Source organism: Suncus etruscus, chromosome 15 (genome assembly GCF_024139225.1).
Source record: "Suncus etruscus isolate mSunEtr1 chromosome 15, mSunEtr1.pri.cur, whole genome shotgun sequence".
NCBI classification, from domain to species: domain Eukaryota; kingdom Metazoa; phylum Chordata; class Mammalia; order Eulipotyphla; family Soricidae; genus Suncus; species Suncus etruscus.
In genome coordinates, this window is record NC_064862.1 from 76,159,641 (window position 1) to 76,230,863 (window position 71,223).

The 71,223-nt window shown below is 45.8% G+C and overlaps 3 protein-coding genes across 3 annotated transcripts; all 3 read right to left on the reverse strand.

The window, feature by feature from the left end:
• Nucleotides 1–790: 790 nt before the first annotated feature.
• Nucleotides 791–7,240, reverse strand: ZSCAN25 (zinc finger and SCAN domain containing 25). The gene is made up of 6 exons (XM_049788619.1): nt 7,141–7,240; nt 5,694–6,121; nt 4,664–4,862; nt 4,332–4,405; nt 3,273–3,399; nt 791–1,809 (listed from the first exon to the last, which is right to left on the reverse strand). Exons 1-6 carry the CDS (start codon nt 7,205–7,207, stop codon nt 962–964), a joined length of 1,743 nt encoding a protein of 580 aa, XP_049644576.1. The 5' UTR covers nt 7,208–7,240; the 3' UTR covers nt 791–961.
• Nucleotides 7,241–11,955: 4,715 nt separating this feature from the next.
• LOC126030431 (zinc finger protein 655-like) lies at nt 11,956–15,876 on the reverse strand. The gene is made up of 2 exons (XM_049788647.1): nt 15,465–15,876; nt 11,956–14,841 (listed from the first exon to the last, which is right to left on the reverse strand). The coding sequence occupies exon 2, from the start codon at nt 14,765–14,767 to the stop codon at nt 13,445–13,447; it is 1,323 nt and encodes a 440-aa protein (XP_049644604.1). The 5' UTR covers nt 14,768–14,841; nt 15,465–15,876; the 3' UTR covers nt 11,956–13,444.
• A 6,574-nt stretch (nt 15,877–22,450) lies between these two features.
• LOC126030483 (zinc finger protein 205-like) lies at nt 22,451–26,940 on the reverse strand. The gene is made up of 5 exons (XM_049788699.1): nt 26,844–26,940; nt 25,671–25,837; nt 24,219–24,304; nt 23,723–23,849; nt 22,451–22,811 (listed from the first exon to the last, which is right to left on the reverse strand). The coding sequence occupies exons 2-5, from the start codon at nt 25,807–25,809 to the stop codon at nt 22,615–22,617; spliced, it is 549 nt and encodes a 182-aa protein (XP_049644656.1). The 5' UTR covers nt 25,810–25,837; nt 26,844–26,940; the 3' UTR covers nt 22,451–22,614.
• Nucleotides 26,941–71,223: the final 44,283 nt, after the last annotated feature.

The following is a 71,223-nucleotide window of genomic DNA, read 5'->3' on the forward strand; positions in this document are numbered from 1 at the left end:
ACAGAGAGGATAATGGGGAAGATACTTGTCTTGTAGGCAGCGAACTCCAATTTGATTGTTGGTCCCATACAGGGTCCCCTGAGCCCAGCCAGGAGTTACCCCTGAGCACAAAGCAGGAGTCAGCTCTGAACACCGCCAGATGTGGCCTAAAAAGCCCCAGAAAAGGAAATAAAATGCATGACATTGGGAGAGAACTCAAGGCAGGTTTCTTTCATCCATGTGGACAACTGGTTACAGATTTCTTCCCAGGACCAACCAACCACATTCTTGGCTTTTGGAACTGGCCCCAAGCAAAATGGAAGATTTCTGCTGCCCTCTGCCCTGGTACTCAGGTACAGCAGCCAGCAGCTCAGGTCAGGCTGGGAGACTGCCAGGCTCCAGGACATGGTTCAGATCCTGCTTGGGGGGGGTGCACAAAGCCAAATTCCTTCCTTAAAGGGGAGCGCCCAAAGACCTGGGGCAGTGTCAGTACTGGAGAGGGCGGTGACACTCATGAATAAAACCCACCAGGACAAAGATCAGGCAGTGCTGCCCCTACACTACATTTGCTAAAATACTCTGGTATTTTATTCCATGGTCAGTAGCAAAATATGAATTTCCAAACAGGTGTGAGGACACTTGTCACTGTCCAAGGAAAACCAGGACGGGCCAGCTCTGGGAGAATGGCGGGAGTCACAGATGAAGGGGCAGAGAGCACATGAGAGCTGGCGGGGGAGTGGGGTACAGGGCCCGGAGCACACACACCCCCCAGCACCCAGCATCCCCTGCTATCCAACTCTCAAATCCCCAAGAACCCAGGATGCTCCAGGGCCAGGTACTCGCCCCCACGGATGCCCTGCCAGGTACATTGCCAGTGGCTAATAAATAGTAGCTAAGTGGGAAAGGGGATGCGATTGTGTGGATCGCGGGAAGCCCGCCAGAAGTGATACAGGTGGCCGAGTGTGTTCGGGCAGGCCACCCCTTAGGAGCCGGTGGGTGCGGGGATATCAGCACGGTGCTGGGTCTTCTGGTGGCGGTTGAGGATGGAGCGCTGGTTGAAGCTGCGGCCACAAGCGGGGCAGTGGTACGGCTTCTCGCCAGTGTGGATGCGCTGGTGCCGCACCAGCCTCTCGCCCTTGCTGAAGCGCTTGCCGCACACCTGGCAACCGTAGGGCTTCTCGCCTGTGTGCGCGCGCCGGTGCACCGCCAGGTTGGCATTGCGGCTGAAGCTCTTGCCGCACTCGCAGGCGTATGGCTTCTCACCTGTGTGCGTGCGCCGGTGCACCTGCAGGTGCTGGCGGCGGCTGAAGCTCTTCCAGCAGTCCCCGCACACGTAGGGCTTTTCGCCTGTGTGGCTGCGCCGGTGCACCTCCAGGTGATGCCTCTGGCTGAAGCTCTTCCAGCATTCGCCGCACACATAGGGCCGCGCGCCCAGGTGCGTGCGCTGGTGCTTCAGCAGGTACTCCCGCAAGGTGAAGCCCTTCCCGCACTCCACGCAGCCAAACGCCTTCTCCTCCTCGTGCGTGCGCTGGTGCCGCACCAGGTTGGAGCTTCGACTGAAGCCCTTGCCACACTCGGGGCACTGGAAAGGCTTCCAGAAGGAGGCAGGGGCATCCAGGGCACCAGGCAGGGGCAGGGCTAGGCCGGCCGGAGCGGGAGGAGGCTGCGGCCCCGGCACAAGTCCCACGGGGGCCACTGGGCCCTGCTCACAACTGGTCCCCAGCCCAGGCCCTGGGAGTACTGGCTCGAAGCGCTCGGCTGCCAGGCGTGCCAGTGCCCCCTTGAGATCGGCCTGCTCGGGCTTCGCCTCCTTCTCCTCGCTCCTGAGGCCTAGGGGACAAAATTGACATAAATTGGGGTGAGGCTGGGAGGGTCCCCCTCACATGAGATCCCCTTCCCACATACACACAAGTATATGCACGTTTCCTATCACTGACATTCACTCTCCTTCACGCTCACCTGAGGAAGCCCTGAGATTCAGGGCACTGACGGGGTGACGTCACATGCGCTCATGGTCAGAACAGAAGCTGGCACCCTTCTGGCACCCAGGCCGGCATCTCAGCGGTCAGGCAGGGGGTCATGCCCTCCTCCAAGGGAGACACTACAGCCCCTCTCCACCCGCACCGCCACGCAGAGGTCTGCAGCAAGCAGGAAGCAGGTCTGCAGGGTTGGAATGTGCCAGCCAGCCCTGTACTTGCCCAAGCCTGAGGAAGGGCCGCTAACACGATCAGCCAAACCACAGCTCCCCTGCACTATCATGCGCCTCACTTCACCCTGGGCCACCAACTTGGGCATTTCTTTCCTCAAAGACACACACCCAACAGTTCTGCCTGGGTTCCCAGGATGTAGCGAGGGACACTGAGGTGAACCCCGCCTGGTGACAGGGCCACATTTGCAGATCACCTTGTCAGCCTGAGCAGGTGGAGCCTCCACCTCAACTTGCTCTCCTGGGCGTCCCCACAGGAATTGGCGTGCGGACACTCAAAAACTGCCCTGCCCTTCTCTGACCAGATGCCTCACCCAGATGCCTGCATGCCCCAGACATGCCTGGACCCTACTAGGGACCCTTCTGGCCCCCTCTCCTTCTTCCTAACTGAAGATCACTGTTCACAGAAGAGCGAGAGAGGAGCTGGGGGAAAGGGGTACATGTGCTCCCAGGGGATCCTCCCACAAGGTCACCCACTATGGCAGAGTCTATGGCCTCAGTTGACTGTTGTCAGTGACCATACCAAATGGGCTCCTGGTCATGCTGTCAGTCCTACTGGACTGACAACACGCTGTATAAACTCACCACCTGCAGCATCTGCACAGGACAGTGACCAAGACAGTGGCCAACAAGAACTGGCCAAAGGGAGACTGCACAGGCCAAGACTCTGTCCCACCCTTGTGCCAGGCCAGCCCCAGCTTCCCAACTCATGTTCTTCCCTTGGGCACCCCCTGCTGGCAATGCAGCAGTTTTCCCTCCTCAGTCACCCCACAGCTCCTGCCCATTCCTGGCCACGAATCTGGGCCTCTGCAGGCTCCAAGGGGCCAATACCCAACCTCTGCCCATTTCCAGAAATGACCACCTCTGGGCTGTCACCCAAATGTAGCTGCCCTTAGGGTGCTTGACCAATGCCTGCTGAGTTGAAGAATGGAGCAGAGCACACTGCAGTTCTTAGACAAACCCTTGCTATCATCAACTGCAGACACAGTCATAGCTGCTCTCAGTTCATCCCAGCAGAACCAGTTCCAGGATGCTGGAGTTGAGTGCTCACCGGCCTCTCACTTCAGCCCATGGGAGACCCTCTCACCTGAAGAGGAGACCCCACAATCTTGGGGCTCCACGTACTCCCCGAAGCAGTCGATCTGAGCTGGGGTCACGTGCCTCCACTCCTCTTCAGGGAAGGCCAATGCCATGTCCTTAAATGGTCCAAGCACCTAGTTGACAGGAGAGCAGCAGGTGAACAAGGTAAGCACGGCCCCACACAGGATGGTAGATGTGGTGGGCCACCGCCCCCAGTAGCAAACCCCCCCCCCCACAGGGAGAGTGCTGATGGGCAAAGGGGAGACAAAGCCAAACCAACAGCTCCATGATCACTGCCCCAGAGCAGCTCCACAGTAACCCTGTCTCAGAGTAGGCCAGAACACACCCCTGTAGAATAGCCCTAAGGAGGTAGCACCAGGCCTGAGCCAAATACAGTCTGCCTAATATGGACCAGCCTTTCTTCCTACCCTAAGAGTACCCCAGTGTACCCCTAGACCTGGACCAAAGAGAATTGTAGACAGGAGGCTGTGCCTCTCTAAGCCCCTGGAATCCATCATAAGTAAATGATGGATTTTACATCCATAGGTAAAGATGTGCTGATACAAACAACGATCCCCAACTTTACCCTCATGCAGCCCCAATTCAATTCCAGGTCTGCCCATTCATATGGTCCACACACGCTGACCCCAGGCCAGCTCCAGAAAGAGCATCAGCTAAGCCTGCAGAATGGGCCCGGGGGTGCTAAACAGGGGCACCACTTTTCTGTGAGCTGAGAAAGGCGCTGGGTACTAACCCTGACATCCTCAGCACCCATCACCAATAAAGTCAGCCTTGAGGAACATAATATTACTGGCTGCTTTGCACCCCACTGACCCGGGCTCTGTCCCCAGAACCAAATACGACACCCCAAGCCCTGCCAGGAGTGATCTCTGAGCACTGCCTGCACACAATCAGAAGAGGAAAAGAAATCACTGGGGAGTGGCCCAGATGATGATGGAACCCCAGCCCAAGTGAGAGACAAACACAACAGGACAAGCACCTTGAGGGAGAAACAGAGGCCTGAGGGCACCTGGGAGTTACTGAAGCAGACCTGGACACCACCCACCTGGGTTCCGGCTGCCAGGAAACCTGCTGCCATCTCCTGGTCCCTGGTACTCACAGGCGGGAGAACTGGCACAGCTAGACAGGAGGAAAGTGGGAGAAGAATCAGTGGGTTTCTGCAACAGCACACTTGAGTCAGAACCAAGGGGGATGCCAGGCAATATGTGGAGGGGGGAGAATCCCCTGCTCTGGGCTGGGAGGTGGCCCCAACCTCTACATCCCTTCAAGGTACTGGTGTGCATCATGTGACCCACTGGCACCACCCCACAGCCCCTGCCCATTCCTGACCACGAAGCTGGGAAAGAGACAGAGGGCAGTCCTGGAATATCCCCTTACCCTGCTCCTGGAAAGGCTGCGGCCCACCCGAGTCCGGTGGGAGCTGTTCGGGGCTGCACTGGTTCAGGCCCGACACGCCATCACTCTGCGGCAGCCTCCACTCTGGCTTTACCTCCACCGGGCCCGTGGGCATACCAGGCTCCCAGGGGTCCCTGCAGAGCATCACTGTCTCCTGCTGACCCGGCACTGAACTCGGCACCTATGGAGAGACCCAACGCCCATGAGGAAGAGGGAGGGTGGGAAAGACGGGGAGGCAGCTGGGTCCCCTTTGCTGTCCTTACAAACGACATGGAGTCCTGCCGCCACCCCAATAACCCATCGCAGAGAGGCCAAGTGCTGGTTCTTGAGAACTTGGACCCAGAGAGAGGCAGTCCGAGAGATGCTGGGGAAAAGGCACAGGCCCGGCCTCTCTGCCGGGTACTGGTGGGAGGAAAAGTGCCACCAGGTTAGGAAGATCCGGACAAAACCAGGCCATTAGGACTGCAGGGGGTGGGGGTGGGGGTGGCACTCAAGGCTGTGGCCTCAGAGCCCCTTCCACCTTCTCAGCATGCAGGGGAGGTCCTGAGAGTCAAGTTGTGGTGTCACCAGAACTGTCCTTCCATAGCTGCCCCACACCCCTAGCACTGCCACATGCCACCACCACCACCCCCGGAACACTCGTAAGGGGAGGTTCTCATCAGGGTCACTAGAACTTGGAGACCCTCAGGTCTGAGGCTCAGAGGGCAACAACAGCCTACCTGCCTCCTGCTGCTCTGCAGACCCTTTTTTCTTGGCTCACTTTTGCAGTGAGTCTAAATGGTTTACAAAGCCAGAAAAACTCTTGGGGTTCAGCTTCTCATGCCTCCACACCCCCACCAAAGTGCTACAGCCTTTCTCTGGGACCCATCACCTTTTCCTCAGGACATTTGGTACTTTCCTGGGGTCTGAGTGCGTTTGCTCTGGGTCCCACATGTGCCAAACAGGCGCACCCAGGGCCCCCTCTCCTTCCTACACCACCGCACCCGGCCCCGGATGGCCCCTTCTCACCCACCGCCTTGGCCTCCAGCGCCCGCTCGGTGAAGTCCTCCACCATGGCCACCAGCGCCCGGCCGCTCTCTAGGCCATGCTCCCGCACCCAGGCATAGAACTCCCGCGGCAGGATGCTCAGGAACTGCTCGAGCACCAGCAGCTCCAGGATCTGCTCCTTGGTGTGGATCTCTGGCCGCAGCCACTGGCGACACAGGTCCTGGAGCTCCCGCAGTGCCTCCTGTGGGCCCGCAGCCTCCTGGTAGCGAAACTGGCGGAAGCGCAGCCGGAATGACTCGGGGTTGGGCTCCTCGCGGGCCCGGCCCCAGGGCAGTTCCTTCTCCAGCTTGACCACGGGAACGCCCAGGTGCTGCTGAGGTTCTTCTGCCATCACTGGCCGCTCTTTGAGCATCTTCACACCCCCTCCAGAGGTTGAGGGTCTGGGGGGAGACCCTGGGAATGGGAGAAGACCAGGGCACCTTGAGTAGCTGCCAATCTCAGCCACCAAAAATCTCCCAAAGGACAGAGACTGTTTCCAAGGGGGATGCACTAGAGACCAGAGCAATAGCACAACGGGAAGGGCGTTTGCCTTGCAGGCAGTTAACCAGTGTTCGATCCCTGGCATCCCATATGTTCTTCCCGAACCTGCCGAAGTAATTTCTAATTGCAGAGCCAGGAGCAACTCCTGAGCATCACCTGACATGGCCCCAAAAAAACCAAAAACAAAAAATATACAGAAGAGGAGACGCACTATCGTTTACCCAACCATAGCTATGTGCTGCCCTTGCATCCAGCTAACTCTGGTTTGATACAGGTCGCTGCATATGGTTCCCCAAGCACCACCAGGAATGAGAGCAGAGCCAGAAATAAGCCGAGTATCACTAGATGTAGTTCCAGGACAGAAAAATACATATCAGTACTAAGCCACAGAGATAGGAGGAAGGGGCTTGCAATCATGTAGCCAACAGGGCTCAAGCCTCAACACTGCACAGAGCCAAGAGAAAGTTCTGAGTACCACAGTGTCACTGTTTCTCTCTCTCATTCTCTAACACACACACACACACACACACACACACACACACACACACACACCAACGCAAAATATAAGTAAGCAACAAAGCAGTATTATTGTATTAGTACAGCGTGGAAGGAGCCTGCCTTGCATGCAGCTGACCCCGATTGGATCTTCAGCATCCCTTGGATTCCCGGGTGTGGCTAAACTCTCCGTCCCCCACCAACACATATATGCATGCATACACGCATACATATTTCGTTTGACACCAATTCTCTGGAGAAAAGTTCAGAGCTAAACAGGAGGAGGGGGGTCTCCTGAGGAGACTCAGGAGCCTACACGGGTTGAGGAGCCTGGCTGTCAGAGGGACAGAGGAAGAAGACTGAGGCACGCCTTGGCCTGCCCTCCCCACGCCCCGATCGCATTCCCCGCCTGTCCACGTCCTCCCTCCGCTCCTCACCCGCTGCCCTTCGGCCCCGCACGGTCCGCACGTCGGGCCCCACGCAGGGCCGGGCGCGGAAGGACATCGGGCCTGGGTCCTGCAGGGACCGACAAGCCGGGGCCTAGAGCTCAAGCAAGGCGCCCCTGTCCCGGGGATCCAAGGCACCCCCATTCTCTCCTAAAAAGTCGGGGGGCTCCTGCATCCTCCACCACGCACGGGGCTCCCCCTTCCAAAAACAACATCCCGGCGTTGAGCCGAACCGGCGCCTCAGTGCCGGAGTCTCGGTGCCCGGGAGGCTCGGGCAGCCCCTGCAGCCGCCCGACGCCCCAGTCGGCTCGGCGCCCCCCGCCCACGCCCCCCGCCGCCCACTGCGGCCCCGACCTGCCGCTCACCCGCGCTCGGCTCCCTCGCGGACCGGAAGTGCGCCCGGGCCCTGTCAAGACAGGTGCGCACCATAAGGAGACACTTCCGCTTCCTCTCTAGGAGTCCCGGAGGTCGCCGTGTCTCTATGGTCGCTCGGACGGCCGGACGGCCGGCGCTACGGGCCGCCTTGGATGCTCGCGAGGGTCGCGGGGTCGCCTCCGTATCTGAGCCCCGCGCCCGCTTTCCCTGGTTGCGCACGACCCTGCAGGCACCCCAGGGGGACATGACTCTAGCGCCTCCCGCTAGGGTTCTAGAGTTCGGTCGTGTTTATTCCAAGCCCTTTCCCTGGCTTTGTGCGGCAGACGGGGGGTCCCCCAGATATTATGAGCCACGTGACGGGCACCCCTGAACTCGGGTGGAGAGATAAAGCAGGAAAGGCTCTTGGAGGGGCCAGCAGCGGAACTGAGATCAGGAGGTGGGGCCGGTCCACCTGTACCCATCATCGCTCCTCCAGGTGAGCTCTGTAAGGGAAATCCTGGGGAAGTTTCCAGGCAAGAGGAAAAGATTTCATACTGGGAGCCAGCGAGGTCAACTGTTGAGGATGGAGATTATTGGGGATGGAGACTGGGTGGAGAGAGAGAACATGGGATGATCTAGATGTGCGGAGAACTGAGAAGTGTATGTTCAAGAGGACAGGGCTTTTCCGGAGTAGAAATAGGCAAAGACATATATGAACAAGCAAGCGAGATAGAGATACGTGTTCAAGGGAGAGCATGGGCTTGTAGAGCAGTAAGGCACTTGGCCTTGCACCAAGGCAAGGAAGGATGGGGCAAGAGGAGAGGAAGGGAGAAGAAGAGAGAGGGAGGAAAGGAAAAATGAAGGAAAGGAGAAAGGAGGGAAGGAAAAAGGTAGGATAGGGAAGGGGAGGAAAGGAAAAAGGAAAGGAAAGGAAGGAGGAAATCTTTGTGTACTGAGTCATACCTTGTGGGGAGGCTCACTTTCACTCTTCAAATATTTCTCCTTCCACTGTGCCTCTCTAAGCTTTTGTACAAAAACCCATTTCAAGTGATTGTTCTTTGTAACATTCTTCCCTCTCCTCCTGCTGGGCTTGGTTTTTGAGGTGTGGAGTGTGTGGTTATCCTGTGCTCAAGGATCTCTCCTGACTAAGGGTTGGGATGGAGGGTACAATATATATATTGTACCTACTGGCTGTACTATCTTAGCGGCACCTCACTCTGTTTATTTCCCGCATTCATAATGTATCAGTCCTCTTGGATTGGGGACGCCGGGGACATGCTTCCAGGACAGGATCCTCAAGGGAGGACTGGCCTCCTGCACTGCAGGTTTGTATCCCGTTACAACTGGACTCACTGCTGTCCCCCATGCCCAGTTCAGGGCCCATGCAGAAAAGTGACTTTTCCTTGAACATTTCCCTGAGAAGCCCCTGAATGGCAGCGCTGGTTCACATGCTCCATCAGTACCAGCACAGAAAGTCGGGTGTGCAGGTCCAGCCCTGACGGGAATCTGGATCACCTGTTAGGAGGATGAGACTTTTTTCTTTTTATTTTTGGCTTTTGGAACACACCTGGTGATTCTTCTAGCTCTGAGCTCAGCGATCACTCCTTGGATGGCTTGGGGGACCACCATATGGGATGTCGGAGATGGAACCTGGGTCGGCCTTGTGCAAGGCAAACTCCCTCCCCTACTATATTATCTCTTTGACCCTCTGAGTGTCACACATCCAGTGACCAGCATTAAAATTCCCATATTGCAGATGAAGAAACAGTCCCGGGGTGAGAACTTGCCCCAATAGGGTGGGAAGGTGGCTTAAAAGGCTGGAGCACTCATAATAGCCCAGTTTCGTTCCCAGCACCCCACCAGCCTACTCTGCCAGGAGCGACCCCCAAGCACCAAAGGATGCATTGATCCTGCTGGCAAATGACTAGTTATAAAGGAAAGTAAGGCTTCCCAAAGAGAGATCTGAGAGGGACAAGGGGACAAAATTCAACCCAGGGAGGAAGAACTAGCCTTGGTGCAGTGATTTCAGCTGTTCCTGCTGCCTCACTAACATGTGAGGGGAAAGGAGGTTGGAAAGGAAGTTCACTCCCAGGCTGCTGTATTCCTGAAGCCCCAGCACAATGTAGTTTATTACCATGATTAGCGACAACCAAAAAAGCTATTACAAGAAATAAAAAAATAGCTATGAATTACAGTATTTCCTGCTGGTGCCCCAACATTCCAGAAACTCTTGGGATCAAAGAATAAATCACTGGGGCTGTAATGGAGAGGGGATGAAAAGCCAGAAAAGAAAACACCTGGTTCTAGGACATATGAAGAGCAACATCCTGATATAAGCTTTGGTGCCCGGAGCTGACTCTCAGCCTTACTTCTGCAGCTGAACAGATTGAGCTGCTCTAGGACCAAGGCAGTTCGCAGAGCTAGTTCCCATCGACAACTGCTGTGAATTGACTGAAGACAGGCAGACATGTGTATGGACGTGGACAATAGATGGGGGAATCCTCACCTATCATATCTCTCTGTTCCCTTCCCACTCTTCACCACTTGTCTAAAAGCAAGAATGAATATCAGGGGCCAGAGCAAATACTAGAGCAAGAAGGGTATTTGTCTTGCACACAGCTAACCCAGGTTTAATTCCCAACACCCCAGAGACATCAGGAGCAAGTCCTAAGCACCACTAGGTGTGGCTCCAAAACAAAACAAAAGGCACATTAAACTATATATAACTAACTTAATTGCTAAAAGCAAGAGTTATTTTGCTTTCTCATTTTTAAGTCTGTTTAATTTTTCCTAGTTTCATTGAACCACCAAACTGCTTACTGTTTTTTGTTTGACCCACACCCAGTGATGCTCAGGGCTAATTCCTGACTCTGCACTCAGGAGTTAGTCCACACGGTGTTCAGGGGACCATATGAGATGCTGGGAATTGAGCCACATCAGCCACACGCAAGACAAATGCTCTACCCACTGTGCTCCAGCTTCGAAACTACTTACTCTTATTTTACATGCCTACAGCTTCCCAGTTGAATAATCTTTTAAGTCCTTAATATTCAGACTTCGATCCAACAATAAGTAAAAAGCAAGTTTTACGTCAGTGTGAAAACAAGTAGCCCACTCTTATGAAGCAGGATCCTGGAAGAAACTGAGCCATAGCCATGATGGAGCTTCCAAAGTGCTTCTTCAGGCTGAGGCCTTGGGATGTCATTTGAAACAAACTCTCAGAGTAATAAGCACACCTTTATTCAATGGAAGGACAAAAGCACATTCCTAAACAAAAATGCATACATGTGACTTTTACAGATTCTGATACTTAGGGGTCACAGAGGCCTCTTTCATAATCACTGGAAGTGACTATTGGTGTCTCTAAATGCAGTACACGCATTCATAGGTGGAAAGAAAAACACATGCACTTAATTTTCTCATTTATATTTAGGTCAATTTTGTTTCCATCTTCCTTGCCCTGCTGATCCTCTGCCCTTTGATGGTTGAGGTAAAATGTGGCAGAACTACCTTAGAGACTAGCCATCCGAGCACACAATGTTATATGTTTACTGGAGCTCCTAGTAAAGATTACAACTCCTGCTATGAAGGCCTCAATTGCTGGAATGACAAGAATATTTAGATGGGGCCGGGCGGTGGCGCTGGAGGTAAGGTGACTGCCTTGCCTGCGCTAGTCTAGGACGGACCGCGGTTCGATCCCCCGGCGTCCCATATGGTCCCCCAAGAAGCCAGGAGCAACTTCTGAGCGCATAGCCAGGAGTAACCCCTGAGCGTCACAGGGTGTGGCCCAAAAACCAAAAAAAAAAAAAAAAAAAAAAAAGAATATTTAGATAACACTTATCTTATTCACAGATGGTTATGAAAGTTAAAATAAAAGCATACAAGTGCTTTGACACCAATACCATCTAAAGAATCAAAAACTTTTATTAGGCTCAGGGTGAGGAAACCAAAGACAAAACCACCTACCAAAAATGTCATTCTTAAAAGTCACTCAGATGTTAGAAAAAATTGTATATATTTTAGAACTTTTGCTAGGAGTTTTGATAGTAATCCTGGACTCTGGCACAAAAATATGCCTTCACAGTTTTTGTTTTGGGGCCACAACCAATAGTAATCCAGAGTTACTCTGGGTGGTGCTCAGGGGACCATGTGGTGCCAGGGATTAAACTCAGGCTCCTGCAAGCAAAGCCTGTGCTCCAGATCACGGAGTTCTCCATCTCTCTCTCTCTCTGGCCCTGTGGTCACACTGGTCAGTTAAAAAACAAACAAACAAACAAAAAACCTACCAGCTTTTATGGTCTGCAGACTCTCACAATATTTTTCTTTTCAAGTATGATGGTATCTCAACAATTATTCAAAATCCCCATACTTCAAATACTGTCCAGGACTGAAGGGAGACTGGGTCAGAAATCCAAACAGAAAGAGAAGCAATTATAATGGTTAAAGTTTACCAGGCAGAGACCTGTCATTCTCTTCAAATACTCCCTCCAGAGATACTACAGAAGAACAGGACCGTGTTTTAGAAGGTATCCCTCCCTTAGGAAGCACTCACTTTTACCTTTATGTTCATTTTGCTGTCAAAAGCAGACCTAAGCTATTTTGCTGACTTTCAGTGAAACTACATAAAAATAACTCTACACTTAAGACATGCAGAAGAAGTGCGGAGTGTAACTAGGAAATCAGGAGTCGTGGGCTCCCTGATGCTCTGGTCACGTCGGTCATAGAACTGGAGACAGAGGACAAAGCAGCTAAGTACAAGGGCTTCGTTTGAAAATGCTTTGGTGCCCGCCACAAACTCAGAGGAGATACAATACTCATAGATGGACAGAATGCAAAAATCCAATTCTTTTCATAGAAAAATGTTCTGCTTTAGGAAAGAAGACACCAGAATAACATCTTCAACAGAGACAGCATTGCTACTGGTGTAAAGCTTATAACTAGGAAAGCCTCGCTTAAAGGTGCTTAAGAGAATGGAGACATCAACAGGAATCCAAATGCAGCAGCTGGCAAGGAATAGGCAGTAGGGTCGCCAGAAAAACAGATCTACAAGTCTGTCTGGGAGAGAATTTGGACTAAGAACAGCAGAAAAAGCTAAGTGTTAACTTCTAGAAGTTATATTTTAACATCAGTGCATTAGCGCTAGGCTGTGGACAGTAAACCAATTTCAGGATAAAATTAAAATGTTTATAGGCCATATTCAAATAAAAATAGCTTAAGTGAGGCTCCATAAATAAAGTCTACATACTTACTTACAACACCTATTAAATAAAAGAACATCATGACTAAACAATGTATTCACAAGTCAATGCTCAGACTTGATTCTTCTGCAATGAAAACAATGACTATATATTAATGACTTCATACACAAATAATCAACAATTTTCTCTCCGGTATTTGAATGTCAAGTAAAGGCTGAAATATGACAGAAAGTTTTCCCACTTGTATTCTATCAGATCTGGTCTGGTGTGGAAATTCTGATGTTGAAAATCGACGAAATCCTACTGAAGGGCTATGTCAGATGTACATTCAAATGACTTCTCTTGGCTATGGATTCTGATATTGAAAGTTGGAAAATAATGGAATTTTCCCTCAGACGCACACATTTACATTCACAGGCTTTTTTGCATGGAATAATATGAAGAACAAGTTTCTTTGACTGGTGGCATTTTCACATTTATAGTGATGGGTCTGTACTCCAGTATGAGTTCCCCAATGATGACTGAGGTATGAAAATAGCATTAAATATATACCACATTCAATAAATATATATTCATCTCATTGGTTTGGTTTTGCAAGTGTCAAGAGTATAGCTTTCCTGCATTCCTCACATTCTGAGGGTTTTATTATGGTGTGGATTTTCTGATGCTAACTCAAGTTGACTTAAGACTAACAATGTTGCCACATTCAGTTATAGACAAGATGTTGTCCCTGCTGTGAACTCTCAGATGTTGAACGAGGCCTGCATTTGACTAAATGTCTTTTCATGTTCACTGAATTCGTAAGGTTTCTCTTTGGTATGAATTCTTTGATGCTGAACAAGGTGTGCTTGCTGACTGAGGCTGTTTTCCCACACATCACAATCAAAGGCGTTTTCCCTGTTGAGCACTTCTTGTTGCAGGACCAGATCTGAGCTGTGATTGAAACTATCCTCATAATCTTTATACTCATAGGGTGTCTCTTTCCTGTGGACTTTGTGATGCTGAATAAGGCATGAGATTTGGCTGAAAGCTTTCCCACATTCACTGCATTCGTGTGGTTTCTCTCCAGCGTGAATTCTTTGATGCTGAATAAGATGGGAATTCAATCGGAAGTCTTTCCCACACTCATTACACGTATACGGCTTTTCTCGGAGACGAATCCCTTGTTGCTTGGCAAAGGTCAGCCCACAATCATTGTAGTCAAAGGATTTGTCTTCACAGTGGACTTTTTGATGTTCAATCAAGTATGAGGTATGATAAAAGTCAATGCCACATATATTACACTTACAAGGCATCTCTCTGTGAACTCTCTGATGCTGAGCGAGGTGGACACTACGGCTGAAGACTCTTTCACAACTGTTACATTTGTAGGACTTTGCTCTAGTGTGAATCCTCTTGTGCTGACTTACATCCAAACTCTGGCTACAAGATTTCTCAGATGCTTCACAGGATTTCTCCGATGCTTCACATTTATAGGGCTTTTCTCTCGAGTGTATTCTTTTATGTCGACTAAGACTTGAGCTCTGACTGAAAGATTTTTCACATTCCTTACATTTGTAGGGTTTCTCCCGCGTATGAATTCGCTGATGTCTGGAAAGGGCAGAGCTCTGATGGAAGGTTTTCTCACAGGCATCACATTTATAGGCTTTCTCGGGGGTAGGAATGCTCTCACACTTACTCTGGGGGGAGAGGTCCATTAAACTTTCCGTGTAGTCACTACTCTGAAAATCCTGTGTGAGATTCATTTGTTCATATTTATCAGAAGCTGAATTCTGGCTGAGGTTCATATCATATTTATCACCATCATCAATATTCTGTATTTTAAGAACTCTTTGATCAGTGTCAAAGGTAGACTCCAGACTAAAGCTCTTTTCTGGTTCACTGTATTCAGTGTTTTTCTCGCTGGTGAAGGATTTCTTGCTGATTGTTATTTGCCTAAACTCTCTCTCTAGGAAGAGAAATTTCCTTAGGATTTCCTGAAGCCTTTCTAATCTATCCTCAGATTTATATACTTCTCTAGTGTCTGGAACTTTGGCAATATCCTTTTTGAGTCTTCCTACTCTCATTTTGTATGAATGTACATCTTCTGAAATGTTCTGCTTAGGAATCAACAGCTTGTTCTCTTCTCTGGTGTCTCCATCTGATTCAATATATAAATAGAAAATGCAAATGTAATCTGTACACTGTGCTTTTTAAAAGAAAATCCGGAGGAGAAAACTAACCTAGTATCTACGAGAACAAGTTTTTTGTTTTTGTTTTTTTACTGAAACCCAAGTACAAAATCTCCCTTGCAGATGTAAGGCATCAAATAGAAGGAGTGGGGGAGAGATACGTGGTTTGGCTTGCTAGAAACAGGGCCTGCTCAGCAGAGTAAGAAGATAACCAATTCCAGTGTTTGAAAGAGTACCAGGGAGATAGTTCAAAAGATAAGCAACTTAAGCAGAGACTTATTGCAACTTGATAAGAGAAAGACTGAGAAAACTGAAGAGAGGGGCAGGAGAGATTGTACAGGGGTTAAGGTGCTTGCCTGCCATAGTCTGACCCCAGTTCAACCCCACCCCCAGCACCTTCGGTTTTGGCTAAAACAACTCCCCACATGCACATACACACACACTCACACACACAAAAAAAATTCTGGAGGGAAATGGAAGGAGAGTTCCTCTTTGTGCTACAGCTGTTCCTTTTTATGGAAAGGCAGCTACAACTTTGCTGGACAAAGGGATAGCCCTACAATTTTCATCTCATTGATTCTGCCTTACTCACCTGTGCAGTCATCTCTTAAGACTTCTCTAGTCTTAGTTTCCACATCAAAGACCTGAGGATCTTGTTCTAGCTGGGAGATCCCATCAGGCTTGGAAAATGGAAATCCTGCTCACAGAGAAGGAAATGGATGTGACAATTTATCCAAAAAAAAAAAAAAAAACCTATAGCAGCCACTTCATCCCCTCTATAAATAGACAGGTGAGAAAGAAAACAAATTCTTAGAAAACAACAGGCATATCTTAGAGAATAAAGAGGGCAAATTCACCACAATGAGCTCATATTTTTTCTTAGAAAGAGGTGTAAGAAGGGGCAGGTTGATGACTCATAAGATTAAACATTACTCAAATAGGGCAATTTTCACAGATGTGCTCCAGTTGCTGGACTGGAAATATGTTGAAAGCCCAGGTTCCTGTTGAATAGTAAGCTAAACCATAGCAACAAAATCGTGAGTAAACACTCCACTTTCAAGAAGCAGTTTTTCAAGGCACATGAGAAAATGAGTGTTGTGTCACCTTCTTACCCATCAGGAAACACCATTCATTTGTTTATTATTTCTAGAGTACACAGGGAATGAAGAGTCCAAGCAGCTAAGATCTATCCCCTCAAAGACCTCAAAATCATATCTATGGGGTGGGAGAGGTCCGAGGGATCTCTAAGTACATCCTTTGTAGGAGGAAGCTCAAATTCTATCCCAGGCACCACATGCTTCCCTAAGCCCTTGCCCACCCCCAAACACAGCCATTGTGGCTCAGCTCTTCCCATCCTCCTATCTACTCTCCAACACACACACACACACACACACACGGCTTGAACCAGAGAGAGGACAGTGGGTACCACATGCTTCCCTGAGCCTTACCCAACAACCCCAAGCACAGCCACTGTGACTCAGCTCTTCCCATCCCCCTATCTACTCTCCAACACACACACACACACACACACACACACACACACACATACACACACACGGCTTGAACCAGAGAGAGGACAGTGGGCAAAGGACTTGATTAGCTTGTGGCTGATCTGAGGTCTATCCCCAACAAGCATATGGTCCCCCTTAGCTAAGACAGGAGTGATTCCTGAGCAACGAGCCAGGAGTAAGCCTTGAGCACAGCTATCCTTCCAGGTATTAATAGAGCCAGTTTTCCTTTTAGACAATTCAATTAGGTCCCTGGTATCAAACAAAACCGTATTTGTAAGTTTAAAGAAATCAGTATGAAACTGATAGTATAGGGAGATAAGGCACTTGCCTTGCATGTGGTCAACCCTAGGTCGATCCTCAACACCATATATTGTCCCCTGAGTGCTGCTAGGAGAGACCCCTAAGTAGAGAAAAAGAAAAAGTGAGTGTTGCCAGGTGAGGCCCCAACACCAAAGTAGTAGTCAATGTGGCTAGAGAAGTCAATGGACTGGAGCACATGAATTTTATGCAGAAAACAACACAACATGGTCCACTGAGCACTGCAGGAAGTAAGCCCTTAGCACTGACCTGGGAGTAACCCCTGAGCACTACTGGATGTGGCCCAAAATTCAAACACAAAGAAAAAGTCAGTATAGCATGACGCTGCACGTATTCTGCTCAAGATTCTGATAACATAACTGACAACTTTATCCTGGGACTATACCCTGAGGTGCAAGAGATCACGCAGTGCAGTGAATCTAACTGCAGCCTCTGGAATATAAAGCATGAACTCTTGTCCCTGAACTGCCTCTTGAGCCCATTTTGCAACTTTCTTTTTGGCCTTGGAGGTGGTGTGGGGCTTCCCAGGCAGAGCTAGAGTCCCCAGGGACCCACCAGTGATTCTTGGCTGTATAAAACTAGGACCAGAAGATGCAAAGCTGCTCAGGCCCTGCAGTGTGAGCAGTGATCAAAGCTCCAGGGATTATCCCTGGCAATGCTTGAGGGACCCCACAATGCCAGTAACTGAACTTGGTCAGGTGCGTGGATATGACCTTCTGGCCCTCAACTTTTCCCTTCAGTATATCAAGTGTTCTGATAGTTTGACAACTGAAACCAATTTTGGTTATTTACTCCTTATCTATGCTTAAAATCAGAGGCAGAACAAAAATCATTTCGGGGCCAGGGATGTAGCTCAGAGATGCAGCACATGTTTTGCATAGTACAGGCCCTTGGAGTCAATCCCTGGCACAAATAGTAATTAAAATTTAAAAAAATCATTTTCATGGGCATAAGAGAAAATGCCCAGGATCAGAGTGATAGTACAGTGGGCAAGGTGCATGCCTTGCATACAGCTGAGCTGAGCTCAATCCCCTGAATCCCATATGATCCTCCCAGATCCACCAGGAGTGATCCAAGTACAGAGCCAGGAAGTAAGTCCTGAGCATCAGCATCACTGAGTATGGCCAAAATAAAAACAGCGAGAGAAAAAATGCCCAGCAGAGAGATAAAAGATTCCTAGGGTTTAATAAATCAACAATATTCAATTTTAAGAAATACCAGTGTAAAAAATATTTTATGTAAAAAAATAATAATTTGAGGGCCAAAGAGATAATAGAGGTAAAGGCACTTGTCTTGCAAGTTGCCAATCCTAGTTTTTTGTTTTTGCTTTTGGAGGGAACACCAGTGGTACTCAGGACTTATTCCTAACTCTGTGTTCAAGGATCAGTTCCCAAGACCCTCAGGTAGATACAAACATCTTCATAAGTTTTCTTTCACTTAATACTCAGCATAATTTTGAGGCAGGAACTATCACTCTATTTTACAAGTGGAAAAACTAAGATTCTGAGAATTTATGTAACTTGCCTACAGAAACCAGCTCTAAATAATCTACTACTTATAATTAAACAAGCAATTATAATATGTACAGAAAAAGAACAGAGGACCAACACATGGCACAACAGGGGAAAGAAATGAAGATAACAGGGACAGTAAGATGGCTCAAAGAACTGGAGGAGCACATACAGAGCCCTAGATTTGATCCCTAGCCACCACTACCTATCATACCAATAGCCCTGAAGACTGCACCTGGTGTAGCCCCTGAACACAGCCAGGTATGGCCCAAACCCAGGAGTGGGAGATGGTTAGAGCAATATGTGGCAAACCAGTAATCAACAGATAAGACTGAGAGATGTTCTATTTAAAAGGGAGGTAACACATTATTTAGTGTTAAGGAAGTAAAATCTTCTTTGTAATAAATATCTACAGTCAGAAAGACAATTCAATATGAACACATGCTTTGCACATGGGAAGCCTGGATTCAATCCCCAAACCAAATCCACTAGCACCACCAGACATTCCCAGTGGAAGAAGTATCTCCTAAGGATTGCTCGGTGTGACCCCCAAAATCAAAAATTTAAAATAAAAGTTTTATTCTAAATCAAGGCAACAACTTGAACAATATTCAATTGTAAGAAATAGCAATGTGGGGCCAGAGAGATAGCATGGAGTTAAGGCATTTGCCTTGCATGCAGAAGGTCAGTGGTTCAAATCCTAGCATCCCATATGGTCGCCCAAGCCTGCCAGGAGCGATTTCTGAGCATGGAGCCAGGAGTGACCCCTGAGCACTGCTAGGTGTGACTCAAAACAAAACAAAACAAAAAAAGAAGTACCAGTGTAAAAAAAAAATTTAAAGGCCAGAGATAATACAGAGTTAAAAAAAAAAAAAAAAAAGCATTTGTCTTATATGTTGCCAATCCCAGTTGTTTTGTTTTTGCTTTGGGGTGGGGGAGGGCAAACCAGTGGTGCTCAAGACTTACTCCTGACTCTGTGCTCAAGAATCAATCCTCAAGACGCTCAGAGAACCATCCATGGTGGTTGAAACCCAACCCAGGTCAGATGCATGCTAGGAAGCTCTCTGGTCCCTCAATCCTAGTTTGACCCCTGGCAAATGTTCCCCTAAGTAGCACCAGGAGTGACCCTGAACACATCTAGGAGTAGTCCCAGAGCATCACTGGATGTGGCCCCAAATAAAGCAAAATTTGGACACTTGCCTGAAATTTTGTTTTCATTTTATCAGTCAGGTACTTAGATACAAACTGATTTAATCCTGAGACATTTTTCAAGTCTTTTTTTTTTTTTTTTTTTGGCTTTTGGCTTTTGGCTTTTGGGCCACACCCGGTGATGCTCAGGGGTTGCTCCTGGCTATGCGCTCAGAAGTCGCTCCTGGCTTGGGGGACCATATGGGACGCCGGGGGATAGAACCGCGGTCCTGATCCTTGGCTAGCGCTTGCAAGGCAGACACCTTACCTCTAGCGCCACCTCGCCGGCCCCTATTTTTCAAGTCTTATAAATGAAAAATATGTGTCGGTATCAGAACCAAGTATGATTCCAGTTTATTTTCTTTTCAATTTATCATAGACGGGGCCAGAGAGATAGCGCAGCAGTGTTTGCCCTTGCAAGCAGCCAACCCAGGACCTAAGGTGGTTGGTTCGAATCCCAGCGTCCCATATGGTCCCCTGTGCCTGCCAGGAGCTATTTCTGAGCAGATAGCTAGAAGTAACCCCTGAGCACTGGCAGGTGTGGCCCAAAAACCAAAAAAAAAGAAAAGAAAGAAATGTTTAGGTTTTCTTGCCATTGGCCTAAATGCCTTTTTCCTAGGTTCAAAACTGTATGCTGAGGACTGGAGCAACAGCACAGTGGTAGGGTGTTTGCCTTGCACATGGCTGACACAGGACGAACCTGGGTTCAATCCCCTGCATCTCATATGGTCTCCCATGCCAGGAGGGATTTCTGAGCACATAGCCAGGAGTAACCCGAGTGTCACCAGGTGTGGCCCAATAAAAACAAGAAATAAACAAAAAAACTCTATGCTGGGCTCGAGTAATCATACAGCAAGTAGGGCATTTGCCTTGCTCATGTCTGACCGAAGTTTTATCCCCAGCATCCCATATGGCCTTGAGCACCCTGAGTGATCCCTGAGTGCAGAGCCCAGAATAACCTAAGTACTGCCAGGTGTGACCCAAAAACATAAACAAGTAAACAAAAAATCCTTGCTTTCAAAATATGCATCTGTAGGTCACAGGTTATAAAGCCCTTACCTTGTACACGGCAGATCATGGTTTGATCCCTGCACCATGTTACAGTCCTCCAAGGACTACCAGAAATAATCCCTGAGCATTTAGGGTACAGCCCTGACCACTGGGCTCAACTGAAAAAAAATGTCAATAGCTGTGGCAGCAAAAGACATTCAAAACTCGAGAATTATGTGCCAAACACTCCTGAGTTACTAACTAGAACTTTGATCAATGCTGTCGTCTAATAACACTTGTGCTTCTGATCTGAAATGCAATTCATGCTCTTGCCTGGTCTAATCTCCAGCTCTGAGTCTCAAATAATTTTCATTTGGAAATGACCTCAAGGCAGTAATTCACTGTCAACAACCTCACAATTTTACAGATTTGGTAATGAAACTGGCTGCTTACCTATTTTCTTTTTCTTTTTTCTTTTTCTTTTTTTGTTTTTTTGGTCTCACCCGGCAGCGCTCAGGGTTACTCCTGGCTCTATGCTCAGAAATCGCTCCTGGCAGGCTCAGGGAACCATATGGGATGCTGGGATTCGAACCACCGTCCTTCTGCATGCAAGGCAAATGCCTTACCTCCATGCTATCTCTCCGGCCCCTTCTTTTTCTTTTAGACTACACCTGAAGGACCAAGGTCTACTTGTTGCTTGTAATTATTCCTGCAGTGCTCTGAGGGGCCATGAAGTACCAGGGATATAACCTGGGCCTCCTACATGCAAAGCCACACTCAGCCTGTTGAGCTGTCTTGTCCTTACCCACTCTTGCCTTTGTTTTTACTTACAGATATATCCTACTCCACAGTGGAAACTACAGCATTCAGAGCTTACTGCCTTGGGGAAAACATTAATTGTAAAAGGAGGCTGCTATGTCAGGGACTAATTCATAAGTGTATTTTATAGCACCAAACATTGACTAACTAGGTAGAGTATGCTAAACTTACAAGTAAAAATGTTATTTTTCCAAGGACTATAAAAATAATTACAAAGAGGAGCTTGAGCAACAACACAGTGGGTAGGGCATTTGCCTTCTACATGGCTAACCCGGGTTCAATCCCCAGCATCCCATATGGTCTCCCGAGCACTGCCAAAAATAATTCTTGAGCACTGAGCCAGGAATAATAACCATTGAGCACTTCCTGGTGGCCCCCCCCCCAAGAAAAGAGGAACTAGAGCAATAGTTCAGTAGGTAGGGCGCTTGCCTTGCACATGGCCAGCCCAGGTTCAATCCCCGTCACTCCACAAGGTTCCCCAAGCAACCCCAAGAGTGATCCCTGATCACAGAAGTAATCCCTGAGCACCATTGGAAGCAGCCCAAAAATAAAAATTACAAAGATGCTATTGACTAGGTCATGACGGCTGAGTAGGAGGGCTGCTTGCCTGCACCGTGCCTGGAGTGTGTGAATGTGCCCATGTGTCCTGGGTACAAAGAGGACAGTGTAAATGAGATTAAAAAATCAGCTCAATAGTATAATCAGCCATTAGATTGATTAAACTGTTAACATGTTTCTTTACTCCAAAAAGTAGACAGGTTTTTTTTAAACTGTTGGATATTATGTAATTGGGAAAAATTAACAGTAGTTTACAATGACATATCACTTTACAGATTAACAAAGGTATTAAATATACATTCAACTGGATACCCTGAAATAAAGAAATTGAACTCTTGCCATCCCATTTGCCCTCCATCAAGGACAGAGCTATGGAAAGGTTGATCAGGAAAGGCCCCTTTAAGTGCATCCATCTGTATGTATTCCATCAGAAAGAACAAGGGGGGGAGGGGTCTGAAGGCAGGACCTTGGAGAGGGCCACTGGGACTTGAAGGAAGGAAGGAGTCTAAAATAGAAAAAATACGCAAAATGAAAGCTCAAGGGTCAGGCAAGAGTTAGGCCACAGAAGGGGCAAAGGTTGGTTCACCACCTTCACAGAACAGGAGGATTCCACTTTCTAGAATACCACGAAAAGATTGGAACTGAAGAGCCGGAGCTGAACTCTGTGGTTTTTCAGAGTGCTTGTAGACAACCACCAACCATGACTTCTGAATGAACTGGGTTCAAAAGGCATCAGAGGGCTTCGTTGGCCCGTCAGAAACGTGACACAGGCCATCTGAGCAGTTGCAATGTGACATGCTGATAATATCCTGTGGGGGCATCTAGTCCGTCCAGCAAGTCTGGAATCTCACAATCGTGGAAAGGATGTTTCCGCGCAGGGGAGCACAGTATCACCGGGAAGTCGATACCTGGGCCATCTCTTGGAGATTCCCGCCGCAAGAACTGCAAGTGTTTCTCCAGAGAAAGCACTTGCCTGGGTCTGACTCAGGGCCGGGCAGGAATTCACACTATGAATCCGCGAAGTGGGAAGGCGAAGAAGTAGGCCTACAGAGATCAAAGAGCCGGGGCAGGAGACACTAAGAAACCTTCCTGGGGTCAGGTGTGCTCTCCCTAATCCTGAGTGTGGCCAAGAAGACAAAGCAACACTTGGATGCCACCAGCATAAGCAAAGCAAAATGGGAGGAGGGGAGAAAAAGAAAAGCAGAATTAAATATGTGTACACAGAGAGAAACAAGCAGAGAAAGGTTTTTAATTAAAAAAAAAAAAGGAGGAAGAGCAGCAGGTGCTCACTTGGGGGTCCCACTATGCTTACTGCCTGCCACAGCTGTCTACTGCAACCCCCCAAATGACAAAGCACAACAGAGCCAAGAACTTGTCCCACCCTAGGGTTAGGCAAATGCACTGAACTTCTGCTGCTCAGGGGCCTCAGGCTTTTCTAGGAAATCTCTCAAAGTCAGACATCTCCTGCTTGGAGATTGACTTAAGGATCTTCAGAGGTGAAGAGTTACTCAACAAAAAGGGTGTCACCTCTTTTTAACAGGAGCATCTCTTCTCCCGAAGTAAACAGCATGCTTGCAGTTCCAGAGACACTGAGATGACAGAAAAGAAAGTGCTCGGGGGTGGATCAGAAGGCCCTAGAGTCTCTCTTCCCCAAAAAATGAAGAGAGGGATGGTGACAAGTTAGGCAAAGCACAAGCAAGTTTTCCTTTGCTAACAGGGCACAGATGCCTCCCCCAAAGTAGGAAACAGTAACGGAAAAGAGGAGCAGAATGTCTCCTCCTGAAACACCCCCCAAAAAGGAAGTCCACTCCCAGAAGTGGACTGGAAAGATGGAGGCGGCAGATGACCCATGACAGGAAACGTGAGCCACTCTCAACTTGCCCCAAGAACTCATACCAGTGTGGAATGTGACAGCAAAGAGGTCCAGAGAGGCTAGTAAGAAAGATAGTCCTTACCCAGCGAGACCACGTTCCCCAAATTCTCTAACATCACTTCTCTGTAGAGATCCCTCTGCACAGGGTCCAGGCGGCCCCATTCCTCTCGAGTAAGGTGCACAGTCACATCCTCGAATGTCACAAACTCCTGAAATAACACAGCCTGGCTGCGCTGAGGAAGAAGGGCCACTGCCACGCCATGGCCAGAGAAGGAAGGAGCCAAAACCCAGACGTGTCCACCCAGGAGGGAGAGCAAATTCGGACCAAGGGAGTAAGTGCATCTAGGAAGTGCCCACAGGGCACCTCTGGATAAAGAAAGAAGTGGTGGCCAGTGTGTGGGGCGATGGGAAGGTGATGTGTGTGAGGTCTGGATCTCAGGGTCAGTTCCCACACAGGGATTTGCTATGGGAGGAAAAATATAAAAATCTAGATGTGATTTGCAGCTCGGATGAGGGCAGGGACACGCTCGCTCAGCAATGATGGTCCCTGAGGAAAAGCAGAAGGTTCCTCAGCTCACCTGGTACCTGGCTGGGAGAAGTGCAGTTGCCTGGTCTCCTGGGCTTCCCTCACAGGGAAGAGCAGGCACCTGGGGAGCAGGTGGAGCTGAGGGAGGAGAAAGGAGCCAAGAGTGAGAGCAGCCCTTCCCAGAGAGGGATTTGGGAGACCCTTCTCCGCAGCACAGTCATTCCAGGGAAACCAAGAAACCTTTATTAGGCAGTGACCACAATGGCCTCTGGCCCTGCCTGGATTTACAGTCCCTCCTTACACACCTATCCTCTCACCCCCAGACATGCAATTTGATTATGAAATCCCGGAGCTCGCTTATCTTTCGGATGTGGCCATCCTTTCAAAGCACGTTGAGAATCACACTTGATCTTTAAATGGCAATGCAAAGCAGAAAGGCCTGCAATGACTTGTCCAGATCATGTGATACATGCCAAACTTGACCCTTTCCCAAACATTTCTGAAACCAGAACTGTCTCTGGAACCAGTGTGGAAGGCCTGTTCCCTCCCAATCCTTCCTACATTCCTACAGTGTGCCACCACACTCTACAACCTGAGGCATTGTCATTGCACAAGGTTACCACAGATGCTGCAGCTGGTCAGAAGTAACCCAGGATACGGTGTTTACAAATCAAAAAGAAGGGCAAGACAGAGTAACCCATCTATGGAATGCTGAAAAAATGCTATTATTATACAGTCAATATGTAAGAAATGCACATTTGCCCAGAGATTGTTCTCAAGGAACTGAATGCTGCCTTTTGAAATTCTGGTTTGGGGGGATGAAGCGATATATCATTGCCTTACATACAGCCAACCCGAATTCAATTCCTGCTACTATATATGGTCCCAAGTCCCGACAGGAATGATCCCTGAGCCGAGAGAGCCAGGAATATGCCCTGAACACAGCCAGGTATGACCTAAACACCAAAATACAATTCTGGTATTGGTTTTTGGGTCACATCTAATGGTGCTCAGGGGTTGGTCCCAGTGGTACTAAAAGAACCATGTAGTGCTAAGGATTGAATCTGGGTCTCCTGTGCACCCAGCCTGTTGAGGTCTCTCCAGCAATGGCTGCTTCTGTGGCCACAATTAAGATGAGTCACACAAACCACTGCAGTTGCAACAGAATGGCAGGTGGCAGAGCACATGAGACCATAGTGGGAGGGAATGCAACCAAGTGAAAAACAGGGAGTGACAGGTTTAAGATCCGTGAGGGAGAGTGAGGCGAGCTTGTACCTCAGATGTATGGTTTCTGAGGGAGGATGAAGCAATGGTTATGTACAGGAAAGAGCCACAACGAAGAGTGAAATACTACCACTTACTGGAGAAACGTGGGTGCTCCTTAACATAGGGTGCCAGAAAGGGAAAGAGACCCAAGGATCCCTCCTTTCCACACCCCACGGGCCAGAAGCCCACTGCCTGCCCTCCTCCAGGCTATAAGTACACCATCATCCCCCCGCCTTACCCCCAGTGGGTCCCAGCTCCATGTCAGTGTCCTCCAGCATGAATTGAGGCTCTGGGGACACCGCCTCGGAGTGGGGCTCCAAAGACGGAAATGGGGCGCCTGGCGATCCTGCTGCCTGCTGGCCCGAGAGGTTCTCCATGCCTGCCCTGGAAGGACAAAGACCATCACTGCGGAACAGAGCAACAGAACAGAGGCTCAAGATAAAGACAAACAGCCTTTGGCAATGACCAGCTGATAACCATCCACCCCTACCTTCCTTCACCAGACCCAAGTATCTGAAATTCCCATCATTTGAGCCCAGCCAAGGTGTTGACGTCACTGACTGGCCACAAATCCACTCATCCTTGAATTGGGGGGGGGGGGGGTGTTAAAGACAAAAAAAAAAGCCAAGACTGGCCCCATCCAATAATGATACCCATGGGAAGGGTGACATCCGTGGTTTTCAGTCTGCACCCTGAAATACTGGTGATGATTTTAGGGGAGTTGGTGGAAGTGTCTGCTTTGGAGGGAGGAGGATGGTGCGGGGGGGTGGGGGGAGAAGGAGACGGAAATCAGGGGCTCACCTATGCAGAGAGGCGCTGCGGCGCGGTGCATGAAGCCTTCCCCACCCCTCCTACCCCCCGATTCTTCAGAATTTTGCCAAAACCCGGAGCTACTAGGCAAAAGCCAAAGCAGACACTGCACTGGACGAGTATGACGACTTCACTTTTTTTGGGGGGGGGGGGGGCTGAGGGGGAGGATCAGTCTCCCCTCTCAGCTCCCCCTACGCCCTCCCCAGACCCTGACAGTCCCCCAGAGCTAAGCGGCCACGACCCGTGTCCTTCAAGCCCAAGGACGCGAATGGGGCTCGGGGTCCCGCAGCCCGGGGGCGCGCGGGGAGCCCCGATTCCCAGGGCCCCAGAAGGCTTCGGAGGGGCGCTTCTCAGCGGGGCGAAGACAAGGTCCCCGGGGTGGGGGTGGGGGGTCGAGAAGCACCCCGGGACGCAGCCGACACTCGGGCCGGGTCTCCTCCGGGCGGCGGGGCCCGTGCAAGACCCACGACGGGGCACAGCGGGTCGTGCTGGGCCTGAAGCGCGCAGAGGCCGGGAACTGCCGTCCGCTTCCGGCTGGGGCAGCGAAACCAGAAACGACTCCAGCAAGACCCCTCACTCCCAAAAAAACCCGGGGACTCACCCGAGGGGCCAGGTGGGCCGGGCGGCCGTCCAGTCCGGACTCCCGGCTCCCTTAGGCCGCCACCGCCGGTCGGGGTCGCTCTAGACCGCCGGGAGGTCGGTCGGCGCTTCTCGGTGGCACTTCCGGGGATGAAGCGCCGCGTGGGCGGGGCTGCGAGGGGCGGGGATTCTGATGATTGGCCTTTTCTGCGTCTCTGTCCCGCCTCCATCCTAATCCTATTGGTCCTCAGGTTGCTGCGTACCGGGAAGGACCGCGGCAACTCGCCTTCTTCCTAGCACCAGCTGACCCTGACAGCTCCCGCACTAAACTAGCTGGGCTGGGCGGCCCAGGCACACTGGTGCGTTGGAGCTGCGGGGATCTAAAGGGCCTCTGCGTGGGAAATGATGATGGGTCGGAAACTAGCACTATGATCCAAACCCTGATAGAAAAGTCGGGGATCTGTAATTCCTGTACTGTCTTCCCCGGATGTCTTTGGATGCCTCAAGTGGAAGAGGCTGGGAACTTGTGTTGGGGATGTAAGAGCGAGCACTTACCTGGCATCTGTGAGGCCCCGAGTTCAATTTCCAGCACCAACCACCAAAAACAAAAAGTGATGTCACAGGTGGAAAAATTGAAACAATTAACCAACTCAAAATCTTCGATTTTCTGCTTAAACCATGTTACTTTAACATATTGATGTGGGTGTATACTGCCACTGACTCACATTTGAATTAAAAGCAAATTTCAGCTTTTATTTATTTTGTTTTTGGGGTTTTTGGGTTACTCCTGCCTCTGAGCTCAGAAATCACTCCTGACAGGCTTGGGGAACTATATGGGATACCAGGGATCGAACCTGGTCAGCTGCGTGCAAGACAAACACCTTATACGCTGTGCTATCACTCTGGCCTCAAATTTCAGCTTTTATATGAAAATGTATAAATAACTATTTTTTCTTTTCTTTTTGGTTTTGTTTGTTTGTTTGAGGGGATCACATCCTGGCTCTATGCTCAGAAATCACTCCTGGAATGCTCATGGGACCATATGGGATACCTAGAGATTGAACCCTAGATTGGCTGTGTGCAAGGCAAATGCTCTGTAATATCGCTCCAACCCCAAGTGGTCGAAGTTTTGCCTAGAACATAGGAGAGCTGATTTTGATCCCTGGTATTACCCAAAAACTTCTAGGTATGGTGGCCCTGGTGACCCTGAGCTAAACATGTCAAACATCAGTGGATGTGGCCTCTAAAAAAAAATTACAAATGGAGTAATACAGAGAATAAGACATTGGTCTTGCATGCAGTGGGTCCAGCTTTGATCCCAGCACTATATCTGGTTCCTCGAACACCACCAGGGGTCAATTCTGAGCATAGAGTTAAGATTAGCCCCTGCAAGATGTGGCCCAACACCCCTCTCCCAATAAAATTACAATAAGAATAGATGATTGGCATCTACTACTAGTAGGAAATCAGAATATTGAGAATTTCTTAGTAAGTGATGTGGGTTTTTGTTGGTTTTTTATTTGTTTGCTTTGGGGCCACACCCAGTGGTGTGCCAATGAACCCACGTCAGTCAGTCACGTGCAAAGCAAAAATGCCCTTCCCACTATGCTATCTCTCTGGCCCCCAATGTGATGTTTTAAGAAGAACTGCTGATTGCAAGCCAGCCACCAATAAAGAAACAAAGTGGATTATTGAGGAGCGAGAGAGATAATACAGCAGGTAGGGCACTTGCCTTACATCCCATATGGTTTCCTAAGGCTTCTAGGCGTAATTCCTGAGTGTAGACCCATGACCCATGACACCAATAATAATAAATAATAATAATAATAAATAAAAATAAAAAACACAATAAGCAACCAAATCAAAGTGCATTACTGAAAGAAATCATGGACAATAGACAGAAAACAATTAGCTACCACACCATAGAGAATAGAACAATATTCGGTGCTTGGAAACTGGTTCAGAATACCACCCAGGGGCTGGAGAGAGAACTGCAGATAGGGAAAGGTGCTTACCTTGAATGCTATAGGCCTGAATCCCATCCTTGTCATCACATATGGTTTCTGGAGTCCTACCAGAGGTGTTCCTAAGTGCAGAGCCAGGAATAATCACTGAGCACTGCTGGATATAACCCCCCCAAAAAAACAAAAATGTGTAACTATGTCACCAGTCATTTAAATTTCCATTTCAGTCATGCAATAATGGATAAAAATCATAATTATTACCACAAAATTTTAGTTTGTGGAGGACTATACCTTTTGGGTCTGGGGGCTACTTCTGGCTCTGTACTCGGTTGAGGACTCAACAAGGCAAATTCCCTTGATTCCCATACTAATCTCCCCTGCCCTGTGATAATTTTTTGTTATTGTTATTTGGGGGGCCACACCCAGCAGCGCTCAGGGGTTACTCCTGACTACACAGAAATCTCTCATGGCAGGCTCGAGGGACCATATGGGATGGATGCTGGGGATCAAACCTAGGTCGGCTGCATGCAAGGCAAATGCCCTACAGCTATCACTCCAGCCCCATGTGGTAACATTTTGACAGCAGAGATGCCTACAATTCAATTTATTATAGTAATTCCACTGTGTGTGTGTATTTGCGTGTAAATTCACTGAAAACATTAGCAAAGTACTTGTAAGGACAAGGAAGACTATTGTCCCTAGACCATTGGAAAACACTGCCCATTCAAGTCGAGCTACTTGAGCTTTGGCTGTCAGAGTGGGTGTGATGTGTGCATTCATCAGTGTGGGGTCTTGTGTGTGGCACTCTGGGTAATGGATTCCTGGTGGCCCTGACCGAGCCTTCATTTCCAGCCAGTCAGGAGTGGCCTGCAATGGTCAAGGACTTGCCAGAAACTTTGTGTGTGCCCCCACAGTTATGGAGGTGTCAGTGAATGTGACCCACATGGCATGCACCTCAGCTGTATTCCCAGTTACCACTCAACGCTGCTAACTGTTTGGCAGCCCTGATTGGTGATGTCCCAGACCTGAGTAAAGCTCTGCTCATAAAATACAGTGGTAACACAGCAGTAGGGTGTTTGCCTTGCACGCAGCTGACCCAAGATGGACATGGGCTTAATCCATGGCAACCCATATGGTCCCCCAAGCCAGGAGTGATTTCTGAGCGCAGAGCCACCCTGCAAGAGAAGAATGAAAAAGCAAATAATTCAATTAGTTTTTTATGTGGGAGTGAGGGTAATGAACCAGTCACAAAGGAAGAGCTATAAACATTGAATAAGCTCATGGAAAAGTGCTCCCAACCTCAGTCATCAGGAAAATGCAAATCAAAACCTCTGTGTGAGATGGTCACACACCCTCCTGAGCAGCAAAGGTGAAAATGAGTTATGATATCTATCACTGACAAGAATGTGAAACCTTGGGCCCGGAGAGATAGCACAGCGGTGTTTGCCTTGCAAGCAGCCGATCCAGGACCAAAGGTGGTTGGTTCGAATCCCGGTGTCCCATATGGTCCCCCGTGCCTGCTAGGAGCTATTTCTGAGCAGACAGCCAGGAGTCACCCCTGAGCACCGCTGGGTGTGGCCCAAAAAACAAAAACAAACAAACAAACAAAAAAAAAGTATGTGAAGCCATGGAAACTCTCACACACTTAGAGGAGTCTGACAAGCACAAAAACTGCTCAGGAAAATGCCTGGCAGCTTCTATACCTCCCCTATGACTCAGCAGTGCCAGGCTCATATTTACCCAGGACATATGACACATGTCCTCCCTCTCTTCTCCTCTCTTTCTCTCCCTCCCTTCCTCCTGCCATAGGAACACATTTATTACCTTTGACTTTGAACAAAATTTTGTAGCTTCACTAAGTGCTACAGACACTCCACTTCAGTCCTTGTAACACAGCCTTTGGACTCTCCAGGGCCACAGTAACATGTGTGACAGCAGGAAGGGAAGGGAAGGGGCCCACAAGTCTTTCCTCCATAGCTTAATAGTCCTTTAATACAGGACTAAACACCCAATATGCGGCCTCACGGGGAATGTCTAACCAGCGAACCCCTGGCCCAGCAGGCCTGAGAAGGGGCAGGATGGAAGGACACAGTTACTGTTTCATGGGGTTTGACCAGTACTTGCACTTGTGTGAGTATGCTGAGCAGACCAGTACCAAGCACTCAAGGCTGGTGGCATTTTCCATCAACAGAGAGGATCCCCATGGGACCTAGAGGGGGGTGCTTCAATACAAAAATGCCTTCGGCGCACCTATATTCATTGCAGTGCTAATCACAATAGCCAGAATCTGAAAATAACCCAGATGTCCAACAACAGATGAATGGCTAAAGAAGCTGTGGTCCATCTACACAATGAAATACTGTACAGCCTTCAGAAGAGATGAAGTCATGAAATTTTCCTATACATGGATGTACATGGAAACTAGTATGCTGAGTGAAATAAGCCAAGGGAGAGAGATAGACACAAAAGTCTCACTCATGTATGGCTTTAAAGAAAAATAAAAGACATTATTGTGATAATACGCAGAGATAATAGATGAGGATTGAAAGGATCAGCTCATGATATGAAGCTTACCACAAAGGGTGGTGAGTGCAGTTAGACAAATAACTTCACTAAAATTATCATAACAATGGTAATAAGGGGCGGAGCAATAGCGCAGCAGTAGGGCTTTTGCCTTGCACATGGCTACCCAGGACAGACCTGGGTTCAATCCTTGGCATCCCATATGGTCCACCAAGCGAGGAGCGCTTTCTGAGCTCATAGCATAGCCAGGAGTAACCCCTGAGGGGCCGGAGAGATAGCATGGAGGTAAGCATTTGCCTTTCATGCAGAAGGTCGGTGGTTTGAATCCCGGCATCCCGTATGGTCCCCCGTGCCTACCAGGAGCGATTTCTGAGTATGGAGCCAGGAGTAACCCCTGAGCACTGCCCGGTGTGACCCAAAAAAATAAAGAGAAAAAAAGGAGTAACCCCTGAGCATCACTGGGTGTGGCCCAAAATTTAAAAATTATATATACATATAACAATGGTAATTAGTGAGAAAAGTAGAATATGTGTCTCAAATACAGGCAGGGGGTGGGGAAGGAGGGAGGTGGAGACGTTGGTGGTGGGAATGTGGCACAGGTGAAGGGTGCTGTTCTTTTTATGACTGAGAAATAAAATTTAAAAAATGGTTAAGAGCCTAAGTTAAAAACTTCCTTTTAACTTCCTTTTAAATCTATTTTCTTCAAGGAAATTAAACTGCCCTGTGTAGGGAAACTCATGATTTGAGTGACTTTCAAATATCCAGTGTTTTTACTTAAGAAGTGAACTTGCCCCGGTACCTGCCAGGAGCTATTTCTGAGCAGATAGCCAGGAGTAACCCCTGAGCATTGCCGGGTGTGGCCCATAAACAAACAAACAAAAAAAAAGTGAGCTTGCCAGAATAGCTGGTTTCAGACAAATCTCTTTGGCCATGGTAACCAGATAACAGGTTTTTTGGTTTTGTTTTGTTTTGTTCTACACCCAATGACGCTCAGGGGTTACTCCTGGCTATGCACTCGGAAATTGCTCCTGGCTTGGAGGAACGCACATGCAAGGCAAACGCCCTACCACGTGCGGCACCACTCTAGCCTCCAGGTAACAGTTTCTAAGTTCATTAATACATATACCAGCCAGAGCTTGGGGTCTCAGACTCATTTGTAATCTTGCCCTTGTAGAGGGTTTCCCTGCCCATGTCTATTTCACTGAACAACTTCAGGGTGACCAGATTCCATTCCAGGCCACTGCCTCCTGCCATATTGTTTGTCTTCAGCCTTCAGCTCCTGTGGGTGTGTGCTCTTTGTACCAGCCTCTGTCTTCAGAAGTTTTCCTCAGGACTCTACTTGCCCTACTCAGACATTTGTAAGCCAGGCTAGTATCAGGTTCCTCGTAGAGGATGGGACCACTGAAGCAGTGGTGACCTTTAAAAATCAAGTGGCAGAAAAAAAAAATCAAGTGGCAGCAGCACTAGGGCTGTGTCCTAGAGAATGGACCTCCCTCCTAGAGTTGGTTCAAGAACCAGGAAAGATGGCCTTGCAATTTACGTGTCCTGAGCCCAATTGGAGTCCTCACTGAACATTAATGAGCCCTTGACCCTGTTCCTGTTCTGGACACATTGTACCAGCATTTCTGTCCTTCACCTTCTTATACTCCTTTTTGAAAACCCTCCAAGGTCATTCCATTTGAACATCCTTGGCTACAGCAATGCCAGCGTGGAGAGCTCCCCTTCCACACTCATGTATATCCAAAGATCCAGTTGTCATGCCTTTCTATCTAGGAACCTACACACCCAAAATCTGTAGGAGCCTTTGCTCTCTCCTGCTAATCTGAGCTGTAACAATGACCTGACTGAAAGTTCATACACTACTGGAAACTTTGACACCTGGACCCCAACTCTTTCCCCTGCTCTTGGCCACTTCCTTTTCTGTAGCTGAACCAGGACATCAGTTCCCTGGGTTCAAAATCTGCTACACACTGCCAGAGATAGGACTAGAGGTAGGGCACTTGCCTTGTAGGCAACCAAAGCATTATTAATCCATGGCACCTCATATGGTTCCCAGCACTGCCAGAAGTGATCCCTTAGTACAGACCAAGAAGTATACCCTTAGCCCTTAGCACTGCCAGAAATGATCCCTTAGTACAGACCAAGAAGTATGTTCCCTCTCTCCCAAAAAATGACTACTCTACCTTCATTTTTCCTTCAGAGTTGGTAAGTAAACAAGGAGTGGTCTCCCACTTCAAAATAAACCCTGCTAAGCTACCTTAGTCTTTCATTAATATCTTGTTCCAACCTGCCCTGAGGGAACTGTGGAAATAGGGAAAACATGGCACTGTTGATATTACTTTTATGGCTGGGATTGGCACTGACAGGTTGCTAAATCATCTGGGTTCTACTAACACGATAGGAAAAATGAAATATTTGCCTCTTGGGATGTGCTTATAACTGGTCTCTTGACATTAAAGTTACAGGAATTTTTAAAAAATAAAAAATATAGGGGCCGGAGAGATAGCATGGAGGTAGGGCATTTGCCTTTCATGCAGAAGGACAGTGGTTCGAATCCTGGCATCCCATATGGTCCCCCGTGCCTGCCAGGATCAATTTCAAGCATGGAGCCAGGAGTGACCCCTGAGCACTGCCGGGTGTGACCCTGAAACCAAAACAAAATAAAAATAAAAAAAGATAAAATGTGCAATTCCCTTTTATGTTGTTTTCTTTTTTTCTTTGTTTTGTGGCCAAACTCAGTGGCACTTAGCACTTACTCCTGGCTCTGTGCTCAGATATCACTTCCAGCAGGCTCCGGGGACTATATGGGATGCCAGGCAACAAATTTGAGCCTGTCCCAAGTCACCCACCTGCAAGGCAAATGCCCTACAGTTATGCTATCACTCCTGTACCTCAATTACTTTTTATAAGACTATCCAACCTGAGTCCCCTACAGATAGATGAAGCATTACAAAAAAGAGTGGTGAACCTCTTACTAAAATATGTCATCTCCATAATATTTATTTCAATATAGCAATACATAAATCAACTTTTTTTTTATTTTTTTGGGCCACACCCGGCAGTGCTCAGAAATAGCTCCTGGCAGGCACGGGGGACCATATGGGACACCGGGATTCGAACCAACCACCTTTGGTCCTGGATCAGCTGCTTGCAAGGCAAACGCCGCTATGCTATCTCTCCAGGCCCCATAAATCAACTTTTAACAACATTTTTTTTGCAAAAGTTTATTAAGCAGATTTCAAAACATTTCTTTATTATTCTTTTCATGTCCCCCAGTCCAGCTTTGGCCCTACTTAAATGCAGACATACACACTCCATTCCTGGTTCACTATTTCACAGCAAAAGTATGAAAAAATAGTCAATGGTTTTGGATGCTCCTTGCACTGTGTAATCGACTGGCCTTGCCTTCCCACGAGACTCAAGCCTTAGAAGTGAGGCCGACTTTTGTATTCGGACAAATTGGTCAGGGGCAGCGTGACAGAGGAGAGGATGGAAACTTTCCAGCATAGACGGTGAGACTGGCAGTTTAGAGAGAATGATCATGGAGACCGACTGGCAGAGGATGACACCCATTTTAATAACCTGCCAAGAGAACAAAGGAAAGGGGTTTACTGCAGGGAGAGGTGGGAGAATCCATCCCATCTATCAAGAATCGATTTAAAATGCCTTGCACATTTGTACATTATGTTATGTGTGTACTAATAATATCGAGACCTGTAACTGTTCAAAGGTTTTAAAATTTCTCTAAAGGAGTCAGAGTGATAGCACAGTAGCTAGGGAATGTGCCTTGCATGAAGCCGACCCAGATTTGATCCTTGGTATCCCATATGGTCCCCTGAGCACAGTCAGGAGTAATTAATTCCTTGGGTTTTTGGGCCACACCCAGTGATGCTCAGAGATAACTCCTGGCTATGCACTCAGAAATTGTTCCTGACCGGGGGAACCATATGGGATGCTGGGGGAACAAACTGTGGTCCATCCTAGGTCAACTGCTTGCAAGGCAAATGCCTTACTACTGCTGCTCGGGTCCCAGGAGTAATTAATTCTTAAATGCCAGAAGTAATCCCTAGTTTAGCACACAAAAAAATAATCGCCCAATTGTTTTAACTGAGAGAATACACACATATTGAGATTACTAGTGAAATGGGGGTGACTTGGGCCTGGAGAGATAGCGCAGTGGCGTTTGCCTTGCAAGCAGCCAATCCAGGACCTAAGGTGGTTGGTTCGAATCCCGGTGTCCCATATGGTCCCCCGTGCCTGCAAGAAGCTATTTCTGAGCAGACAGCCAGGAGTAACCCCTGAGCACTGCCGGGTGTGGCCCAAAAACAAAAAAAAAAAAATGGGGGTGACTCATATCGTTAGTAAACTGGAGAATAGAACTGAGCATGAAGACTGAGAAATTTTAGTTTATTTGCTTCTTTAACCAGTCCCAGAGGTCCTGGGGTTCGACTAGGAAGCATGCTGGATTGGGGAGTGACACCCCCTTTGCATTAGACACCCACTACAGTACCCTGAGCTGTATCTCAAGCCTAGTGTGATAAACTCTCAGTATTATACTCAAGGAGCAACTTCATTTCCCTCTTTTTTCCTAAAGCCATAGAAATATAGTCTCTTTTCCAAGATTAAATGAGAAAAAAATAATGACATCATTGACATGATATATTGAAAATAAAGGTAAAGCCCAAGATATTTAAAATATATATATAAAAAAAAAGAACTTGTATCGTGCATGCAAGCATTTCTCTGAAGTAGGAAAAAAAAGAAAAAGAAACTGAACTGAAATATTTGTTAAAAATTCTCTGGAGTAGGGGCCGGAGAGATAGCCTGGAGGTAAGGCATTTGCCTTGCATTCAGAAGGTCGGTGGTTCGAATCCTGGCATCCCATATGGTCTCCCGAGCCTGCCAGGAGGGATTTTCTGAACATAGAGCCAGGAGTAACTCCTGAGCACTGCCGGGTGTGACCCAAAAACCAAAAAAAAAAAAAAAAAAAGAAAACAACTCTAAAGAGGGGCCGTAGAGATAGCATGGAGGTAGGATGTTTGCCTTGCATGCAGAAAGATGGTGGTTCAAATCCCAGCCAAAAACAAAAATAAAAGTCTCTAGAGTAGAAACCATTATGACAATGAGCATGCTGGATGTGACCCCAAAACCAACCAACCAACATGCCTGCCCATTTTCTCCCAAAACCCATACCTTGACAATGGTAATGTAAAACTCCTCTTTCAGGGTCCTTCTTTGCTCTGACATGATCTAGTATAAGCCATAGCCGAAGGGAAAGGCAAAGCTAACTGACAAAATGATGAGAACAATGCTGGCGAGGTAGTGGGAATGCAAACTGTGAGGGCTGGCATCTTCAAAATGCTCCCAAAGTAGCAAAATACCCTGAAAAAAAACCCAACAATATTGTATTTAGTGGGGAGATTGCAAACACCCCACCAGAAAATCCTGTACTTTCCTTAACTCTTGTTCCTCTTCTTTTTACTTAGGCTCCAGGATCTCCAATACTGTAGGCAACAGTGAACAACATCTTCTCACAAGCAAAGTTCCTGCTCCACACACAACAACACTGTCAGAGTCCCTCCACCAGTGTCTCACAGTCCCCTCCAGCCCCCTCACCCCCTTTGGCAAAGTTCAGTAGGTCATGCCTTGAAACAATATATAGACTCCCTTAAAGGTTCTATGATTCACCATCTATAATTTATAGAAAAATTGTTCCTGATTAGGGCACAAGAACTTTTGCTAAGTCATACTCACCTTAAGCTAGAGAATGGGATCATCATCATCATCATCATCATCATCATCATCAGGATCAGTAGTAAGACTATAATTAAATAAGACCATACAACAAAAATGTTGGTAAAATGTTGAAAGAATGAGCATGACTCTAGGAAAACATTTCTAAGTACAAAAACAAGTCATAAAGGGTTAAGATTGTATTGTCCAAAATGCTATATCAAAGGCCAAAGAAAAAGTATAGAGGGTAAGACACTAACCATGCACCTGGTCAACTGGGTTTTGATCTCCAGGACCCTGGACCCCAACATGGGTGATTCCTGAGGGTAAAAACAGGAATATGACTTGGGTCTGCTGAGCATGGCCTAAACACGAATAGCATAATATTAAATAAAATATTGTAGCATTTAATCAAAAACTAACAATGAAAAAAGTGTAAAGAGCCTAAATTCATGTTCTTCTTCAATATTTTTACAGGAATTCAACTTTGAGACATTCACTTCATTTCCCAATAGGGCCCAGCTCTCTGGGCTGCAGTGCACCTTCTGCTGTTCCATCCCAGACACCAATAAGACTGGGAATGGTCCCTCACAATATGGGGTGTGGTTCCCAAACTAGAACTCCCCAAAAAAGACCACAAGAAGACCTTTTTTTTTTTGGTTTTTTTTTGGGGGGGCCACATCCGTTTGATGCTCAGGGGTTACTCCTGGCTAAGCACTCAGAAATTGCCCCTGGCTTGGGGGGACCATATGGGACGCCGGGAGATGGAACCGCGGTCCGTCCTTGGCTAGCACTTGCAAGGCAGACACCTTACCTCTACTGCCACCTCACGGGCCCCAAGAAGACCTTCTGTTAAAAGCAGAGCCTGGGGCCCGGAGAGATAGCACAGCGGCGTTTGCCTGCAAGCAGCCGATCCAGGACCAAAGGTGGTTGGTTCGAATCCCAATCCCGGTGTCCCATATGGTTCCCCATGCCTGCCAGGAGCTATTTCTGAGCAGACAGCCAGGAGTAACCCCTGAGCACCGCCGGGTGTGACCCCAACCCCCCCCCAAAAAAAAAGTAGAGCCTGTCCAGTGATAGTGGGATCAGATGGTACAGGGTTCATCCTTGGACTATCTCCCCAGCCCCTAGAAAACTCTTTGGACCGTGTCTATTATTTACCTTTTCCTTTGTTAGTCATTGAAAACCACAGACATGCAGGCAAAACCTGGTTGGCACAAAATCTAAAAGATACACCCCTGAAACAAATGCAAAAGGAGTCAGTTTAAGTTGTGATGCTTTTTTATTCTCCAACAGTAACTGACATAAAACTGTTCTTTCAGATAGAGGAAGTCTTGCAAAGCACATGTGCTTTGGTGATTCATTTTTTCTAACACGCAAAAATACGTCGTCAGCTGTTATTGTGGTGGCATTTTGTTTTTAATGATAAAATGGATGTATCTATTCTAAGTGCTTAAAAATCTTCAGAGTAGTCAATCACTTACATTTAATAAGTGACAAAGGCAAAATAAAAATCAATCTATGATGTTTAAAAGGTAAGGTACTGATTGTATTATAGCTGGAAAATGAAGATGAAGAAAAATAATAAAAACACGAAGTGACTGCTGGATGCATGATGAAGTCTGGGTCTGAGGAAACAGCTAGAAGGGCCAAGGAGCCAGCATTGCATGGAGGCAACCTGGGTGTAATTCCCAGCAGCAGAGTGACCCCAAATTTTTTTTTTCAAAAATTGAGAGAATACACAAATATTTTGATTACTAGTGAAATGGTGGTTACCCATTTAAATGTTGGTCCACTGGAGAATAGAACTAAGTACAAAAAATGAGGAAATTGGGCCCGGAGAGATAGCACAGCAGTGTTGGCCTTGCAAGCAGCCGATCCAGGACCAAAGGTGGTTGGTTCGAATCCCGGTGTCCCATATGGTCCCCCATGCCTGCCAGGAGCTATTTCTGAGCAGACAACCAGGAGTAACCCCTGAGCATCGCCGGGTGTGGCCAGAAAAAAAATGAGGAAATTTGGTTTATTTATTTCTTGAGTTAGTCCCAGAAGTTATGGGGTCACCAGAGGATGCCCAGTGGGTGCCTGGAGAAGCATGCAGGATTGGGGATTGATGAACCCCTTGTGTCAGACACATATTACAACCCATGAACTGTTTCTCAAGCTGAGAGTGAGAAAATTCTTAACGTTATACTCAAGGAACATCTTGATTTCTATATGTTTTCCTGAGAACCATAGAAATATAGTCTCTTTTCCAAGATTTAAAACAATTTTTTGGTTTTTGGGTCACACTCGGAAGCTACACTCAGAAATCTCTTCTGGAAGGTTCGGGGAACCCTACGGGATGCCAGGATTCGAACCACCATTCTTTTGCATGCAAGGTAAATGCCGTTAACTCCATGTTACCGCTCCGGCCCTCCAAGTTTACATTTGAGAGAAAAAATAATATCATTGAAATGACAAGTTGGGAATAAAGATTAAAAACTTAAAATGTGGGGCCGGGCGGTGGCGCTACAGGTAAGGTGCCTGCCTTGCCTGCGCTAGCCTTGGACGGACCGTGGTTCGATCCCCCGGTGTCCCATATGATCCCCCAAGCCAGGAGCAACTTCTGAGCACATAGCCAGGAGTAACCCCTGAGCGTCAAACGGGTGTGGCCCAAAAACCAAAAAAAAAAAAAAACTTAAAATGTTTAAAAAAAAATAACTATCATGAATGCTAATATCTGTATGAAAATACTGAAAAAAACATACAGAATATCTGTATAAAATTCTCTGTAGAAGAGACCACCATGACAATGAGCATGCTGGATATTATCCCATAACCAACCAACAAATAAACTGACCAACCAACCAACAAAACCATTTTCTCCACAAACTCATACTTTGGCAAAGGTGATGTAAAATTTCCATTTCAGGGTAGTTCTATCCACTGAGATGATCTGGTACAGACCACAGCCGAAGGAGAAGACAAAGCTAACTAGTAAAATGGTGAAAAGGATCCTGGCAAGGTGGCGGGAATGGTAACTGTGAGGGTGGTATCTTCGAACTGCTCCCAAAGTATCAAAATACCCTGAAAAAAAAAACACCAATATTTTATTTAGTGGGGAGATTACAAACACCCCACCAGGAAATCCAGTACTTTCCTTAACTCTTGCTCCTCTTCTCATTTTTCCTTAGGCTTCAGGATCTCCAATATTAGACAATAGTGAACAACATCTTCTCACAAGCAAATTTCCTGCTCCACACACAACAACACTGTCAGAGTTCCTCCATTAATTCCTCACGGTCCCCTCCAGCCCCCACAACCCACCTGGGCAAAGTTCAGTAGGCCATGCCCTGAAATAGTATGTAGACTCCCTTAAAGGTCCTACAATTCACCATCTATGATTCATAGAAAAATTGTTCTATGGGCACAAGGACTTTTGCTAAATCATACTCACTTTAAGCTAGAGAATGGGATTATCAGCAGCAGCAGCATCAGTACTAGTAGTAGGAGTAATACTATAATTAAAACCATAAAACAAAAAATGTTAGTAAAATATCAATAGAATGAGCATGACTCGAGGAAAACATCTCTAAGGACAAAAGCAAGTCATAAAGGGTTAACTGTATTATCCAAAATGTTCTATCAAAGGCCAAATAAAAAAGTACAGAGGGTAAGACACTAACCTTGCACCTGTTCAATGGGGTTTTGATCTCCAGGACCCTGAACCCCAACACGGATGATTCATGAGGGTAAAAACAGGAATAAGATCTGGGTCTGCTGGGCATGGCCTAAACACCAATAAAATAAAATAAAATATTGTAGCATTAATCAGATAGTAACAACAAAAAGTGTAATGAGCCTAAATCCATGTTCTTCAATATTTTTACGGGAATTCAACTTTAAGACATTCACTTCATTTCCCAATAGGGCTAGGAGACAGCTCTCTGGGCTGCAGTGCACCTTCTGCTGGTTTCATCACAGACACCATTGAGACTGAGAATGGTCCCTCAGCTATACAGGGTGTGGTTCCCAAAACTAGAACCCCCTAAAAAAGACCACAAGAAGACATTCTTTTAAAAGCAGAACCTCTCCAGTGATGGGGGATCAGATGGTATAGGTTCATCCTTGGACTATTTACCCAGTCCCTAGAAAAATTTTTGTACTGTGTCTATTATATACCTTTTTCCTTTGGTAGTCACTGACAACCACAGATATGCAAGCAAGACCTGGGTGGCACAAAATCCACAGGATACACCCCTGAAACAAATGCAAAAGGAGTCAGGTAAGTTGTGGTGCATATTTATTCTCCAACAGTAGCAGACATGAAACTGTTCTTCCAGAGGGAGAAAATCTTGTAAGGACATATGTGCTTTGGTGATTAATTTTTTCTGACATGCCAAGATATGTCTGCTGTTAATGTGATGGTATTTCATTTTTAATGATAAAATGGATGCATCTATTTCTAAGAGCTTAAAAATCTTCAGAGTAGTCAATCACTTACATTTAATAAGTGACAAAGGCAAAATAATAATCAATCTATGATGTTTAAAAGGTAAGATACTGATTGTAATATGGCTGGAAAATGAAGATGAAGAAAAATAATAAAAAAAAAACGAAGTGACTGCTTGTTGTCTTAATATAAATTAAAGAGTCCTGGAATTGGTGTGGAGATGGTGAGGCCTTTCTGGGCTCAACCCGGCTCTCACAGCCCCTATGGTCTGGGTCTGAAGGTTTCAGGGTGAGGGCAGAGATATTCACAAAGCAGTCGGATGAAGTTCCAGGAGTCAGCCAGCTTTATTTCACAGTCCCTACCACCATGCATATCTCTTCACATGGCCTCTTACACTAAGCCTTTTCCTAGCAGCTACTTCTCTACTACTACTGGGCTCTCTTGGCCTCTGTCTCCCTTTCGGCTGCTTTTACCAGGCTTCCTAACTGGCTTCCAAGATGACCAACTCCTTCTGGTGACATTACTACTGCTGCTTCTTTGATGATACCAACTTGCTGATGCTGAATCCGATGCTGTATCTGATGATGATGGCTCTCTCTCTCGCTTCTCTCTCTAACTCTCCTTCTTAACCTCTCTCTCTCTCCCCGCTGCAGACTCCTCTACCCGACCATTCCAGGTGTGGACAGTTCTGAATTCAGGTGGGATTGATGAGTTGGGGAGGGGATACCCACAACTGCTGGATGCATGTAGAAGTCTGGATCCGACAAAACAGCTAGAAGGGCCAGGGAGTCAGCATTGCAGGAAGATAGCCTGGGTTTAATTTCCAGCAGCAGAGTGACCCCAAAAATGTTTTTAAAAAACTGAGAGAATACACAAATATTTTGATTACTAGTGAAATGGTGGTTACCCATTTAAAGGTTAGTCCACTGATAATAGAACTGAGTACAAAGTATGAGAAAATTTGGTTTATTTGCTTCTTGAGCCTCTACTCTCAGAGGCCTCCTTTCTTCCTCCTTCCTTATTGTGGACCTTTGTTTGCTAAGAGACTCGGTTTCTGAGAAGTCACAGCTCAAGCTATAACCCTCACTGAATAGTCTCTTATATAGTGATAATTTCCCCCACTGTTTTGTTTTGTTCCTTTTTTGTGATCTGTTCAATAAGGAATTCTGGTAGAAGAATCCCTCGGTTTAGAGCTTATGTTAGAACCAAGTTACGGGGATTGTTGGACTTGTTTCCGAAGTCCCCATATGCACCAATAATACCTTGTGGCATTGTTTCTCTTTTGCATAGGCACAATAAAATGGAAAAATATTATACATACAAACAAGTTCTTATCTAATTAGAGATAGGAACACACAAATCTTATAATGCAGTGGGGCCTTACACCCTGAACATTGTCATAATGACCTGGCTCAGGCCTCAGCAGAACATTGTCCATTTACCCCTGAACCAGGATACCATTTACAAAACAACGAGAGTGTCTATAACATCACCTGGAAGCAATCCTCTACCAGGTAAGATCCTACAGCTGCCCTGACATCGATTTACTCCAAAGAGGATTCTCTTAACACTGAGAAGACTTAACAACAACAACAACAACCTGCTTTCAAGGCAGGGCTATCTGCATTGCCCTCTAATTGTGAGGTGAAACTAGAGGACGCTCCATCATCCTGACTTCAATGTAGGATATGTACAGAATCCAGGAGTTTTTTTTTATGGGTCACACTCGGCTGCACTCAGGGGTTACTCCTGGCTCTACACTCAAAAATCGCTCCTGGCATGCTTGGGGGACCTTACGGGATGCTGGGATTAGAACCACCATCCTTCTGCATGCAAGGCAAACACCCTACCTCCGTACTATCTCTCGAGTCCAGAATCCAAGATCTTTAACTACAGAAACCTGACACCAACAACACAGATTGTGCAGACAGAAGTTGTTTGGAGGGCCCGGAGAGATAGCACAGCAGCCTTTGCCTTGCAAGCAGCCATCCAGGAACAAAGGTGGTTGGTTCGAATCCCGGTGTCCCAGATGGTCCCCTGTGCCTGCCAGGAGCTATTTCTGAGCAGACAGCCAGGAGTAACCCCTGAGCAACGCCAGGTGTGGCCCAAAAACCAAAAAAAAAAAAAAAAAAAAAAAAGAAGTTGTTTGGAACCACAGACAATAACTTGGGTTGGACAACCTAGTATTCCAGGAGCCCAGAGTTGGTCTTATGCCAGAAAACTTAAGGGGTAAGGTCTCCTTGTTTTAGGCCAAGGCTTTTCCTTTCTATTTCCCCCATATTTTGCTGGGTCTATGCAAACAACAACAATTGACACTGTAACATTGTTTTTACTGTATTTAACTCTTATCCTTAAAAAAAAAAAAGAGAGAGAGAAGAAGAGCATATAAAACCATCTGCTAGGGCTTTAATGAGTTCATTGGTGATTTAATAATTTTCAAAAAATATATTTACTACTGAACTTTTTCTTCTTTCCTAACTCTTTTTTTTTCTTTCTTTTTTTTTTTTTTTTTTTTTTTTTTTTTTTTTTTTTTTTTTTTGGTTTTTGGGCCACACCTGGCGGTGCTCAGGGGTTACTCCTGGCTGTCTGCTCAGAAATAGCTCCTGGCAGGCACAGGGGACCATCTGGGACACCGGGATTCGAACCAACCACCTTAGGTCCTGGATCAGCTGCTTGCAAGGCAAACGCTGCTGTGCTATCTCTCCGGGCCCTCTTTCCTAACTCTTAATCTATTTAGTTTTTCTATTTTTTAAATAACTTTGCCTTTGTTCTGCCTGAAACAAATGTATTATGATCAATTGTGTCAACTATGTGATGTATTTTCTTAAAATAATTTTTAAAAAAACCTGTAATCAATTAACAAAAGTATTTTAATGTTTAAAAAATTGAGAGAATACACAAATATTTTGATTACTAGTGAAATGGTGGTTACCCATTTAAAGGTTGGTCCACCGGAGAATAGAACTGAGTACAAAGAGTGAGGAAACTCTTTTTTTGTTTGTTTGTTTTTTGTTTTTGGGCCACACCCGGCGGTGCTCAGGGGTTATGCCTGGCTATCTGCTTAGAAATAGCTCCTGGCAGGCACGAGGGACCATATGGGACACCAGGATTCAGACCAACCACCTTAGGTCCTGGATCAGCTGCTTGCAAGCAAACGCCGCTGTGCTATATCTCCGGCCCCTGGAACTTTGGTTTATTTGCTTCTTGAGCCAGTCCCAGAAGTTATAGGGCCCACCAAAGCCATGCCCACCAGGTACCTGAAGAAGCAGGCGCGATTGGGGATTGATGAACCCCTTGTGTCAGACACATAATACAGCCCCCATGAGCTGTTTCTCGAGCCTAGAGTGAGAAAATTCTTAACATTATACTCAAGAAACATTTTGATTTCCCTGCATTTTCCTGAGAACCATGGAAATATAGTCTCTTTTCCAAGATTAAATTTGAAAGAAAAAAATAATATCATTAAAACAATAAATTGGAAATAAAGGTAAAAAAATACCAGTATCCTGAATGCTAGTATTTGGATGAAAATACAGGGGAAAAAAGCCATACAGAAATATCTATATAAAATTCTCTGTAGAAGAGACCACTATGACAATGAGCATTCTGGATGTTACCCCAAAACCAAACAACAAATAAACCAACCAACCAACCAACCATCAAAACTATTTTCTCCCCAAATTCATACTTTGGCAAAGGTGATGTAAAATTCCCATTTCAGGGTAGTTATATCCACTGAGATGATCTGGTACAGTTCACAGCCAAAGGAGAAGGCGAAGCTAACTAGTAAAATGGTGAGAAGAAATCTGGCGAGGTGATGGGGATGGTAACTGTGAGGGTGGCATCTTTGAAGTGCTCCCAAAGTAGCAAAATACCTTGAAAAAAAAACCAACAATATTTCATTTAGTGGGGAGATTACAAACACCCCACCCACCAGGAAATCCAGTACTTTCCTTAACTCTTGCTCTTCTCATTTTTCCTTAGGTTCCAGGATGTCCAATACTGTAGGCAACAGTGAACAACATCTCAGACGCAAAGTTCCTACTCCACACACAACAGCACTCCCCATGCATCCACTGCCCACCTTGGCAAAGTCCAGTAGGTTAAGCCCTGAAACAGTCTGTAAACTCCCCTGAAAGTTTCTATGACTCATAATCTATGACTCATAGAAAAATTGCTCATGAAGAGGGCACCAGAACTTTTCCTATGTCATAAAGGTCACCTGAAGCTAAGAGCCTGTCATCATCATCAGTAGTAGTATAATTAAATAAGACCATTCAAAAAGTGTTGAAAAAGGGGCCGAAGAGATAGCATGGAGGTAAGGTGTTTGCCTTGCATGCAGAAGGATGGTGGTTTGAATTCCGGCATCCCATATAGTCCTCTGAGTCTGCCAGGAGCTATTTCTGAGTGTAGAGCCAGGAGTAACCCCTGAGTGCTGCCTGGTATGACCCATAAACAAACAAACAAACAAAAACCAAAAAACATGTTGATAAAATACTGAAGAACAAGTCTAAAAGGGTTAAGATTGTATTGACCAGGGGCTAGAGAGATAGCACAGCAGTAGGGTGCTTCTCTTGCATGCAACCGATCCATGACGAATGGTATTTTGAATCCCGGCATCCCATATGGTCCCCTGTGCCTTCCAAAAGCGATTTCTGGGCACAGAGCCAGGAGTAACCCCTGAGCACTGCCAGTGTGACTCAAAAACAAAACATGCAAACAAAAAATTGTATTGCCCAAAATGTTATATCAGAGACCAAAGAATAAGTACAGAGGGTAAGACACTAGCCTTGCACCTCCTCAATTGGGCTTCGATACCCATGACCGTAAACCCAACCAAATGTGATTTCTGAGTGTAAAAACAGGAGTATGACCTGAGTCTGCTGGGTATGGCCTACACATCAAAATAATAAAGTGAAATACTGTTTCATGAAATCAAAGAGTAAAAGTTTAAAAAAGAAAGGCAAGGCTCCTCCCTGCCAGCACTTCTATTCAACATAGTGCTGGAAGTTCTTGCCATAGAAATTAGGCAAGAGAATATATAAAAGGCATACACATAGAAAAGGAAGAAGTCAAGCTCTCACTCTTTGCAGATGCATAATACTATATTTAGAGAATTATAAAGACTGGACTAAAAAGCTTCTAGAAACAATAGATACATATAGCAAAGCAGCAGGCTACAAAATTAACACACAATAATTCATGACCTTCTTATACACCAATAAAGATAGAGAAGAAGGGCCAGAGAGATAGCACAGCGGTAAAATATTTGCCTTAGACGCAGAAGGATGGTGGTTAGAATGCCAGCATCACATATGGTACCCCGAGCCTGCCAGGAGTGATTTCTGAGCATAAAGCTGGGAGTAACCCTGAGCACTGCCAGGGGTGACCCATATACTCCCCCCCAAAAAAAGATAAGAAAAGGATATTCAGGGAAGGAGAGATAGCATGGAGGTAAGGCGTTTGCCTTGCATGCAGAAGGATGATGGTTCAAATTCCGGCATTCTATATGGTCCCCTGAGCCTGCCAGTAGTGATTTCTGAGCGCAGAGCCCAGGAGTAACCCTTGAGCACTGCCAGATGTGACAAAGGAAGGAAGGAAGGAAGGAAGGAAGGAAGGAAGGAAGGAAGGAAGGAAGGAAGGAAGGAAGGAAGGAAGGAAGGAAGGAAGGAAGGAAGGAAGGAAGGAAGGAGGAAGAGGAAGGAAGGAAGGAAAGAGGAAGGAAGGAAGGAAGGAAGGAAGGAAGGAAGAAGAAAAGAAAGGAAGAAAGAAAGGAAGAGAAGAAAGAAAGAAAGGAAAAGAAAGAAAGAAAGAAAAGAAAAGAAAGAAAGAAAGAAAGAAAGAAGAAAGAAGAAGGAAAGAAAGAAAGAAAGAAAGAAAGAAGAGAGAAAGAAAGAAAGAAAGAGAGAAAGAGAGAAAGAGAGAAAGAGAGAGAAAGAGAGAAAGAGAGAAAGAAAGAAAGAAGGAAGGAAGAAAGAAAGAAAGAAAGAAAGAAAGAAAGAAAGAAAGAAAGAAAGAAAGAAAGAAAGAAAGAAAGAAAGAAAGAAAGAAAGAAAGAAAGAAAGAAAGAAAGAAAGAAAGAAAGAAAGAAAGGGAAAGAAAAGAAAAAAAGAAAAGGATAGTCAAAAAACAACCCCATTCACATTAGTGCCACACAAACTCTCAAGTATCTTACAGTCAACTTAACTAAAGAGGTGAAGAATCTATACAAAGAAAACTACAAAACCCTGCTTCAGGGTGAGAGAGATAGCATGGAGGTAAGGTGCTTGCCTTTCATGCAGAAGGTCATTGGTTCGAATCCCGGCATCCATCATATGGTCCCCCGAGCCTACCAGGAGTAATTTCTGAGCCTGGAGCCAGGAGTAACCCGAGGGCTGCTGGGTGTGACCCAAAAACAAAAACAAACAAACAAACAAAAACCTGCTTCAAGAAATAAAAGAGGACACAAGGAAATGGAGACACATACCCTGTTCATAGATTGAGAAGATTAACATGATTAAAATGTCAATACTGCCACAGCATCTTAAACCTTTAGGGGAATTCAGCCCACCAGAGGTATTCTTAGATTTTCCTGGTGGGGAGAACTGCAATATCCCCCACAGGGTTCCTCAAAAGGCCCGCTGTGGATGCCTTTTACCCTGCGTGGATGGTTGAGGAATTTCCAAAGAGATGCTTGGCATTATCTCAGGCAAAATTGTGACCTCTATCAAATAATTTGGCTCAAAAATTCCAGCACCAAAAATTACTAAGAGAACCCCTTTTCTGGATATATATATATATATATAACCCTAGTAGCAAAGACAATATTTTTCTCTTTTTCAAATATGTCCTTGCAGCTGAAGTTTCTGGTAAACAAGGGCAGACCCTAGGCTATTGACTATGTTCAGAAAATAGGAAAACACACTTTAGGAGATTTGGTTTCTTCCTGTGCTTGACCCCAAAAACAATGGAGCCCAGCTCAGGAAGATCAAGTTTCTAGATATTTCTTTTTTTTTTCCAGTTTTATAATTTTTATTATGAATTATGAGAACAAAAGATGCAAAGAAAGAGGATAAGGTAAAGTTACAGTGGAAGGACAATCACCCATAACATAATTATCCGAAGAAGTCCCCTTGCTGATATCTTAACTTTGAACTTTCACCAAAGAAAGTTAAGATAAATAAAACAGAATCCATGTGCAATTACTTTGTCCCTCAAGTCCCCAGATTGTAGCACATTATAATATTTCTTAACAGCACACAAGGCAATCTAAAGCCATCAAACTTACGTAACTCCTTAAACATTAGAGGCATAGTATTTTTTACATTTCCATGTACATGCATATTAGCTTAAGTTAACCTCAAATTTTAAGTGGGTGTGTTTTAAGGATTAGAGTCAAAGGAGCACAGTAAAAACGTTGTTAGAGTGGCAATTGTTGTTTGCATAGGCCCACCAAAATATGGGAGGCATGGAAAGGAATAGCCTTGGCATAAATACAAAGAGATCCTACCCCTGAAGTTTCCTGGCATAAGACCAGCTCTAGGCCTCAGGAAAGTTATCGTTCGCTCCAAGACATTGTCCGTAGTGCCAACACACTTATCACACAGTCTCTGTTGTCGGTCTCATGTTTCTGTATTAAAGATTCTGGAATCTGCATGTCCTACATTGAAGTCATGATGTGGAGTGCCTTCTCGTTTCACCTCACCATGAAAGGGGAATGCAGGAAGCCCTGTTCTGTAAGCAGGTTGTTGTTGTTAAGTCTTCTCAGTGTTAAGGGAAGTCTCTTTTGAGCAGGATGATGTCTGAGCAGTGGTAGGGTCTTCCGTGGTAGAGGATTGCTTCCAGGTGATGTTATAGACAAACCTCACCATAAAGGGGCAATACAGCAAGCCCTGTCCAGTAAGCAGGTCATTGTTCTTGTTGTCTTCTCAGTGTTAAGGGATGTCTCTTTTGAGTAGATCGATGTCAGAGCAGCTGTAGGGTCGTCCCTGGTACAGGAATGCCTCCGGGTGATGTTATATACAACCTTGGATGTTTTGTAGATGTCTTCTGTAGATCAAGGGGTAAATGGAGAATGCCCATTCTTCTGAGGCCTGTGCCAGGTCTTTATGTCAATGTTCAGGGTGTAAGGTCTCATTGCACTACAAGATTTGTGTGTTCCCATTTCTATTAGATAAGAACTTATTGGTATGTATAGTATTTTCCCATGTTAGTGTGCCTATGCAAACAAGTAATAAAGCCACGTGGTGCTATCAGATGTATGGGGGCATAAGAACATTTCCAACAAGACCCATGACTTGGTTCAAAACATAAGTATTAAACTGAGGGATTCTTTCACACCAAATTTCATATTGAGCAGTTCACAAAGAGAAGATAAAAAACATGGGGGGGGGATCATCACTGTATAAGAAAGTATTTAGCAAAAGTTATAGCCGTCAAAGAAAACACCCATAAAATGTTGAAAAGATATGTGACATTTTTATGCCTTTTAAAATAGTTGGGTGGGTGTTAACTCTAGGGCACCACTTTGGTCTGTGAATTAGGATTCAATACTACTTAAGTTAGAAAGGGTAAAAAAGGAGTAATGATGATAGGAGATAAAGAAGTTAAAGAGAAATATGAACTTATGAAGGGGTATGCAAAAGGGCAGAGTACAAAATGGACATTTTGCATACATAAAAATATAATTCAATGATAGTGAGTACTATTAATGTTTCTTGTGAGAGTACTATTAATGTTTCTTGTGCGTGCGGGGGCTATTGCCCCAGCGTGGTTTTGAAAATATAGACTGGACAGAGATTACCAGTGCCAGCCAAACCTCCTCCTGCTAGAGTCCCGGCTCCCAGGAAGGAGAGATCCTTCAAGAAGCTGGGAGACCAGAGGTTCAGAGCCCCACCCAGACCCTCCCTAAGGAGCCGCATGGATAGTGGGGGAAGGCCTAGGGTACCTTCAAGCTCCACCAAGGGACCCAACTCACCGGCTTGCCCAGGCGTGTGGCCCAGGAAAGCCCTGGAGATCTGGAGCAAGGCGGCAGAGGGGTGCTGGGGTTACCCAAGTCCCGCACCCCCCCTAGGCCTGGCGAAGCAGGACTCCGGCATGGCGTGGGCTTGCCAAGCCTCCTCCTGCTAGAGTCCCGGCTCCCAGGAAGGAGAGATCCTTCAAGAAGCTGGGAGACTAGAGGTTCAGAGCCCCACCCAGACCCTCCCTAAGGAGCCGCATGGATAGTGGGGGAAGGCCTAGGGTACCTTCAAGCTCCACCACGGGACCCAACTCACCAGCTTGCCGAGGCGTGTGGCCCAGGAAAGCCCTGGAGATCTGGAGCAAGGCGGCAGAGGGGTGCTGGGGTTACCCAAGTCCCGCACCCCCCCTAGGCCTGGCCAAGCAGGCCTCCGGCATGGCGTGGGCTTGCCAAGCCTCCTCCTGCTAGAGTCCCGGCTCCCAGGAAGGAGAGATCCTTCAAGAAGCTGGGAGACCAGAGGTTCAGAGCCCCACCCAGACCCTCCCTAAGGAGCCGCATGGATAGTGGGGGAAGGCCTAGGGTACCTTCAAGCTCCACCAAGGGACCCAACTCACCGGCTTGCCGAGGCGTGTGGCCCAGGAAAGCCCTGGAGATCTGGAGCAAGGCGGCAGAGGGGTGCTGGGGTTACCCAAGTCCCGCACCCCCCCTAGGCCTGGCCAAGCAGGCCTCCGGCATGGCGTGGGCTTGCCAAGCCTCCTCCTGCTAGAGTCCCGGCTCCCAGGAAGGAGAGATCCTTCAAGAAGCTGGGAGACCAGAGGTTCAGAGCCCCACCCAGACCCTCCCTAAGGAGCCGCATGGATAGTGGGGGAAGGCCTAGGGTACCTTCAAGCTCCACCAAGGGACTCAACTCACCGGCTTGCCCAGGCGTGTGGCCCAGGAAAGCCCTGGAGATCTGGAGCAAGGCGGCAGAGGGGTGCTGGGGTTACCCAAGTCCCGCACCCCACCTAGGCCTGGCCAAGCAGGCCTCCGGCATGGCGTGGGCTTGCCAAGCCTCCTCCTGCTAGAGTCCCGGCTCCCAGGAAGGAGAGATCCTTCAAGAAGCTGGGAGACCAGAGGTTCAGAGCCCCACCCAGACCCTCCCTAAGGAGCCGCATGGATAGTGGGGGAAGGCCTAGGGTACCTTCAAGCTCCACCAAGGGACCCAACTCACCGGCTTGCCCAGGCGTGTGGCCCAGGCAAGCCCTGGAGATCTGGAGCAAGGCGGCAGAGGGGTGCTGGGGTTACCCAAGTCCCGCACCCCCCCTAGGCCTGGCCAAGCAGGCCTCCGGCATGGCGTGGGCTTGCCAAGCCTCCTCCTGCTCTCTAGATATTTCTTACCTCCTCCTAACCCTTGTTTTGCAATTTCTAGATATTTCTTACCTCCTTCTGACCCTTGTTTTGCAATTGAGGTTGGTTGTTAAAAGCTGCCCTGAGTGTTACCTTTTCTATTGCAATTAACCTTGCCTTGTTATTGTAAATAGTCTTCTCTGCACCTGTGACTGGCTTACCCCTATAAAAACCCCTGTTTGGAAAATAAACTTGTCGCACTCCTACCAGAAGACGTGTGGACCTCACATACTCTGTTTGATTTATTTCATATTTCCTATTTTTCCTTACGCCAGCCCGGGCAACCCTCTTTCCCTGAAGTGAATTCACCAAAATCCCACTGGTGCTGCAAGACAGATCTAAGAATACCCATGACATTCTTCAAAGAAGTGGATCAAATAGTGCTGAAATTCATTTGGAACAATACCCATGAAGAGCTAGAGCAACTTTTAGGAAAAAGAAGATGGGAGGCATCATTTACCCTAACTTTACATTGTATTACAAAAGAATAGTCATTAAAATAGTCTGGTATTGGAATAAAGACAGACCCTAAGATCAATGGAATAGATTTGAGATTCAGAGGATGTTCCCCAGACATATAATCAATTAATCTTTGATAAAGGGGCAAGAAATGCAAAATGGAGCAAGGAAAGCCTCTTCAACAAGTGGTGTTGGGACAACTGGTTAGCCACTTGTAAAAAAGCAAACTCAGACCTCCATATAACACCATGCACAAAGGGCAAATCCAAAAGGATTAAAGGCCTTGATATCAGACCCAGACCTTAAGGTATATAGTAGAACACATAGGTAAAACATGCTATGACATTGAGACTAAAGACATCTTCCAGGAAACATCACTCCAAAAAAGTGAAAGTGGAGATAACCTATAGAACTATATTAAGCTGAGAAGCTTCTGCACCTCAAAGGAAATGGTGCCTAGGATACAAAAGTCACCCAGAAAATGAGAGAAACTATTCACTCAATACCCATCAGATAAGGGGCTAATATTGAAAATGTACAAGGTACTGACAGAACTTAACAAGGAAAAAAATCTAACCCCATTAACATTGGGAAGAAATGAACAGACACTGTTTTTTTGTTTTTTGGTTTTTGGGCCACACCCGGCGGTGCTCAGGGGTTACTCCTGGCTATCTGCTCAGAAACAGCTTCTGGCAGGCATGAGGGACCAAATGGGACCTGGGATTTGTTTTTTTTTTTGGTTTTTGGTTTTTGGGCCACACCCAGTAACGCTCAGGGGTTACTCCTGGCTATGTGCTCAGAAGTTGCTCCTGGCTTGGGGGACCATATGGGACACCAGGGGATCGAACCGCGGTCCGTCCAAGGCTAGCGCAGGCAAGTCAGGCATCTTACCTTTAGCGCCACTGCCCGGCCCCCGGACCCGGGATTTGAACCAACCACCTTAGGTCCTGGATTGGCTGCTTGCAAGGCAAATGCCACTAGGCTCTCTCTCCAGCTCCGAACAGACACTTTCTTTTTTTTTTTTTAATTTTTTTATTTTGAATTATGAGAACAAAAGATGCAAAGAAAGAGGATAAGGTAAAGTTACAGTGGAAGGACAATCACCCATAACATAATTCTCAGAAGAAGTCCCCTTGCTGATATCTTAACTTTGAACTTTCAGCCAAAGAACGTTAAGATAAAATAAAACAGAATCCGTGTGCGATTATTTTGTCCCTCGAGTCCCCAGATTGTAGCACATTATAATATTTAACAGCACACAAGGCAATCTAAAGCCATCAAACTTATGTAACTCCTTTAACATTAGAGGCATAGTATATTTTACATTTCCATGTACATGAATATTAGCTTAAGTTAACCTCAAAGTTTAAGTGGGTGCGTTTTAAGGATTAGAGTCAAAGGAGCACAGTAAAAACGTTGTTAGAGTGGCAATTGTTGTTTGCATAGGCCCACCAAAAAATGAGAGGCATGGAAAGGAATAACCTTGGCCTAAATACAAAGAGATCCTACCCCTGAAGTTTCCTGGCATAAGATCAGCTCTAGGCTTCAGGCAAGTTATCGTCCGATCCAGGACATTGTCCGTAGTGCCAACACACTTTTCACACAGTCTCTGTTGTTGGTATCATGTTTCTGTATTAAAGATTCTGGAATCTGCATGTCCTACATTGAAGACAGACACTTTTTTTTTTCCTTTTTTTTTTTTAGGTTTTTGGGCCACACCCTGTGACGCTCAGGGGTTACTCCTGGCTATGTGCTCAGAAGTTGCTCCTGGCTTCTTGGGGGACCATATGGGACGCTGGGGGATCGAACCGTGGTCCGTCCTAGGCTAGCGCAGGCAAGGCAGGCACCTTACCTCCAGCGCCACCGCCCGGCCCCGACAGACACTTTCTTAAAGAAGAACTACAAATGTCAAAAGACACATGACAAAATACTCCACATCACTAATCATCAGGGAGATGCAAATCCAAACAACAATGAGGTACCATCTCATACCACAGAGACTGGCACACATCACAAAGAAAAAGAACAAATGTTGGCAGGGATATGGAGAGAGAGAGAGGAGCTCTCATTCACTGCTGGTGGGAATGCCTTTATGGGGAACAATGTGGAGATTCCTCAAAAGACAGGAAGGAAATTGAGCTCCCCTGTGATCAAGCTATACCACTCCTAGGAATATACCATAGGAACACAAAAATACAATACAAAAATGGCTTCCTCACACTTATATTGAATGCAGTGATATTTACACAATAGCCAGACTCCGGATACAACCAAGATGCCTTGAACAGAAGGTGATTAATCTATGTTACTGGTGATTCGGGATTTTTTAGTGAGGATCCTATGTATATTGCAGCATTATATAGTTATGAGTTTTGGCTTGTAATTGTATCAAGGTGCTCTTTGGTTATATGCATTGTAGTAATAGAGATTATATGGGGAAATTAAGCATTTGAGGCTGATTAGTAGGGTGATTATAAAAGATAGGAAGTAAGATTTGATCAGACCTTTTTGACTAGAAACTGCAGTAGAGTATACTTTTTGGATATTAAAGGTTAGTTTGGGTAATACTATCTCAATTGAAGTTAAGTCTAGAGCTATGGAGGCTAGCTTTTGACTTATTAGTAGGCTGGAGTATGGGATAATTCGGTGGATTGTAATGGGAAAATAACCAAGCATGTTTGAGAAATTGTAATCGTTTTGCATTTGTGGTCATTTTAATTTTTGTGTGGCTATATTTAATTCTAAGGCTAAAATAAAGCCTGTTAAGGTAATAAGTAGGGCAGTCCATTTTAAATATGCTGTACATATCCCTTGATTAGTAAAAAATGTGAATCTTTGTCCCTTACAACTTTTCTAACTATAAAGTTTTGTCATCTGATATTAGTATGGCCCTTTCAGCTTTTTTAAGGATGTTGTTAGGTTGGATGATTTTCCTCCAGCCTTTGATTTTTGACTCTATGTTTGTTCTGATTATTCAGGTGTGTTTCTTTTTTCCCCCAGGCTCTCCCTCTTCCCCTCACTCCCCCAATCATTCAAGTACAGAGAGGGGGGAAAGAGGGAAGAGATGGGAGAGGAGAGAGAGGAGAGAGGAGAGAGAGAGGGGAAGATAGGGGGAAAGAGAGGGAGAAAGAAGGGAGAGAGGGAGAGGCAAGGAGAGGGGGAGGGGATATAGGGAGGACAGAGAGACACACCTTCGAGAAAAGGAGAGGGAAGGGGAGATGGAGAGGAGAGAGGAGAGAAGAGAGCTCAAGTGTGTTTTTGTGTCTCTTTTTTTTTTTTTTTTGGTTTTTGGTTTTTGGGCCACACCCGGCGGTGCTCAGGGGTTACTCCTGGCTGTCTGCTCAGAAATAGCAGAAATAGCTCCTGGCAGGCACGGGGGACCATATAAGACACCGGGATTCGAACCAACCACCTTTGGTCCTGGATCGGCTGCTTGCAACGCAAATGCCGCTGTGCTATCTCTCCGGGCCCGTCACTCTGTGTCTCTTAACGGGTGCATTTACTCCATTGACATTGAGAGAGATAATTGTTATGAGATTTAGTGCCATCTCTGTGTAAGAGTTTGGTGTATTTGTTGGTCTGTCTAGTCTTAAATTAGACCTTTCAGTTTTTCTTTTAAGGCTGGTTTTGAGTCTGTAAAGTTTCTGAGCTGTTGTTTATCTGTGAAGCTATATATACTTCCTTCAAACCTAAAAGTGAGTTTTGCTGGGTGCAATACTCTAGGCGAAGCATTTATTTCATTGAGTTTTTCAGTACGTCCCACCACTGCTGTAAATTTTAAGGATACTCCCTTGAATGCAATTTCACTTTTTGATCTTGCTGCTTTCAGTATTCTGTTTCTATCTGTAGGATTCATCATTGTGACTAGGATGTGTCTTGGGGTGTTTTTCCTGGAAACTCTTTTAGCTGGTACTCTTCGGGCATGCAGGATTTGGTCACATGTATTCTTTAGCTCTGGTAGTTTCTCTGAGATGATGTTCTTGACTGTTGATTCTTCTTGGATATTTTCTTCCTGGGTCTCTGGGACTCCAATGAGTCTTAAGTTGTTTCTGTTGAGCTTATCAAAGACTTCTATTTTCATCTGTTCATATTCTTTGAGTAATTTTTCCATTGTTTGATCATTTGCTTTAAGGCTTTTTTCCAATCTTTTCTGCTATGTGCAGTTGTTATGCATCTCATCTTCCAACTCACTAATTCTATCCTCAGCTTCTGTTACCCTGTTGGAGAGGTTTTCCATTGAGATTTTTAATTCAGGAGTTTTTCAGACCTGTTATTTGACCTGATATTTCAGTTTGGAGTTTTCTGATTTCTATCTTCATATTCTCTTGATACTGATTAGTGTTCTGTTCTATGTTTTCTTTGAGTTCTGTGAACATCCTCCATATTTCTTCTCTAAACTCCATGTCGGAATGATTAACTAGGTGGTTGGCTGTTGTCAGGTCATCAGAGTTGTCATCTTCATTCTCTATGCCTGATGTTGGTCTGTGTAGTTTCCCCATTGTCATGATTGTATTATGGGTTTTTTTACGTGTTGCAATGGTTTTTATTAGTTAGGTGGAGTGTGCTGCCACGAAGCAAAGAGGATATCTGCTGTGCTTAAGAGGCCCAGCAGAGTCATCTGTATCCACAGTCTCCAGGCAGGGAAGACTCACCTCAGGAGAAGTGAGCCTTCAGGGGATAGATGCCAGAGAGGATCAAAATTCCCAGGCTGAAGCAAGCAGAGGGAAGCCTCAAGATGTCTGCTGTGCTTAAGAGGCCCAGCAGAGTCAGCTGTATCCACAGTCTCCGGGCAGGGAAGACTCACCTCCAATGGGATTGTTTTTTGAATGTCCATTTCTTTTCTATCTTTATTGGTGTATAAGAAGGTCATGATTTTTGTGTGTTAATTTTGTAGCCTGCTACTTTGGTATATGCATCTATTGTTTCTAGAAGCTTTTTGGTCGAGTCTTTATGATTATCTAAATATAGTGTCATGTCATCTGCGAAGAGTGAGATCTTCTTCATTTTCTATCTGGATAACTTTCATATATTCTCCTGCCTAATTTCTATCTTCCATCACTATGTTGAATAGGAGTGCTGACAGGAAGGAGCCTTGCCTTTCATTTTTAAAATTTTACTCTTTGATTTCATGAAATAATATTTTATTTTATTGATGGTAGGCCATACCAGAAGACCCAGGTCATACTCCTTATTTTACACTCAGGAATCACCTCTGGTTCGGTTCAGGGTCATGGGTATTGAAGCCCAAATGACGAGGTGCAAGGCTAGTGTCTTACGTCTGTACTTATGATATGATTGGGCTCTGATATGATTTGGGGCAATACAATCTTTTTATTTGTTTTTATTTTTGTTTTGGGGTCACACTGGTGGTGCTCAGCGGTTACTCCTGGCTCTGTGCTCAGAAATTGCTCAGGCAGGCACATGAGATGCCGGGATTTGAACTACTATCTCTCATGGATCTGCTGCATGCAAGGCAAATGCCCTACCGCTGTGCTATCTCTCTGGCCACTAGTCAATACAATTCTAAACCTTTTAGACTTGTTTTTCTCTTTAGAGATGTTTTCCTCAAGTCATGATCATTCTTTCAGTATTTTATCAACATTTTTGAATGGTCTTATTAAATTATACTACAACTACTGGTGATGATGATGGTGATGATGGTGATAAGCTCTTACATAGCTTAAGGTGACCTTTATGACATAGGAAAAGTTCTTGTGCCCTCTTCATGAGCAATTTTCTTATGGTCATAGGTGATGAGTCATAGAACCTTTCAGGGGAGTCTACATGCTGTTTCAGGGCATAGCCTACTGGACTTAGCCAAGGTGGGTGGTGGGTAGCGGGGTAGACCTTGAGGCATTGGTGAAGGGACTCTGACACTGTTGTGTGTGGATCAGGAAATTTGAGTCTGAGAAGCTGTTGTTCACTGTATTCAACAGTATTGGATACCCTGAAATCTAAGGAAAAATGAGAAGAGGAGCAAGCGTTAAGGAAAGTACCGGATTTCCTGGGGGGGGGGGGTGTTTGTAATCTCCCCACTAAATGAAATATTGTTGTTTTTGTTTTTCAGGGTATTTTGCTACTTTGGGAGCACTTCGAAGTAGCTGCGCTCACAGTTACCTGCCATCTCGCCAGGATCCTTCTCACCATTTTACTAATTAGCTTCACCTTCTCCTTTGGCTGTGGCCTGTACCAGATCATCTCAGTGAATAGAACTACCCTGAAAAGGAAATTTTACATCACCTTTGCCATAGTATGAGTTTGGGGAGAAAATACTTTGGTTGGTTGGTTGGTTGGTTGGTTGGTTGGTTGGTTGGTTGGTCAGTTTATTTGTTGGTTGGTTTTGGGGTCATATCCAGCATGCTCATTGTCATCGTGTTTTTTTCTACAGAGAATTTTATACAGATATTTCTGTATGGTCTTTTTACTCTATTTTTATACAAATATTGGCATTCAGAATACAGGTATTTTTTAAACATCTTAAGCTGGGGCCAGAGAGATAGCATGGAGATAAGGCATTTGCCTTACATACAGAAGTATGGTGGTTCAAATCCCGGCATTCCATATGGTCCCCCGAGCCTGGCAGGAGTGATTTCTGAACATAGAGCCAGGAGTAGCCTCTGAGTGCTGCTGGGTGTGACCCAAAAACCAAAAAATAAAAACATAAAAAATAAAACAAAATGCCACCACAATAACAGCAGATTAATTTTCGCATGTTAGAAAAAATTAATCCCCAAAGAACACGTGCTCTTTCGAGACTTCCCCCCACTGAAAGAACAGTTTCATGTCTGCTACTCTTGGAGAATAAATATGCATCACAACTTACCTGATTCCTTTTGCATTTGTTTCAGGGCTGTGTCTTGTAGTTTTTGTGCCACTCGGATCTTGCTTGCATATCTGTTACTTTCAGTGACTACCAAAGGGAAAAGGTAAATACTGTAATAGACACGGTCCAAAGAGTTTTCTAGGGGTTGGGGAGATAGTCCAAGAATGAACCCTGTGCCATCTGATCGCCCACCACTGAAGAGGCTCTGCTTTTAAAAGAATTTCTTCTTGTGCTCTTTGCTGGGGAGTTCTAGTTTGGGAGCCACATCTTGTATTGCTGAGAGACTATTCTCAATCTCATTGGTGTCTGGGATGGAACCAGCAGAGGTGCACTGCAGCCCAGAGAGCTGTCTCCTGGCTCTATTGGGAAATGAAGTGAACGTCTCAATGTTGAATTTCTGTAAAAAAATATTGAAGAACAACATGGATTTAGAAGAAAGCTTTTAATTAGGCTCTTGACACTTTTTATTTTTCATTGTTACTCTTTGATTTAATGCTACAATATTTTATTTTATTGGTGTTTAGGCCATGCTCAGCAGACCCAGGTCATATTCTTGTTTTTACCCTCAGGAATCACCCATGTTGGGGTCCAGGGTTCTAGAGATCAAAACCCGGTTGACCAGGTGCATGGTTAGTGTCTTACCCTCTATACTTTTTCTTTGGCCTTTGATATAGCATTTGGATAATAGTTTTTTTGGGTTTTTTTTGTTTTTTTTTGTTTTTTTTTTTTTTTTTTTTGGTTTTGGGTCACACCCGGCAGTGCTCAGGGGTTACTCCTGGCTCTATGCTCAGAAATTGCTCCTGGCAGGCTCATGGGACCATATGGGACACCGGGATTCGAACTATTGACTTTCCGCGTGGAAGGCAAACACCTTACCTCCATGCTATTTCTCCGACTCCGGATAATACAGTCTTAACCCTTTATGATTTGTTTTTGTCCTTAGAAATGTTTCCTCAAGTCATGCTCATTCTTTCAATATTTTACTACCATTTTTGTTGTATGGTCGTGTTTAATTAATTAACTAATTAACTGTTAATACTGATGATGATGATGATGATGTTGATAAGCTCTTACATGGCTTAAGGTGACCTTTATGACATAGAATAAGTTCTTGTGCCCTCTTCATGAGCAATTTTTTTATGAGTCATAGGTGATGAGTCATAGAACCTCTCAGGGGAGTCTACATGCTGTTTCAGGGCATAGCCTACTGGACTTAGCCAAGGTGGGTGATGGGGGCTGGAGGGGATTGTGAGGCATTGGTGCAGGGACTCTGACAATGCAGTTTTGTGTAGAGCAGGAAATTTCGGTCTGAAAAGATGTTGTTCACTGTTGCCTACAGTTTTGGATACCCTGAAATCTAAGGAAAAATGAGAAGAGGAGCAAGAGTTAAGGAAAGTACTGGATTTCCTGGAGGGGGGTGTTTGTAATCTCCCCACTAAATGAAAGATTGTTGTTTTTGTTTTTCAGGGTATTTTGCTACTTTGGGAGCAGTTCGAAGTAGCTGCGCTCACAGTTACCATTCCTGCCACCTCGCCAGGATCCTTCTCACCATTTTACTAGTTAGTTTCGCCTTCTCCTTTGGCTGTGTCCTGTACCATATCATCTCAGTGAATAGTACTACCCTGAAATGGAAATTTTACATCACCTTTGCCAACGTATGAGTTTGGGGAGAAAATACTTTTGTTGGTTGGTTGGTTGGTTGGTTGGTTTTGGGGTCACATCCAGCATGCTCATTGTCATAGTGGTCTCTTCTGGAGAATTTTACACAGATATTTTTTGTGTGGTTTTTGGGTCACACCCGTCAGTGCTCAGGGGAAACTTCTGACTCCATGCTCAGAAATTGCTCCTGGCAGGCACAGAGGACCATATAGGAAGCCAGATACGAAATGATGACCTTCTGCATGAAAGGCAAACGCTTTACCTCCATGCTATCTCTCTGGCCCCTATACAGATATTTTTATATTTTTTTTCTGTATTTTCATTCAAATATCAGCATGAAGAATATAGGTATTTCTTAAACATTTCAAGTTTTACCTTAACTCCCTAAGTTATCATTTCAATGATAAAATGTTTTCTTTCAAATTTAATCTCGGAAAAGAGACTATAGTTTCATGGTTCTCAGGAAAATAGAGGGAATTCCAGAGGTTCCTTGAGTATAATGTTAAAAATTTTCTCACTCTGGCTTGAGAAACAGTTCATGGAGTATGTGTCTGACACAAGAGGTTCATCAATCCTCAATCCTGCATGCTTCTTCAGGCACCCGGGGCATGGCTCTGGCCTCTTAATGCATGGCCCCGTAACTTCTGGAACTGGCTCAAGAAGCAAATAAACCAAATATCCTCAAATTTCCTCAATTTTCTCAAGAAGCAAATAAACCAATTTCCTCATTCTTTCCTCATTCCTTGGTGATGATGATAATGATCAAACCCCAATTCGACCAGCTTCTTCAGGCACCCAGTAGGCATGGCCCTGGTGAGCCCCATAACTTCTGGGACTGGCTCAAGAAGCAAATAAAGCAAATGTCCTCATTCTTTGTACTCAGTTCTATTCTCCAGTGAACCAACCTTTAAATGCATAACCTCCATTTCACTAGTAATCAAAATATTTGTGTATTCTCTCAGTTTTTGAACAAAGTTTTTGGGGTCACTCCGCTGCTGAGAATTACACCCAGGCTGCCTCCATGCAATGTTGGCTCCTTGGCCCTTCTAGATGTTTCCTGAGACCCAGACTTAGTGATTTCAGCAGCCACTGTGTGGGGTTTTTGTTGTTTTATTTTAATAATATTTTTCATTTAAACACCTTGGTTACAAACATGATTGTGGTTGAGTTTCAGTCATATCAGATGATACCCTTCCAGACTCACTTCATGTTTTTATTGCTTTTCTTCATCTTATTTTCCAGTCTTATTACATTCAATACATTACCTTTTAAACATCATAGATTGATGCTTATTTTGCCTTTGTCACTTAATAAATGTAAGTGATTGAATTCTCTGAAGATTTTAAGCACTCAGAATAGATGCATTCATTTTATTATTAAAAAACAAAATGCCTGGGCCCGGAGAGATAGCACAGCGGCGTTTGCCTTGCAAGCAGCCGATCCAGGACCAAAGGTGGTTGGTTCGAATCCCGGAGTCCCATATGGTCCCCCGTGCCTGCCAGGAGCTATTTCTGAGCAGACAGCCAGGAGTAACCCTGAGCACCGCCAGGTGCGGTCCAAAAAAACAAAAGAAAAAAATGCCACCACAATAATAACAGATGTATTTTCATGTGTTAGAAAAAATTAATCGCCAAAGCACACGTGCTCTTGAAAGACTTCCTCCCCCTGGAAGAACAGTTTCATGTCAGCTACTCTTGGAGAATAAATATGCATCAAAACTTACCTGACTTCTTTTAAATTTGTTTCAGGGGTGTATCTTGTGGATTTTGTGCCATCCGGGTATTGCTTGCATATCTGTGGTTGTCAGTGACTACCAAAGGGAAAAGGTAAATAATAGACAGGGTCCAAAGAGTTTTCTAGGGGCTGGGGAGATAATCCAAGGATGAACCCTGTACCATCTGATCCCTCTATCACTGGACAGGCTCTGCTTTTAAAAGAATGTCTTCTTGTGCTCTTTGCTGGGGAGTTCTAGTTTGGGAGCCACATCTTGTATTGCTGAGGGACCATTTTCAGTCTCATTGGTGTCTGGGATGGAACCAGCAGAAGGTGCACTGCAGCTCACAGAGCTGTCTCCTGGCTCTATTGGGAAATGAAGTGAACGTCTCAATGTTGAATTTCTGTAAAAATATTGAAGAACATGGATTTAGGAGGAAGCTTTTAATTAGGCTCTTGACACGTTTTATTTTTCATTGTTACTCTTGATTGAATGCTACCATATTTTATTTTATTGGTGTTTAGGCCATGCTCAGCAGACCCAGGTCATATTCCTGTTTTTACCCTCATGAATCACCCATGTTGGGGTCCAGGGTCCTGGAGATTAAAACCCGATTGACCAGGTGCAAGGTTAGTGTCTTCCCTTTTGTACTTTCTCTTAGATTATTTTGGACACTACAGTCTTAACCCTTTATGACTTGTTTTTGTCGTTAGAGATGTTTTCCTCTAGTTACGCTCATTCTTTCGATATTTTACCAACATTTTTGTTATATGCCTTATTTAATTATAGTATTATTGATGATGATGATGATGATGATGATGATGATGATGATGATGATGAAGATCCCTTCTCTAGCTTAAGGTGAGTATGATTTCGCAAAAGTCCTATTCAGGAATATTTTTTCTACGAATCATAGATGGTGAATCATAGAACCTTTAAGGGAGTCTACATACTGTTTCAGGGCATGATCTACTGTATTTTGCCAAGGTGGGTTGTGGGGGCTGGAGGGGACCATGAGGTATTGGTGGAGGGACTCTGACAGTGTTGTTGTGTGTGGAGCAGGAAATTTTCATCTGAGAAGATGTTGTTCACTGTTCCTACAGTATTGGAGATTCTGGAGCCTAAGGAAAAATGAGAAGAGGGGCAAGAGTTAAGGAAAGTACTGGATTTCCTGGTGGGGTGTTTGTAATCTCCCCACTAAATGAAATATTGTTGTTTTTGTTTTTCAGGGTATTTTGCTACTTTGGGAGCAGTTTGAAGATGCCAGCCCTCACAGTTAGCACTCCCACCACTTTGCCAGCATCATCCTCATCATTTTGCAAGTTAGCTTCGCCTTCCCTTTCGGCTGTGGCCTGTACTAGATCATCTCGGGAGAGAAGGACCCTGAAATGGGAATTTTACATTACCATTGCCAAAGTATGGGTTTGGAGAGAAAATAACTGGTTGGTTGGTTGGTTGTTTGGTTGGTTGGTTGGTTGGTTGATTGGTTGGTTGGTTGGTTTGGAATCATATCCAGCATACTCATTGTCACAGTAGTTTCTTCTCCAGATAATTTCTAACAGATATTTTAGTTAGGTTTCTTTTCCTTTTTTTCTCTATTTCAGAGAATGATTGCATGCATGATACAGGGTTTTTCTTTTTATTATTTTTTAAATATCTTGAGCTTTACCTTTATTTTCAATATATCATGTTAATGATGTCATATTTTATTTTCTTTCACACTTAATCTTGAAAAAGAGACTTTATTCATATGTCTCTGTGGAAAAATAAAGGGAAATGAAGATGTTCCTAGAGTATAATGCTGAGAGTTTATCACACTAGGCTTGAGATACAGCTTTGGGCGCTGTAGTAGGCATCTGACACAAAGGGGTGTCAATCCCCAATCTTGATGCTTCCTCGGACACCCACCTGGCATAGCTGTGGGTGAACCCCAGGACCTCTGGAACTGGCTCAAGAAGCAAAGAAATCATGATTTCTCATTCTTCATGCTCAATTTAGTCTCCAGTTGACTAATTATATGAGTTACCCTCTTTCACTAGTAATCTCAATATTTGTGTATTCTCTCAGTTTAAACAATTGGGTGATTAATTTTTTGTGCTAAACTAGGGATTACTTCTGGCTCTGCACTTAAGAATTAATTGCTCTTGGGACTGGAGTGGTGGCGCAGCAGTAGTGCATTTGCCTTGCAAGCAGCTGACCCAGGACAAACTGCGGTTCGATCTTCCAGTGTCTCATATGGTCCCCCAACCCTGGAGCGATTTCTGAGTGCATGGCCAAGAGTAACCCCTGAGCATCACAGGGTGTGGCCCAAAAACCAAAGGAATTAATTACTCTTGACTAGAGCATGTGGGATACCAAGGATTAAATCTGGGTCAAAGGATTAACTCTGGGTCAACTTCATGTAAAGCAAATGCCCTAGCTGCTATGCTATCACTCCAACTCCTTTAATGGAATCTTAAAATCTTTGAACAGTTACAGGTCTCTATATTATTAGTGTACACATAACATACATGTACATTATGTGTATGGCATTTTAAATAGATTCTTTTTTTTTTTTTTTTTTTGGTTTTTGGGCCACACCCGTTTGACGCTCAGGGGTTACTCCTGGCTATGTGCTCAGAAGTTGCTCCTGGCTTGGGGGACCATATGGGACACCGGGGGATCGAACCGCGGTCCGTCCAAGGCTAGCGCAGGCAAGGCAGGCACCTTACCTTTAGCGCCACCGCCCGGCCCTTAAATAGATTCTTGACAGATGGGATGGTTTCTCCCACCTCTCCCTGCAGTAAACCCCTTTCCTTTGTTCTCTTGGCAGGTTATTAAAATGGGTGTCATCCTCTGTCAGTCTGCCTGCATGATCATTCTCTATAAACTCTGCCTGTCTCACAGTCTGTACTGGGAAGTTTCCAGGCTCTCCTCTGTCATACTGCCCCTGACCAATTTGCCCGGACACAAAAGTCAATCTCACTTCTAAGGCTTGAATCTCGTGGAAAGGCAAGGCCAGCTGATCACACAGTGCGAGAAGCATTCAAAATCATAAATTTGCTACGATAAACTGAACCAAGAATGGAGAGTGTGTTATTTATATGACTGCATTCAAGCAGCGCCAAAAACTGTTTGGGGGTGGGGAAAGGATAATAAAAAGAAATGTTTTGAAATCTGCTTAATAAACTGTTGCAAAAGAGTGTTGTTAAAAGTTGTCTTATGTATTGCTATATGGAAATAAATATGATGGAGATGATATATTCTAGTAAGAGGTTCACGACTCTTTTTTGTAATGCTTCATCTTCTATCTGTAGGGGACTTGGGTTGGATTGTCTTATAAAAAGTAATCAAGGTCCAAGAGTGATAGCATAGCTGGAGAGCTTTTGCCTTGCAGGTGGCTGACCTGGGCATCCCATATAGTCCCCAGAGCTTGCCAGAAGTAATTTCTGAGTACAGAGCCAGGAGTGCTAAGCTCCATTGGGTTTCGTCTACAAAACAAAGAAAAATAAAAGAAAAAACAACAACAAAATTGCACATTCTATTTTTATTTATTTATTTTTTGGTTTTTGGGTCACACCCAGCAGTGCTCAGGGGTTACTCCTTGCTATCTGCTCAGAAATAGCTCCTGGCAGGCACGGGGGACCATTTGGGACACCGGGATTCGAACCAACCACCTTAGGTCCTGGATCGGCTGCTTGCAAGGCAAACGCCACTGTGCTATCTCTCCAGGCCCTATTTTTTTTATTTTTTAAAAATCCCTGTAACTGGGGCCGGGCGGTGGCGTTGGAGGTAAGGTGCCTGCCTTACCTGCGCTAGCCTAGGACACGGACCGCGGTTCTATCCCCCGGCGTCCCATATGGTCCCCCAAGCCAGGAGCGACTTCTGAGCGCATAGCCAGGAGTAACCCCTGAGCGTCACCGGGTGTGGCCCAAAAACCAAAAAAAAAAAAAAATCCCTGTAACTTTATTTAATGTCAATAGACCAGTTACATGTACGCCCCCAAGAGGCAAATAATTTCATTCTTCCTATCATGTTAGCAGAACCCAGATGATTTGGCAATCTGTCAATGCCAATCCCAACCATAAAAGTAATATCAGCAGTGCCATGTTTTCCCTATTTCCACAGTTCCCTCAGGGAAGGTTGGAACAAGATATTAATGAAAGACTAAGGTAGCTTAGCAGGGTTTATTCTGGGGTGGGAGACCACACCTCGTTGTTTACTTACCAACTCTGAAGGGAAAATGAAGGTAGTATAGTCCTTATTTGGGAAGGAGAAACACCCTTGCTAAGGGCATACATCTTGGTCTGTACTAAGGGATCACTTCTGGCAGTGCCAGGACCATATGAGATGCCATGGATTGATAATGCATTGGTTGCCTACAAGGCAAGTGCCCTACCTCTAGTCCTATCTCTAGCAGTGGGTAGCAGATTTTGAACCCAGGGAACTGATGTCCTGGTTCAGCTACAGAAAAGGAAGCAGCCAAGAGCTGGGGAAAGAGTTGGGGTCCAGGTGTCAAAGTTTCCAGTAGTGTATGAACTTTCAGTCAGGTCATTGTTACAGCTCAGATTAGCACGAGAGAGCAAAGGCTCCTACAGATCTTGGGTGTGTGGGTTCCTGGATAAAAAGGCATGACAACTGGATCTTTGGATATACATGAGTGTGGAAGGCGAGCTTTCCACACTGGCATCGCTGTAGCCAAGGATGTTCAAATGGAATGACCTTGGAGGGTTTTCAAAGAGTAAATATAGGAAGGCAAAGGACAGAAATGCTGGTACAATGTGTCCAGAACAGGAACAGGGTCAAGGGCTCATTAATGTTCAGTGAGGACTCCAATTGGGCTCAGGACACGTAAATTGCAAGGCCATCTTTCTTTCCTACTTCTTGAACCAACTCTAGGAGGGAGGTCCATTCACTAGGACACAGCCCTAGGCTGCTGCCACTTGATTTTTAAAGATCACCACAGCTTCATAGGTCCCATCCTCTACTAGGAACCTGATACTAGCCTGGCTTACAGATGTCTGAGTAGGGCAAGTAGAGTCCTAAGGAAAACTCATGAAGACAGTAGCTGATACAAGAAGCACACACCCACAGGAGCTGAAGGCTAAAGACAAACAATATGGCAGGAGTCAGAAATGGGATCTGGTCACCCCAAAAAGTTCAGCCAGATAGACATAAGGCAGGGAAGCCCTCTACAAGGGCAAGATCACAAATGAGTCTGAGACCCCAAGCTCTGACTGCCATATACATTAGTGGACCTTAGAAACTGTTACCCGGTGATGCTCAGGCATTACTCCTGGCTATTCTATGAGCGTAGAAATCGCTCCTGACTTGGGGGACCATATGGAATGCCAGGGATCGAACCCAGGTCTGTTCTGGGTCAGCCGTGTGCACGGCAAAAGCTCTACCACTGTGCTATGGCTTAGGCCCCTCATTAACATTGTCATGATAATTTTTAGTGAAGTTATTTGTCTAACTGCACTCACCACCCTTTGTGGTAAGCTTCATATCATGAACTGGTCCTATCAGCATTCATTCCATTGTCTCTGGATATTACCTCAATAATGTCTTTTATTTTTCTTAAAACCCATACATAAGTGAGACTATTTTGTATCAATCTCTCTCCCTCTGGTTTTTTTCACTCAGCATACTAGTTCCATGTTCATCCATGTATAGGAAAATTTCATGACTTCATCTCTCCTGATGGCTGCATAGTATTCCATTGTGTAGAAGGACCACAGTTTCTTTAGCCATTCATCTGTTGTTGGGCATCTGGGTTGTTTCCAGAGTCTGGCTATGTGATAAGCACTACAGTGAATATAGGTGCACAGAAGGCATTTTGTTTTTGTTTTTTGGGGGGTCACACCCAGCAGCGCTCAGGGGTTATTCCTGGCTCTATGCTCAGAAATTGGGGCCGGGCGGTGGCGCTCGAGGTAAGGTGCCTGCCTTACCTGCGCTAGCCTAGGAGACGGACCGCGGTTCGATCCCCCGGCGTCCCATATGGTCCCCCAAGCCAGGAGCGACTTCTGAGCGCATAGCCAGGAGTAACCCCTGAGCGTCACCGGGTGTGGCCCAAAAACCAAAAAAAAAAAAAAAAAAAAAAAAAAGAAATCGCTCCTGGCAGGCTCAGGGGACCATATGGAATTCCGGGATTTGAACCACCTACCTTCTGCATAAAGGCAAACGCTCTACCTCCATGCTATCTCTCCGGCGCCCAGAAGGCATTTTCGTATTGAAGCACCCCCTTCTAGGTCCTATGGGGAATTCTCTCTGTTAATAGAAAATGCCGGGCCGGAGAGATAGCATGGAGGTAAGGCGTTTGCCTTTCATGCAGGAGGTCATCGGTTCGAATCCCGGCGCCCCATATGGTCCCCTGTGCCTGCCAGGAGTAATTTCTGAGCCTGGAGCCAGAAATAACCCCTGAGCACTGCCGGGTGTGACCCAAAAACCACAAAAAAAAAAAAAAAAGAAAAGAAAATGCCACCAGCCTTGAGTGCTTGGTACTGGTTGGCTCGGTGTACTCACACAAGTGCAAGCACTGGTCAAACCCCAGGAAACAGTGACTGTGTCCTTCCATCTACTTGGCTTCTGGATGGTGCAAGCCACACTCTGGATCTCCACCATTAGGGGTGTTCCAAGAAGACCACTAGCCCCCAAAAAAGAAGTGAGGAGTTTTTGCTAATAGGTCCCCTAAGCAAAGCCGCAGTGGCACCACTTTCCCAGCTGGGGCGCTCCCGCCCGCCGAACTTCCCAATGCAAAGGCAGCAAAGTTCTGGGGCAAAGCTAATCTGCCGGCACCAGGGGGCGCCATAGAGCTAGGGGAAAAAGGATGGAAAGTGAAGAATGGGTATTAACTCCCAGGGAGGCGGCCTTTGGGATCTACTCTTTGTGACAGGTAAATAGTATCCTCAGAGGGGAAACTGGTGTGGCGTTCATAGGAAGGCTCTGCACTATTTTCAGCAGATCTAAAGCTTTCCTGAAAATTCAAGTCTGTTGAAAACTCTTGGCTGCGGACCTTTGGGGATAGCTCAGTGGTAGAGCATCTTATCTGGCAGGCATGAGGCCACAGGTCTGAGCGGGTGAACTCTTAAAGTCCAGTGCTCGTACCCCTGCCAGGGACCAAAATTACAAAGAGAAGAGGGGAAACCACTTGTTCCAAAAGGAAATTGCTCATCTGTTAAGAACTCTGTTAGCTTTTTATTTTGGAGGGGACACACTCCTGGCAGGCTTGAGGGACCATATGGGATGCCAGGGATTGAACCCAGGAATTGAACCCATGTCAGCCACATGCAAGGCAAACATCCTACCTGCTGTGTTCGTATTGTTCTGGCCCTATTATTAGCTTTTTAAGAAATTTTTTATTTTAGGCACCATGATTCACAAATTTGATAATGACCTGTTTTGGTGCAGAAAACTAACCAGCACCAAATCCTCCACCAATGTGTTACCTTCCCTCTATCATGTCCCAATGCCTCCCCATCAAATCATCTACTTCCCATAAAGATCAGTTCTCAGTTTCTGTTGCACTTGGCTATTAGCTGTTTCCTTAGTATGAGAGAGAGAGAGAGAGAGAAAGAGAGAGAGAGAGAGAGAGATCATCCCTCTCCTGACTAACTTCACCCAGCAAGATACTCTTCAAATTCAGCCATGTAGCAACAAATGACATGATATCATCTTTTCTTATAGTTAAGTAATATTTCATTGTGTAGCTGTACCATAGTCTCTTGATTCACACATCTCATCTTGGGTATTTGGGTTGTTTCCAGATTCTGGCTATTATGAATAGTGCTGTGATGAACAGAAGAGTGAAGAAGGCGGAGCCAGAGTAGTGGCGCAAGCGGTAGGGCATTTGCCTTGCACATGCTAACCTAGGACAGACCGCAGTTCGATCCCCCAGCATCCCATATGGTTCCCCAAGCTAGGAGCAATTGCTGAGCGCATAGCCAGGAGTTACTCCTGAGCATGCCCAGAAAAAGCAAATAATAATAATAATAATAATAATAATAATAATTTTTTTTAAAAAAAAAAGAGGGACTGGAGGGGCCGGGAGGTGGCGCAAGAGGTAAGGTGCCTGCCTTGCCTGCGCTAGCCTTGGACGGACCGCGGTTCGATCCACCGGTGTCCCATATGGTCCCCCAAGCCAGGAGCGATTTCTGAGCGCATAGCCAGGAGTAACCCCTGAGCGTTACCGGGTGTGGCCCAAAAACCAAAAAAAAAAAAAAGAGGGACTGGAGAGATAGCATGGAGGTGAGGTGTTTGCCTTGCATGCAGAAGGACCGTAGTTTTAATCCCGGCATCCCATATGGTCCCCCGAGCCTGCCAGGGGCGATTTCTAAGCATAGAGCTAGGAGTAACCCCTGAGCAATGCTGGGTGTGACCCAAAAACAAACAATCAAAAAAAAGAGTGAAGAAGGGTTTTCTTTTTTTTTTTTTTTTTTTTGGTTTTTGGGCCACACCCTGTGCCGCTCAGGGGTTACTCCTGGCTATGCGCTCAGAAGTTGCTCCTGGCTTCTTGGGGGACCATATGGGACGCCGGGGGATCGAACCGCGGTCCGTCCTAGGCTAGTGCAGGCAAGGCAGGCACCTTACCTCCAGCGCCACCGCCCGGCCCCAAGAAGGGTTTTCTGAATTAAGTTTTGGTGCCCCTGCAGTTGATGGTCAGATATGGAATTGCTGGATCACATGGAAGCTCAAAGTTCTGGAGGAAAGACCATATTGTTATCCAAGAAATTAGGACAGTCGACTCTTCCACCACTAGTGGATGAGGATCCCTTTCCTTTCCCCCACCCACA

Coding starts and splice junctions, on each gene's coding strand:
- ZSCAN25 (XM_049788619.1), bottom strand. CDS start 7,207: ATGTCCTTCCGCGCCCGGCCCTGCGTGGGGCCCGACGTGCGGACCGTG. Junction 6,122..7,140: donor GCGGGGCCGAAGGGCAGCGG/GTGAGGAGCGGA, acceptor TCCCATTCCCAG/GGTCTCCCCCCAGACCCTCA. Junction 1,810..3,272: donor TTGTGGGGTCTCCTCTTCAG/GTGAGAGGGTCT, acceptor TTTGTCCCCTAG/GCCTCAGGAGCGAGGAGAAG.
- LOC126030431 (XM_049788647.1), bottom strand. CDS start 14,767: ATGAGAGTAGGAAGACTCAAAAAGGATATTGCCAAAGTTCCAGACACT.
- LOC126030483 (XM_049788699.1), bottom strand. CDS start 25,809: ATGGAGAACCTCTCGGGCCAGCAGGCAGCAGGATCGCCAGGCGCCCCA. Junction 24,305..25,670: donor GGAGCTGGGACCCACTGGGG/GTAAGGCGGGGG, acceptor CTCCTCCCTCAG/CTCCACCTGCTCCCCAGGTG. Junction 22,812..23,722: donor GGGGAACGTGGTCTCGCTGG/GTAAGGACTATC, acceptor TGATCTCTGTAG/GCCTACTTCTTCGCCTTCCC.